The sequence below is a fragment of the Pongo abelii genome, chromosome 2, assembly GCF_028885655.2.
Source record: "Pongo abelii isolate AG06213 chromosome 2, NHGRI_mPonAbe1-v2.0_pri, whole genome shotgun sequence".
Taxonomy (NCBI): Eukaryota; Metazoa; Chordata; class Mammalia; order Primates; family Hominidae; genus Pongo; species Pongo abelii.
In genome coordinates, this window is record NC_085928.1 from 166,389,755 (window position 1) to 166,461,843 (window position 72,089).

Below are 72,089 nucleotides of genomic sequence, written 5' to 3' on the forward strand. Positions count from 1 at the left end.
GGAAACGTTATAGCTTGGACTTAGCTGTCTTAGATAAGGCGTTGTCAGTCTGCCATTTATGCAAGTTGGCTGTATTTCCCATATACAGCATGGGGAATACTGTCTTTTAGTACAGCAAAGCTACTAAAGCCTTTGTTTTCAAATCTCAGGTTTTTCATTCTGCTCTGAGTCATGTTATTCACTGTTTCCTTATGTGGTAACCAAAAATGATTGTCTTTCCACAAGAAGGATGTTAGGAAATTAACTAACAATTACAAAAACAGAAAGCAATAGAATATTGGTATTTACATTTGATAGCACTTACTGTTACTGAAAATTAAAACTGGAGGCCTTGGGTCACTTGAAATTCAAGTAAGAAGGAATGGCTTTTATACTAATAAACTGTTCATTGTAAGTACTCTACTGATAACTGATCAGTCATGCTAAAGAGAAATCCAGCAGATAAGAATGACAGAAATTATCAATAAAAGGAATTGGAAATTAAAATATTTCCATTCTATAAGCATATTTAAAGACAATTTGGCCAGGCACAGTGGCTCATGCCTGTAGTCCTAGCACTTTGGGAGGTCCAGGCAGGTGGATTGCTTGAAGCCAGGAGTTTGAGACCAGCCTGGCCAACATGGTGAAACCCTGTCTCTATTAAAAATACAAAAATCAGCTGAGCACAGTGGCCCACACATGTAATCCAAGCTACTCAGGTGGCTGAGGCAGGAGAATCACTTGAACCTGGAGGCGGAGGTTGCAGTGAGTCAAGATTACGCCACTGCACTCCAGCCTAGGGGACAGAGTGAGATCCTGTCTCAAAAAAAAGAAATTAAAAAAATAAAGATAATTAAATAGCTTATTAAATAGCTTAGAGTCACATATAAAAAGTATACACATGCATATGCATGTACATGTGTCTTTTGTAGTTTTGAAGAGTGCTCAGGGAGGAGCCACATCTTATTCATCTATGTGTACTTATAATATTTAGTCCAGTTACTAGAATGTAGTAGATACGCAGTGAATAAGTTATGAAAAAAAGTGAATCGACATGTGCAATTAGAATGAACTAAATAAGCAAAAAATATTATAATTACTTGGAATATTAAACAGCTATTTGTTTAAAAGACAATATTAACATGGAAAGCTGTTTATGACATGTTAGGTAAAATAATATAGAAAAATACCTTGAATAAATAAGACAGATTATAACTATATCAAAGTGTTAAAATGAGATTTAGACAGGGTCCTGTTCTGTTGCCCAGGCTGGAGTGCAATAGTGTGACCATAGCTCACCACAGCCTTGACCTCTTGGGCTCAAGCAATCCTCCTGCCTCAGCTTCCGAGTAGCAGGGACTAGAGATGCATGCCACCATGCCCAGCTAATTAAAATTTTTTTTCCGTAGAGATGGGGGTCTCACCATGTTGGCCAGGCTGCTCTTAAACTCCTGCCCTCAACTGATCCTCCTGCCTTAGCCTCCCGAAGTGCTGGGATTACAGGCATGAGCCACTGCGTGGCCAAAATGAGACTTCAAAAGGTTCAACGATGGGCATCGTTATTTCTTCTACTTCCTGTTTTTAATTAACATGTTTCTTAATCTTACAATAATTTGGTATGTTTACAGAATTATCAGGAAATGTTACAGGAGTTGTATTGCTTTGTGACAGTTCTTGTATTTCTGACATACCAACTCACATTACTATCTAACTGGTAGAACCTAGAAGACTAGTTAGGAGACATGATAGTTTATTAGCTAAGAATGTGTTCATATATACATAACATATAACAGTTTAATAAAATTGGGATTTACTTTTTAAACATGTTAAGTCTAGAGGCAGCCAGTCTAGGATGGCTGCAGCAGTTTCAAGATGTCATGAGTAACCCAGGTTCCATCTTTCTGCCCCAGCATCCTTAGCTTGTTGCTTCCATCTTTGTATTTTCCACATCATCTTCACCTTCATTTTTGTCATGAAACTCCATCTCCATCCTGTTATTATTCTAGAAGAAAGAACAAAAGGAAGAAATTCAAGGGGTGACTCTGTATTAGGAAAGGAAATGCTTTTCTAGAAATCTCCAGCATGTGTCTAGAAGTGTATCCCATGGCCATCCGTAACTCCATGGGCTCTAGGGAAATGAATTTTTCAGCTAGGCACATTGTCATCCCTCCTTCAAAAAAAGATGGGCCACATCTGAGGTAGAGATTGTAGAGGATACCTTTTCTGGAGCAGTAAAACTTCAACAGTCTGAGGACCCTAAATGCAAGATTTTGAGTCCAGAATTTGGTGCCATTTTTCCCTTTGAGGCAATTAACATTCAGAAAGCAGTAATTGGGAGAGGCTGAGAAACTAGCCAGAGTTTTCAACTGCCTCAAGGCGAGTGGGTGTGGGATTGGGTGGGTAAAAATTTTGAGTTCAGGACCTAAGGAGGAAAGATTTTAAGTTGGAACTGGGCTATACCCTGGAAGTAACTTTTAATTATTCTCTGATTGGATTAAGGTGGTCTGTCCCTAGCCTAAACGACTACCAATATGTCACACCTCCCAATATTCACAATCTTGTGTAGTTCCTTTCCACACTGACGCTGAGCTTGGCCATGAGACTTGCTTTGGCCAGTGACACATTAGTAAGCATGATAAAAGTAAAGGCTTGCACATTGAGGCTTGTCTTTTTGGAATGTCCCCTCTTGCAATCCTAAGATTATGATGCTGTGAGGAAGCCTAAATTAGCCATATGGAGAAGCCATGTAGAGAAAAACCAAGGTATGTAGCTAACAGCCTTCTTTCTGTTCCAGCATCCTTAGCTTGTGGCTTCCATGTCCACATTTTCCACATCATGTTCACTTCATTTTTGTCATGAAACTCCATCTCCAGCCTCAAGTCCCAAGACTTATGACCCTAGTTAAGCCATTCCAGCCAGGCCCCAGTATGCCCACACTAATTGGAGCCCCAGACATCATGGAGCAGAAATGAGCCACCTGTACTATGCCCTGACTGAATTCCTGTGCCAGAGAATTCAGAATCATGAGTAAATAAAAGAGCCATTGTTTTAAGTCATTATATTTTGGGGGTGGTTTGAACACAGCAATAAATAACTGAAATACTACTAAAAGCATAAAGAATATATAACAACCTAATTGTTACAAGGGAGTGGAATTAATAATCTACAAGAAGGCACAAAAGGACAGAACAGAAACAGAACAAAGGAGAAAAATAGAAAGCCAACAGTAATACGGTAAACTCAAATATTAGCTTCTAGGCAATTCTATGTATGAGTAGACACTGACCAAGATCTTGTCTCAATAAGATTTTAAATGTAAAGATTTTCATCTTTTACCTATTGTCCTCTGAATTCCGCCCATATCATTCTCACCTTAGTTTAATGGCCCTGCCTTGATGCAATTTGAAATAAGCTGCTGAGGAGATAACACCCTTAATCTATTCATTGCTGGTGCGCTTACCCAGTCTGGTTTAGAACAGTTTAACAAAGGCTTAGAATCATGTCTACGATTTTTACCTCTTAGCTCCTAGTTTTACTGACTTCCATGTCTGGAATTACCAGCACTTTTTTTTTTTTCGTACATATGGATTATATGAACTAAATGTATTGTTTCTTCCCTCACCACTGAAAATCTATTCAATATATGGAGTTACAATTCAAAGCATTTTACAACCCAGAAAATACGGCCATTCCATATGTGCTGTGTATTTCAGAGGTGCTCTGCAGGCTCCATGAGGACAGGCATGAAGTTCAGGCTACATGCCTGGTACGTAATAGACGCTCTGACAGACATTTGCTGAATGAATAAATTAGTCACTACGGCGTTTGTGGGCTTTAAAACACAAGTAAATGCGCTTCTATCGCCAAAACCTCAGAGCTAGGTTTCCCTTCTGCAAGGTGGCGTACAAGGCCCACGAAATAGGCGGCCGCCGCAGGTGCGCGGCCCGTCCAGCCTGTCCGGCTCGGGGCAGGCGACCTCGTCCGGTGGCAGTGGCGGAGGCAGCCGTTGGCTTCCTCACAGGGTGTGCCGAAATCAGGGGCTGGAGGCGTCTGGGGAGGAGGCAAATAAACAAAGCCAACCGCACCGAAACGGGTCGTTCCGTTTCACATCCTCCCTCGGGTGCCTGGGTCTTCTCGGAACAAAGTGACCCTCCATCTGTCCGCAGGCAGGTGGAGCCCGTCCCACGCGGCACGCGCCTTCCTTCCTCACAGCCGCGTGTAGACGCGGACCCTCAGGGACACTGCGGGCGCGAGAAAGGACACGCCCCCTCGCGGGGGCACAAGTCCACCGCACACAACCCGCGCGCCTCCCCTCGAACGAACGCGCACGCGCGCGCAGGGGGCGGGTCTTCTTCCCGGCACCCACTGAGCGCCCGGCCTCCTCACCCCACCCCACCGAGCTCCGGCCGCCCAGGCTCCGCCTCCGCGACGGGCCGTCGGGAGGAGGCGACCGGAAGCCACTTAAAGCAGAGATCGAGGTGACAGGCGAGCTGGCTGGACTCGGAGCGCGGTCGAGTCTTTCTGCGTTCGCGGCGGCGGAATGGCCCGTGCGCGGCTCGCCGCGTCGCGGCTCAGTGGTCCCTAGACGCCGGCTCCCGCCCTCGGGGCTGACCTCCGGCGCGGACACTGCTTTCCGCTCGGCTCCTGTCGTCCGTTCTCTCAGGCTCCCGTTCAGGTAAAGGGCTCCGGGAGGGCACTGAGGGGCTGAAGGACCCTAGCGGGGAGTGCGAGCGCCGGCCTCGCGGCTCCGGCCCCGGCCCCGCGCCGGCAGTGTGCCGGGCTCTCGCGGATCGGGGTGATTGATTTTGAGACTGCCCTTTGTACCGAATTCACTCGGGTCCCGTCAGCATCAGGATGGAATTGGTTTACACTTCTTAGGCACTTAGAGCCTCTGGCAGGTGTATACATCAGACCGAGGCGCCGAAGGATTTAGTTGGGGTCGCCGGCGCCTGCCCCTTCCCCGTTCGTCAGGGTGGGGGTGCGTCTATGCGGCCTCCCCCGCGGGCCGACCCCGGGTGCTCTGAGGCGCCTAGGAGCCCTTCCCAGACCCCGGGGGAGGGCACGGCAGCTACGGGAGCCTTCCGGCTACCCCGCGTTTCGGGCTGCAGCCCAGAAGTTTGGAAGATGTTTTCACGTTAACTTTGAGAGCGCACAAGTCTTCGTCTTCCTCCCCGCCGCCGCGGGAAGTGCTCGCCGCCTTTCCCCGGCGTTTCGCGGCTCAGTTCTGCGAGCCCCCAAGACCCGTTGGACGCTCCTCGGGAGGTGAGCTGAGGGGTAAAGAAGAATTAAAGAGAGAAGGCGCTGCGAGTGGTCTCTGGGATGCAGGGAGGCCGGGGCGGGTCGTTGGTCCGGAGGAGGCTGGACAGGGGTTGGGGGGCGCCCAGGCGCCTGCTGAGGGGAAGGCGGGGGCGGGGACGCCCGGGAACACCCGGAATTGCAGAGCCGGGCGGCGCCTCAGCTGCGCTGCGCGGAGTTGGCGCGGCCCAGGACCAGGAGCTGAGCAAACCGCCGCGGCCAGCAGGAGGCGTCGCTCGGACCCGGGCTCGGCGCCGGGCGAGCAGGCTTTGGAGCGGCGGTTTCTTCGGAAAGTGCATTTGGCCGGGAGTGCCGCAGAACCCCGGCGTCACGAGGTGAGGGGTGTCGCGGTGTGTCGCCTGCCGCTGGAGACCAGAGGCTGTGTCCTTCTCATCTTTATTTTTCTGTTACGAAAACTAATTGAGGAACTACGTTCTAGTGGCTTTCCCCCTCCAGCCACTCCTCCAGTTCTCTGCTTCTTCCTCCCAGTTTTGTTTCCGAGTTTGATGAAGGGCAATAATAGGAAAAGTTGCGCGCGCGCTTGCGTGTGTACGCGCAGACACACATACAAATAAAATCGATTTAGTGTCTATTTCACCTTGATTGGGCTTGATAGGAGTGGTTAGAGTGTGTGCGCGTGGGGAAAGCACAGGCCGGTTTGGTATGGTGGAGAGGGAATACCACAATCTGTGCCAATTGTGCCTTGAGGCAATAGCACCAAATGATGAATAATAACGCCTGGCTTGGCTGCTTTCCCGTTGATTTATGTCTCATGTCAGATCCCTCCTTCTTCGTGAAGCTTTCCCTAACAATGCCAGCTCACAGTGAACTCTCCTTTTTCTGCCTTTTTCTTTTGTACTTATCATGTAAATTTAATACTTTGTTATCAACTGCTTTGTATTTTACTTTTCTGAATTTGATGGACTTCTTACACATAGATTTATGACTCTCTCCGATTAAATTTTTAATATTCACTTTTGGGGACACTCAGTTTTATCTTTTGTTGTTGACCCACAAACAACAAAGAACTAAGCATTTAATATGTGCTTTTCTTAACTAATTCAGCCAACAAAATATATGTGGAACACCAGCTGTGTGCATTGTGGTAGCTAGGCACTTTACTGGGCACCTAGGATGCATATTTGATTAAGTCATGGGACCTTGCGTCACAGATCTCTTTCAGTTTATTGGACAAGAGAGAAGAGGATTAATTGCTCATCACCATTCCTTTCTCACCTGGCACAATCTCAGTAAATGTTTTCAAACTTCAGTTTTTTTCAAGGGGTCTGATTCTTGGAAGAAAGGACTTTTTCGTCTCTTTCAGTAGTGGATTAGGAATCTGAAATTTGGTGTGTGTTTTATATTGTTGTTTTATTTTTCTGTAGTATGCCTTCATTTGCTCTTTAAAAATGTATATATGTAACTTTTCTGAAGACAAGAACTAGGAGGCTTTTTCTGTGTTACCAAGTTGTGCTTGTCTTCTGACACAGCGTGCAGTGGTTGTTGCTAATGGGGCTTCTGTTACTAAACACACCCTTGTATTCCATCAGTAGTGGTAATGTTTTTGGGGGTTGCAAAAGTAGACTCTTAACATTCTTGGATAGTATATTAGAGCTTTCTGAATATAGAAATGCTTAACAGACTCCTGGCTTTCTCCCATATAACATTTCAATTGAGAGCCCCTGTTTCTTGTGTATATTCTTATACCCTTAAATTCACTCACTGTTTTAAGTTTGAAGTTTATCTTTCATTTGATGAACTTTTAAAGAAACTTTTTGTCAACTCATGAGATAGGTGATACATAAACAACTATGAAGAGAACCGCAAAGCTGAGTGGAAATGTGGTTTCCCTGCTGTCATCATCTAGATACAGTTATTTCTACCTCCCATTTCCCACCCCACTCTAACCTTATAGTAAAAATTCATAACCTAGAAGAATTGCAAACTCTTATGTATTCAGCCCACAAATGCATGCCAATGGCCTATGAAAGACTCTTCTACTTTTACCTGCTGTGTGCTTTTGAATAGCCTTGGATGCTTTGGAGCCTTAATTTCTCAGTAAAATTTAAAATTGACCTGTAAAAACTAAATATAGTATAAGAGGAATGGTTTCAGGGAATCAGTCAGGACAAAAACAAAACATTTTAATGAATGAATGAAATCCAGTTGCTGTCAGTTTGTAAATGATCATCTTCCTTCCTTTCCTCCTAGGATTTTTAGACTCTGAGGAGCAGTTGGAGCTAATCCACATTATGGAAATGGAAACCACCGAACCTGAGCCAGACTGTGTAGTGCAGCCTCCCTCTCCTCCTGATGACTTTTCATGCCAAATGAGACTCTCTGAGAAGATCACTCCATTGAAGACTTGTTTTAAGAAAAAGGATCAGAAAAGATTGGGAACTGGAACCCTGAGGTCTTTGAGGCCGATATTAAACACTCTTCTAGAATCTGGCTCACTTGATGGGGTTTTTAGATCTAGGAACCAGAGTACAGATGAGAACAGCTTACATGAACCTATGATGAAGAAAGCCATGGAAATCAATTCATCGTGCCCACCAGCAGAAAATAATATGTCTGTTCTGATTCCTGATAGGACAAATGTTGGGGACCAGATACCGGAAGCCCATCCTTCCACTGAAGCTCCAGAACAAGTGGTTCCAATCCAAGATCACAGGTTTCCATCAGAAACCCTCAGTGGGACGGTGGCAGATTCTACACCAGGTCACTTCCAGACTGATCTTTTGCACCCAGTTTCAAGTGATATTCCTACTAGTCCTGACTGCTTAGACAAAGTCATAGATTACGTTCCAGGCGTTTTCCAAGAAAACAGTTTTACAATCCAATACATTTTGGACACCAGTGATAAGCTGAGTACTGAGCTCTTCCAGGACAAAAGTGAAGAGGCTTCCCTTGACCTCGTGTTTGAGCTGGTGAACCAATTGCAGTACCACACTCACCAAGAGAACGGAATTGAAATTTGCATGGACTTTCTGCAAGGCACTTGTGTTTATGGCAGGGATTGTTTGAAGCACCACACTGTCTTGCCATATCATTGGCAGATCAAAAGGACAACTACTCAAAAGTGGCAGAGTGTATTCAATGATTCTCAGGAGCACTTGGAAAGATTTTACTGTAACCCAGAAAATGATAGAATGAGAATGAAGTATGGGTATGTATTTATAACAACTTGTAGAACTGTTGTTAAATGCTATAGAGAAGGTAAAGAAGCTAAAAGCTTAGTAGGGTGGTTTCTTTCAGTAGTAACAGGTTTTCTTTTTTTCCGCTATTATTCTTTTGACTATGCTATCCTGATTTTTCATGGTGGGTGAATGCAGGCTATTAACTCAACCGGACAATGAAAGTTTTATGATTTGAACAATTCATATGTCACTCAGTTCAACGTGCGTGTGACTGAGAAGTTGCACATACATTAAATATTGTGAATCAAATACTGTTTTAATCACCCAAGGAAAGCTGGCTTTTGAAAGAAAGTCTGGCGAATCTTACTATAACATAAATAATGAATCACCTAATTTATCTAATTTTAAAGCTCTGCACATTGAGTAGCTGTTATTTTTTAAAGAAAAATAGTATTGTCGAGAGATGTTTGTGGCCCTCTTCATTTTGAATGGTATAAACATCTTTTCTGTGAATGATTCAGAAGTTCCTCCCGTACTTCTGGATATTTTATTAGTTTCCTTGGAACTTTTCACCATTAAGTTTATATTATAGATAAAATAAATTTTTCCAGAATTTAGGGTATTTTTTTTTTTTAAGCTGGAAGAGTCCTTTAACAGTCAGTGAAGGGATGAATTTATGGTAAGGTATGTTTAATACTCAAACAATTATCCTTGAGTTTTGGTACACAAGATGTGTGTATATACATAACTCAGTTCTTTTAGTATGGATGTCTAAGCAGCATTCACTGGCAGGGAACTGGTATTTCCACATCTGAATTCTTCTTTAATTAAACTTTAAAATGAAGAAAATGATAGTTGCCTCATGTAAAGTTGCTAGTGCAAAAATGGCTATATAATAAGCATTAATCTTTGCATCTCTAAGTTATTTCTCCTGTAGCATAGAAGGAGCTAAAATGTGTGGTGGTAATAGCTATTTGTGTATGACCAAGAGTAAGGATTAAAATTAAAAGGGAGAGAAGAGCACTTCTGTCCATGCTCTCTGATTGAGGAGGCCATGAAGGCAACCTAACAGCTTCATACTAATGAATGGCCTGGTATAGTACTGAGATGACCCATATTGAGGGGGAAAATACACTGAATATACCATCCCACAAATCCAAGAGAAAACAATTCCTTGAGTCATCTTTGTTCACAGATATGTTGGTTTATACTACCTATGTATCTAGAGAGTCAGCAAATGGTTGCAGTAAACCATTTCCAAGTTGTCTGATTCTGGTAGTCTTCATGTCAACCTTCTGAATTCTGACTGGTGCCAGAGCTTGTTTGCATTACAGAAGCATGGTTTTTTTTTTGTTTTTCGTTTTTTCCATTTATCTCGTTCCCATTCAGTAATGGGTAAATGGTTGTCTTTTAATAATTTTAATATTTCAGTTAGATAGTACATAAATCCATGTGTCTTTTTAGCAACTTAATTATCATGAGACTAGAACTTTGCATCTTGTGTTTCAAAAGGGAAGTGCAGAACAAGAAGAGAAACAGTATAAAGCCCAAATTCAAAAGTATTACATAGAAGACCCTATGAGATAAAAGTAAGGTCATATCAAGAGTGTAGTTCTCCTGACTATAAATGTATTATCTTGATAATATATTACACTCAAGATTCCACCTTGCTTCGGTAGTGAAAATCTTATAATACAGCTAAGTACTTTTAACTTATTTTTTTAAGCCAGTATTGGAAGAGAAAAATGTTTTTCCATTTTATCTTAAAAATCTTTTTATTAAGGTATTTTCCAAAATCTCTGTTGCCCATGAGCTAGCAATTCTAATTGCTATGTCAAGGGTAATTAATTTTATATACTCTCAAAGCCACTCTAATCCTTCTATCTCCAGATTGCAAAACTCTGCGGAATAGCGGCTCCCACTTCACCCTCATGAAGCAAATTTCCAGTCTGCTGAGTACTTCAGCATCTTGGTACATAAAGTTTGTATCTGTTTGAATTGATCAGGAAGAAACTAGCAGGATTATTGGCCAACACATGACAGTCTGTTACCATGAGAACAAGGCAAGATGATCATTTTGATCCCAGAAAATCCAGGAATTCTTAGGTCAGGAGCATATGGGTGTTTTTTGTCCTTTGGTAAGATTGTTTTGCTGAAGAATAGACATAGATATAGGCCCATAAGCCTGCATTGTTGTATTATGAGGTAGTTGCAATGGGTGCTTGATTTCCACATCAGTTTTAATGAAGTAAACTAATGTTTATCTGACACTTGGGAGAAGAAAAGTGTGAGCGAAGTATTATAATTACCATTGCTCCTACTACATTGTTAGTAGTAATAAGTGGTCCTGTCCTAGGAAAATAGCAAAAAGTATTAACTGTTAAATTACTAGTAAAGTGAAGTTCTCTGAAGATTACAGAAAGAAATGTTGTAATATAGTAGATAGCTAAGTGTCAAAAATTAGGCTTTTGGGAAGTTGACTTGTGGTCATTGCAACCTGGTTTTCCTTGTATTCCAAAGCGATGTTGTGTTTCCTGGCAACAAGATGCAGATAACGGCATGTTGAGCCTTGCTGAGAGATTCACAAACAAGCTGGAGCAGCCCAGGTTCACATGGTTACCACATTATTTGGCTAAAGCTATTAATCTCTGTGGTCAGGCCTGTAAAGCTGGTCTATCTGTGCAGATTGCACATAACCAGGAAGTGTGTGTTCAGCTGTGTATATGTCGAAGTTGGAACCAGCAGTCTTTGGATTAAGAAATAATGAATGGCAGTTGTTTATCCCACTGTTTTCAGTAGTTTATATGGCTTCTTAAATCATTATCATATTCTATATCCATAACATCTTCATTGTTTGATACTTGGGGAAAGTTCATAGTTCTGGGTCTCTAGCAGAGATGAAAGTTCATAGTTTCAAACTGTACAGATAAAATTTTTCATTTAGCTTTGCAAATGTATTGGATTTAATACCTAAATCTAAATTATATGTATAGTGTTCATTTTGTTCTCAGGAATGAAATTGGAAAGGAAGTTGAACTAGATAAATTCACAGGACCTTTCCAACTTTTTAGTCAAGATGCTTAGATACTAAAAGCACATTAAAAAAGGATTTCAATAATACATGCTTATTTGTTCCTTGTAATGAAATTATGATGTAATCCCACTGGGCTTTCTCATTTTGCTTTTGTACATCTACAAACGTTCATTGCCAACATCAACTGCATACTAGTGTGTATGTACTTCCCAGATATAGATGCTGAGGCTTCTTTTTTGCACACGAGATGAGCCTTGGAGAATTTCCAAATTCCAAATATACAGTTGAGAAACAACATTGAGTGTTGTGTTTTCGATTAAGAAAACAGAGTCTCGAACAGTGTAGGCGCTCATCCTTAGTAGACGATGACATTGGATGGCAGAATTAAGCAGTTTTAAAAGAGCCTTGCACACTGTGGAGTACTGTTGTGGATAATTGAAATTATGGAGGTTGTGCAAATCTCTCTTTAGCAAACAAGATCACCACTAGTTTCATATTACATTCATTTTAAATTGAGCCAGAACAATTTTCTAGTTATTTCCACCTATCAAGAAGGGACACACTGCAAACCTTATTTTGGAGGCTACCTGCAGGTGCACATATGACCAATGATTATTTCTAATTCTGAATTTATTGAAAGAGAGTGGAGGTGAAGAGGAAGAGGAAAGTTGCAAACCCTGAATCTATTATTAATTTTTTTCAGAGGACAGGGTTTTTTTCTTTTGGGATTAATGCTCACTGATAAAAGAGGGAGCTTTAGTTGCTTTAAGGCTTAAGGCTAGAGTGTTGTCATAGTTTTAGTTGCTGAGTGATTTTGATTGCTAATTGCCCTTAGAAGTCTATTTTTAAAATCTGTCCAAGGGACAATACCATTAGATGACTTCACGGAAACTCTATATAAAAGAGAAATGTATATTAATGATCATAAAAAGCATATACTGTTATAGTCCCTATATGACTTGCATAGTGAATTAGCTAAACTAGAGCAATCTCCTGACTGAACTCTACTGGAGTAGTTAAATTAGCCAAGTTAGCTCTGGCATGCACAGCTGTGATGATGTATGAACTAACTCATTATGTGTTATTGATAACACTGGAGAGAGGAGAACAGCTGAAACTTACTATGCCTTGTGACTTTTTGGTAGTTCTTGAATATACACAGCTGGATGAGTTTAAATTTATTTTAAAAATTTCTGCCTAAGAGAAAGACAGCTCCATAAGCAAGAACTGTGTTTGAAGTGACTTTCGAAATGTGTGCCTTGTGCTTTAGGATAAAGCAATCCAATGAATTATTTTTTGTACTTCTTTATGCTACTATTTACATATGAAATAAAACTAATTGGCTTCTATCTATACTAACCCAGAGAAGTTACTGGATCTGTGTAGAGCTATCATGGGAATCAATAGCAATCATTTATTTATTCTCTTTTTGGTTTTTTATCAATAAGCAGATTAGACTTTTTGAAGCAGCTGCCACCTGGCTTCAGGTTGGGGTCATTGTTTTCCTGATGTATTTATGGTAATGAAAATGAACCTTGTCAAAATGATTTATAAGTTTTAAATCAGACAGTTGGAGGAAATAGCTTGTAAGGTTATGTGGCATTCCCTAAAAATAATTGCATGATACATTATATATTTTATCATTGAGTTGAATCCAAAGCTCTTACTTTTTATTGTAAGTAAGAAAAAAAAGGAATACGAGTTGAATATCCCTTATCCAAAATTCTTGGAGACCAGAAGTGTTTCAGATTTTGCATTTTGGAATATTTGCATAGTACCCCAGTTAAGCATCTGAAATCCGAAATGCTCCAGTGAGCATTTGGGTATCATCTTGGTGCTCAGAAAGTTTTGGGTTTGAAGGATTTCCGATTTTCAGATTTGGGGTGCTCAATTTATAGTAGTAACTCCATTCAGCATTTAAAACTTCATTCTGCATATAGTGGGCATGCAAAAAAAAAAATGCTACTTTTGACTGATAACTCTGTTGTGTCCCTGTAAATCTATTTCCTATTATATTAGAATTATCCTATTATACTAGAATTTCTAGATCATAGATTTACAATCTGCCATAAAGCAAAGATAAACTTCATAAGTTCTGTGTATTTCTAATCATGGTCAGTGATCCTCAGTTTTATTCTAGGTTTGGGTGCTATTCCTAAAGGATAAAGCAGTATGTAGTGCATGCAAACCTTGACTACTCAAGGAATGCTACAAAAATACAGCCATTTGAGATTATGACTTTTTTCCCATGGTCTCTTTTATTTTTATCTCCTGATTTGAGACCACCAGATTCTGCATCCTTTGTCTGATGGTGATGATTCTGGATTGCATTTAAATTAGGACCTTAAGTCCTCTTAACCTTAGCCAACAACCTTTAATAATTATCAGTCTCCATTTTGTGAGTTGCAGTTGTCTATTTGTGGAAGGAAAACTTAGTACATGTGTATATCATTTTTTGCAAAGGAAAAAACAAATGTATTTCAAATTGCAAGATAATTATTTTGGCACAACTTGTATGGCTAGTTCAAATTGGACACTGTAAAAGTTTTGAAAGAAACTCACTTTGTAAAAGTAGTAGAGTTTCTCTTTTATAATAAGATTGGGGTCTTAAGGTAAAGTGAGTTCGAGAGATTTTGTATCTTTGAAAAAGACCACAGTGCTGAAGGTTAAGCCATTTTCCCTTCGATTCTGGGTTTGAAATAGGTGATAGCCTGAGATCTTGGTTTTACCTCTACTTTGCAACACCTTAAACAGAAACTGTACAAGGAATAAAATACTTCTGAAGTTCACCATTTCTAGGAGCAAACAAGCCACATTTTAGATGTGAAGGAATTCCTCTTTTTTTTTTTTTGAGACGGAGTTTCAGGCTGGGGTGCAGTGGCATGATCTCTGCTCCCGCAACCTCCGCCTCCTGGGTTCAAGCAATTCTCCTGCCTCAGCCTTCCTGAGTAGCTGAGATTACAGGCATGTGCCACCACGCCCGGCTAATTTTGTATTTTAGTAGAGACAGGGTTTCTCTATGTTGGTCAGGCTGGTCTCGAACTCCTGACCTCAGATGATCCACCTGCCTCAGCCTCCCAAAGTGCTAGGATTACAGGCGTGAGCCACCACGCCTGGCTGATGTGAAGGAATTTCTTTAACAAAACTAAATAGGGCTTATTTTTATATTTATAGATTGTTTATGACAGTGCTTTCTAGGGACTGAGAATTATACCGTATACAGACTCACCACAATTTAAAATTTCTTCCTTCAAACGTTAAACCTAATCCACCCCAATCCCTGACACAGTAACTGAAAGCTTCAAATTTCTGAGATAGGTAATTCCTTGTTAATAGGGAATTTGAAATTACAAGTGGTAGGTTCTGAAATACATTTTAAAATTTTTGAAAATTAAGGATTTTATGTATGATAAATTCTGTTTGTAAAGATTTATATTCAGTCTGTGAAGAGGACAGTATTGCAGACTTGAGCTAAATATAATCAATTCAGTGATTAGGAACTCAAATTTTAGAATTTGATGACATTAATAAACTTCTAATTGTCATTTGTGAAACTTCCAATTTTCCTTGCTGACTTAGCTAGTTACTGTTACTAAGGCAAGCATTAGAAGAGAGTTAACTAAGCATTCCTATTTGCCGTTTCCACACAACAAAATGTGTCTGTCTCCTGGATCTTTCTCTGCTCTATGCTGTTTACTTACTGGTAACACCCACTTGACAAGTAAAGAACCTTTGCATGGTCATCACAATGAAAGGATAAGTTCTTACAAGAGTGAGAATGCTAGAGCAGCTATTCCTTTTCACCTTCTACAGAAACCAGTGACTTTCAAGTATGTGTACCACAAAAAGTTGTGTAAGGAGTGTATTGAGAATCTCCCATGACTAAGTTGTCTGAGAAAGAGTTCAGTAAATTTGTATTCTTCATGCAAATTGAAGTCCTCTGTTTTGGTGCTATTGCCTCTGAGTATAAGGAAGGATTTGTGAGTAATCTTATGTTGAAACATAGTACTTCTTGTAATGATTAGAAAATATGTTTAGACCACACTTACAAGAATTTCTCTTTATTACATTAGCTTTTCTTTTTGAATTAATTGGAGAATTCTTAAATTGTCCCACTTATATGACATAGCCAGAGAGTTTGGGGTGATCGTCTTTGGTCTAAATTTTCACTAGCACTTGAATAGTCAGTGAAGAATGGCAAGGGTGAGGACCAAAGGGTGAACTTTGCTTGCAGTAGTGCATGTGCTTTCAGAATCTTGCACGCACCCTGTGATCTTCACAGTTCCTGCAGCTGATCAAGGTGTAGAGCGGGCAAACAGCACAAAATACTCTAAATAATTTCCTGCTGTGGTTGGTCTTTGGTTTCTGACTGTCACCTGGCTTAGCTCTTTCATTACCGGGCATTTAGAAAGTAAAAATTAGCACAGGATAAATAGTGGGTTTGCCTTCTAAGGTTTAATTACTCATCCTAATAAAGACATCCTTGAATCTGGGCAGAGTATGTGAAACAGAGTCAGGGTAAAGTATGTGAAACCGAAGGAACTTTGCTTGCTTGCTTTCTGACATTTGGATTATCCAAATGCTGGCAGACATCACAAGCATTATGTAAAGTGTTCTACAAATTTGTTACTCAGAAATAATTTCGACTCTCTTAACTAATTGATAAAATTGAATCTATCATAGAAACTTGGCTTTGTAGAATCCAACTCCCTCAGAAAAAGTTACCAATTTAAGACTATGTTTGAAAGGTTTTGTTATAGCTTATAAAACCTAGACAGTAAAAAGACTCTTTGTCTTTTCTATAGGAAGTCTTTTTCTCTAGCAATTTGTTTAAAGAACTATCAGAGTGATGAATTCTCTATATATAGTTTGCTTGTATGCATTCAAATCTCTAGTCTGCTGAAAGCTGTTTACTCATCTCTGGGTTCTTAGCATCAAATACGTAATAAGTCACCAATGAGTATATTTCTGAGTCTTTCATTGATCAATTAGTTCATCTGGACTAATTGGGGAAAAAGCCAAAGCTAAATAATAGAAAATTCTGAGTAAAAACCTTTTTATGGGGATCATTTGTAATTTAAAAGTCAAAGCAGAAATAAATTAAGCTAATAGTTTATATCTTACTAGGCATTATTAGAAAATATTTTTATGATAACTATAACTAGTATTTATGTGTAAATGAGTGCTGAACTGAGGTATTTGAAAGCAACTTATTTTTAAGTAATTTTATCATTTACATATAGTATTATATTTATGTAGAAAAAATTATAAAAACATTTATTTTATCCCTTTTTAAGGGATGTCAAATTCTATATTCAAAAAATTGAATTAACCACTATTTGTGCCTTGAATACATGGGAGGCATTTTTTATTGTTTACTTTGAGATAAGATAGAAACCTCTCAGTTTTAAAAATATTTTTCTTAACAGAGGGGATATCTACTCTTTATAAAAATCAGTGATTGCATAATTTAAGGTAGTATAGGGCATGCTACCAATTTATAAAAACTAACCTGTGCCCTCTATCCCAGCTGTTCTTACAGAAATTAAGTTTCACTTTCTCATCAGGCCATGGTTGAGAAGTATGTCTCACTTATAGTGCCTTCTGTGATCTTAGGACATATGACTGAACTTGAATAAAAGTTAAGGCTGTATGACATTTCTGGTACCTTCATGATGCAAAATTTAATCCCACACTACCATAAATAGATGGCAATGAGATCTTCTGATCTCATAAGTGTAATTTTTATTTATGAAAGATTTTAGACTTATCCACATTTTATTGGAAAGTCTTTTTGTGTTCTTTGCTTTGATCTGTAGTTTTGTAATAGAAAACAACAAAAAAGCCAGCATAACAATATTTTAGTAGGTTCTTTTCCTTAAGTAGATACTGTAATTTGCTTTTAGTGGTTGCATTGGGGCCGGTGGACTCCATTGTATGGTATTATTTATTAGGGGTTTAGCAAACATCTAGATGTATTCAAATGGCCATGTCTTAGTATCAATGTGTTTTGAGAATAAGCTGTGTTATGTTTGTTTAGCTCCCCACATGCTTTTGGAGAATATACAATTAAAAAGCTTAAAAACAGGTAATCTTTTTCATTTAGGAAACTTACCTGCCTCTCTTTCTTTTATCTCTTATCCTTTATTTTTCATTTCACTGGGTTCACTTCTAGAATGACTTTTAAGACTACAGATGTCTAACAATTTATGAATCAGACATGAGGTTTGGCACACAGATAAATGTGATTTCAGACAGCATCCTTCTCACTAACTTGCTGCCTTCTTGGAATAAGAATTTCCAAGATGTCTCAGGAGGTACCAAGGGAGCAGCAACATAGAATTTTGCCTAATGATCACTTCTTCAAGAATTTATCCCGAGAAATGCATTGTATCTTAAGGTGGGGAACACTTTTACCTACCCAAAAATCTTTTGAGGTATTCAGATAAATCCATGATCTGAGTTTTATGTTAATAGTTTTACAGTGTCATAGTGTGGTAATTAAGTGTAGAATTTTAACCTCTGAGGCTGGGCGCATAGTGTGGTAATTAAGTGTAGAATTTTAACCTCTGAGGCTGGGCGCAGTGGCTCACGCCTGTAAACTTAGCATTTTGGAAGGCTGAGGCAGAAGAATTGGTTGAGACCAGCCCAGGCAACATGGCGAAACCTCGTCTCTACAGAAAAATACAAAAGTTAGCTGAGTGTGGTGGAGCGTGCCTATAGTCACAGCTACTGGGGATGCTGAGGTGGGGGGGTAGTTTAAGCAAGGGAGTTTGCGGTGGCAGTGAGCCTAGTTGGCACTATTGTACTCCAGCCTGGGTGACAGAAGAAGACCCTATCTCCAAAAAAAAAAAAAAAAGTGAAAGAAAAAGAAATTTAATCTCTGGTGAGTATTAAAAGATGTTGCTTTGGATATAAGCATTTATGAATAAGTTTTATTGCCGCCCCCCGCCAAATAAGTAGCCCTGTGCTACTTATTTGAGGCAGTGTTAGCAAAAATCTTAAGTAGCAACAGAATAAACGATAGTTTTGCTTCTAAAGAAGAAAGTTACGAATACATAGTTTTCTGAAGTTTAATAACTACACTGTTTTCACAAAATGTGTTGGTATTGTGTATGCCATGGCTTTGATTCTCATCACCTTGTAACATATTTGAAGGGATATAAGCTGCCAGATATTCCAGCATTGCTAAATGAGTCCTGGAAATATCAAAGCCAGGTATCAAAAGCCAGCTATATTTTGTTCGCCAGTGAAATTTCTTCAGCAGCAGCAAACATATCCTATCTGCTGTGCCTGTCTCAAGCCAGTAGCAGAACCTCAAGTACTCTCCACATTGCATTTAATCTTTATCTATCATTATGACACTCCGTGTTGGGAGATATTTTCACTTTACATCATAATAATAAAATAAAAGGACACTACTAATTGTGTATGGTGAGTCTACCTGATTAGGGTGTGTGTTAATTAGTTTGAGGTCACAGGCTTATCCTTGGAGAAACCCGTTAACTCTTATAGGCAGGAAGCCAAGGTTCTGAAGTCTAACTGATCTGGTTAAAACTGTACAGAGTAGGATTCAGAAAACTTTGTATTTAATCAACCTATGCCAAAGTCTGAGTTCTATGTTTTATTTCTATCACCTTCCCACTTAAACCTGCTGTACGTCTTGTAATTTGTCTTGTTAATAACACCATTATCCAACCACCCAGACCAGAAACACAGGACACATCCTAGACTCTTTTCACTCTCTTCTGCCCCACATGTAATTATCCTTCATGCAGTTAAATTTTAACTCTTAAATACTTCAGATCATTCCTACATTGCCTCCTTAGTCCTCTTTCATCATATGTCTCGTGCAGTTCTAATAACTATAGATGGCTGTTCATAGAATAATATTGATAAATATCCTAATATTTAGCAGATGAATGGTTTTTCTCTACCTGTCCACTGCCAAAAATAAATAAGTAAATCATTCTTCTATACCACTACAATTGGAGTGACCTTTATAAAGGCAAGTCTGGATTTTGTTGTAAATTCACTGGTGTTTCCTACTGCCCATAGAATCAGGACCTAACTTCTTAACACAGTAAACAAAGCTCTTCATTATCTGGCCCAAGCCAACTTATCCAGTCCAGTTTTATCCCTTATCTCTCATAGATACATATACCCTAACCTCCCACATGAACTGGGTGTGCCTCTTGCACACTATTCTTGTGTGCCTTGTTTGGTTAGCTTCTACACATGGAGTCACTCTGCATGTGGTGTCCTGCCTCCCGTTGTTTGCCTGGTAGCTGGACCTGGCTCACATTTTATCCACTCTGGGACAACTCCCTTGACCACCTTTCTTGACATCTTTCCCAGCAGAGGTAAGCCATCTGCTTCTGACCACCTTTGTGCCACACTTCACACTATGCTGCAAGGTTTCCTTTTCCCACTAGATTGGTGCTCTGTGTCATTTTGCCTTTTTCATTTTCTTATGGCCAAAGCAGAGCCCAGTACCAAATTAATGTGTCTACTTTAAATTACTTTGCTTTTTTTTTGGTCTCATTTTCTTCTTGGTTACAAACACTTTATAAACAGAGAGACTGCCTAAAATGGTTACACTCTTTACTGAGCTCCCAAGTGTATAAACCCAAGAGCTATTTATCTGAGAAAGAAGTCGTGTTCTTACTATTTTGTTTCATTTAGCATCTTTTTCTTTTTTAGTTTTGGTTTGCATTCCAACTGTTTATTATTCATGACATAGGTCCTTTTTACTTTCTTTTCAGGATCTTAAATACTAAGATATTAGTATACTTATTAAAGAAATGTGTGCGGCATACTTTCTGACTTAGTGTGGGTGTTGGTGCTCTATGCATTGGTAATGTATGTCGAAAAATGTTGGCTTAATTGATATGTGTAGATATTTGTTGAATAAGAGGAGAACCATTGTTATAAAGCATCTAAATTATGAGAATGGGCGTCCTTTTCAGCATTTTAAATTAGTGTTGTATATGGATTCTTATAGTGGGATGTGTGGTGGTGAGACGTGCAAAAACAGAATTGTTAATATTTCAGCAATTCAAGTTCATTCTTCCCTTAATAGCAAAAATCAGCAGTCTGTTCACAAGGTTTTGTTTTCTTCTGGTTCATGATAGGGCTGTATCTTAGATAAAACAATACTGATGGATTTAGCCATCTGATACAAATAGCAAGATATAAATCCTACTGTATCAGTGGCTATCACCCATATTCTTTTTTGGCCATCCCTCAGTAGAGATGCCTTTAGGCCAGATGGGGTTTTCATCCACAAGGATTATTGCACTTTGCTTTTACAGAGACACCCCCAATCTCTAGCACTGTCTCTCTTGCTCAGTTTCCAACATCCTGTATTTACTGCTTTGACTCTAACTTCCTCTGCTCAATACTGTAAATTCCTAACCTTGTATCTTAAGGCTCTGACACCCTGGACTTAAACATCCTCAGTTTGTTGCCTGAAGTCTCTCACATTGCTTGTTTTACCCCCTTATAGGAATTTACAAGTTCCCATTTCCTCATCTCTCAGATACCCCTGTTTAGAAGGTCTCCTTTTCCAACTACTTGTACCAATCCTGTCTCCACCCGTCTTTCAAGAAGCAAAGTGCTTGGAGACCTCTTCTTCCTTGTTCTTACAGCTCTTTACTTACAGTGATATTTCCTGTTAAACTGCTCCTAAGATTCTTTTTCTTGCAGAAAGCTATCTTGGATTGATAAAGTAAAACCTCTTAATTTTCCTGACCTTTATCCATTACTGGATGCCAATAACCACCTCCTCTCCCATATTGCTGCATGTTTATTTGTCTCTTATTTCCTGAATGTACTTACCACTGATGAATTTAGATAGGCAGATGTACTGCTTCTTTGGCTTACATTTTGTTAGTTATTCCTTTCTTAACGCCTCTATAAGACAGGGACTACATCTGTTTAATTCTTGTATTGCCCAGTAGAGCCCACCATCATGATTATCACACATAGATGACTCATAACCGCTTTCTGATAATAGGAAACAATAGTTTGATAAAGAAGAGTGTGGTGGCTGTTGAAAATTTGGCATCCATATTGCACACATTTATGCTGATGCAGATTGTGGAGAAAAAAACCTCTTGGCTTTAGATTTTTAAAGCATTCCCTGTTTAAGGGAGAGCAGGTGGTAAAATTAATCTTACAAAAAGATAATTTAATGTTTTTCAAATTTGTGATTTTGTCTCTGTCAAGTTTAGAAAAAGCATATTGAAAATCAAATAGAGCTAAAACAGTACTTTGATACATCAATCCAAAGAACAGTTGATTGTAGTAAATTAGGATTTGTCGTAGAAACTTCATAATGCCCAAAGGACTGACATGCACAGAGAATGTAGCAAAAGCTGCAGTTGTAGATGTCTTTCTCATGCAAATCATTATCTATGAAGTCTCAGTAATACAGGCTTAAACAGAAATTGCTAGAGTGATGTCCAGAATAAAATCTGACACTAAACAGCAAAAAGCATTGGCTGTTTATATTATAATGCATGTTAACATAATAACTGCTGTTCTAAGAACTCCTTAAAGGAAATACTGAGGATTTGTGACTCATAATTGGGAACAGTTGCTGGGCGATAAGCTTAAAGGGGGAAAAATATGTTTAGAAACTTGAAACAATCTTAACAGGGAGAAAGTTTTTTATCCCACTTCCCAATCATAACATCAGATTCTCCTAAAGTTAATGAAAATTGCTTAAGGCAACTCAATATGAAGTTTAATTTACGCATAGGAGTTCCAGTTTACAGGACTTTTTTGTTTTTTTGTTTTGTTGTGTTTGTTTCACTTTTTAGGATTTCCCAGAAACATTTTTCTATTTGAATTAAATATTCCTACTTACCATAAATCATTTTAAAACAGCGGCCAAATATTATTTTAAACTACATTATATTGTCTTATTTCACACTTAATTAAAATTATATGTTTTTGAGACCATATCCAACTAGTTAGTACTCTTACTAGGCAAGAAGTTTGGGGTTTATTGGCAAGATCTTTAGGAATTTTAAAGGAGTATACTGCTTTTTGTAAGTTCCATACTTTTTGGCTTCATCAGTTGGTTACATGATTGTTTTTTCAGTGTAGAACCTGATTCATAAATTGTGAACATTGGGATAGAGGATGGCAAGTATTTATATAATCCGTTTTTCAAATATTTGACTGCAGAATTTTTTGTGCACAGAATACCTGTTAATAGTTTTTGAAACAAGTATTCCAAGAGCAGATTTTGGAAAATGTGCTAGCTAGCAAAACCCGTAGATCAAATTTTTTTTTAAGACAGTTTTGCTCTTTTTGCCTAGGCTGGAGTGCAGTGGTGCAACTGCAGATCAAATTTAATATCCTTTTCAAAATCCTAATTTACAGCAAGGAAATAAGTTAATTATTGGGAAAATCTTTCTCAACACCTAGACTTCACATGTACCAGTCTTTCTGAATGCCTGTAGATCTAGAGTATTTCCTGTGTTGTAGACATCCATTTAGAAGTCTGTGGTAGACTATGCTACAATGTCTATGCTGCTATCATATATTTAATTTTTTATATTTTCTTATAGTAACTTTCAAACATACACAAAAAAGAAAAGAGAGAAGAGTATAATGACCATTATGCCAGTTATTTGAAATAATGGTTCAAATATTTCAAACTCTAGGTGAAGTTCCATAAAAGAGGAAACACAAATGTTTTTATTGGACTACCTTTTATAAATTATTAAATGAGTCTGATTCATATAGTGGGACTTCCCTCCAACAGTATGGAGACATTTGTAAAGGAATGATTCAGCAGCAGTCGACCAGATAATAAGATGACCAAAATATTCTCAAAGCTAAACCTTATAATAATCCAAACTATTTTTTTCTTCATGTTTTGTCAGCATTTTTCAACCCGCAGGATAAAAGATAATATTGATGTTGGGTGGATTAATACTGGCTTTATCTGGATTCATTTTATTTTTCCCTTCTTTTATTCTGTCTTTGATCAGGCAATACTGTGTATTCCTGTATTGGCTCAAGTAAACTGATGGCCTCTGAAAAAAAGGTCAAGCTTGAAGAGAAATTTTCTGTCTATGTTTAGTTTCTACATAGCATCATAGTAAAACTGACTCCCTGATTGGCTGAGGCCAGCCCACTGTAGAGTGGAGGGTGGGCTTATTTTGATTGGGTTAGGCCAGTGGTGCTGTGGGGTTAAATCAATCTTACTATAACTCCATGGCCTAGAAATTTTGGTCTTGATTAGAAAGGGCATGTAGGAAATGGATGCTGTGGAAACAACCAGCAATAAATATGCTTTTACTCCAAGTAAAGCAAGTTTTGAAAATTCTACAACAGGCTATGCTATATATTTTTAATGTCCAATGATATTTTTAGATATTTTTGTTTTACAAATTTATTAACAGGTTTTTTGTTTTTTGTTTTTTGTTTTTTTTTTAGAGGACAAGAATTTTGGGCAGATTTGAATGCCATGAACGTGTATGAAACAACTGAATTTGACCAGCTACGAAGGCTGTCCACACCACCCTCTAGCAATGTCAACTCTATTTACCACACAGTCTGGAAATTCTTTTGTAGGGACCACTTTGGATGGAGAGAGTATCCCGAGGTATTTACAGGTTCTTTGTTGACAAGTACATTTTTCAAATTTTTTTTTCTTCCTGTATTCTTTTATTCTTTCTTTACAACAATGACTAGGCAGAACTATGCATATAATCAAACAGCTTATGAATATAAAATTGACTCATTGATACAAGAGAACTTTTCTCTTTTTCTTAAAATTTATTTCTTTCCATTAATTTGAAATCCAAAGATAGCATACCACTATTATCAGATAAATAAAATGCTTTCCACAGAATCTTACATTATAGAGATGAAATACTTTGACCTGTTGCCACCTGTGGAGTAATTTTCACGACATGAGAATTGGTATAACTTTTGATTATATCTGGCTCCCGGGCTTATGGAGATTGGATCAAGTGTTACACTTAGCATTTTAGAAGCCCAATGGAAACAATCACTCATGTCTGTGGAAAAAGTACTTGAAAATGTTTATTGAGCTGTGGTCAGGGAAATCAGTTATTTACAATTTTCTCCTATGTGCACTTGCATCCTTAGTCTGAGACAGTGATAATAGCCCTTCAGTCTCAAAGCAAGATTTTAAAATGATGATGGTTTACTTTGCTTCTGAATGACAATTCTGAGTCGTTCAAACACCCTCAAATGGCCTTTAGAGATTAATTTCACATTCCAAATATGTGACTTTTTCAATTTAAGTTCATTTCCAGCATTACAAAAGGGGGGAACAACTTATCTACCTTTCATTTTTAAAGACAATAGCAAAAGAAGAAAACCTAGTATGTTAATTATTGTAAAACACAATATTAAACTAAGTAAGCTTAAGTAATCACTAGTATCTACCTTCCAAAGAGAATACAAGGCTGTTTAAAATGTACTCTCAGAATACTTGGTAATCACTAGTTATCTACCTTCCAAATAGAATACAAGGCTGTTTAAAATGTACTCTCAGAATACTCAGACTGATCCTGTGTTTTTCCTCTGAGAAGTTTTTTGGGTTTAGAGCTTGAACTTTATATACCACCACCTTTTCAAATTTTATTTATTTATTTATTTATTTTGAGAGAGAGGCTCTTGCTCTGTTGCCCAGGCTGGAGTACAGTGGCACAATCATAGCTCACTATAATCTCGAACTCCTGGGCTTAAGCAGTGCTCCTGCCTCAGCCTCCCAAATAGCTGGGACTACAGGTGCATGCCACCATACTCAACTAATTTTTAGTTTTTATTTTTTGTGGAGACAGGATCTTGCCATGTTGCCCAGTCTGGTCTGGAACTACTGGCCTCAAACAATCCTCCTTCCTCTGCCTCCCAAAACGTGGGGAGTGGCTCACAGGCGTGAGCCACTGATACTGGCCAACATCACTATCTTTAATTCCTCTTTTGAAAACTCCCTTAAGAAATATTAACGAAAACTCTCTATGATATTATTAAGGCTCAAAATAGAATAAAATAGTTCCCTGGGCCCCACATGTTTTGTAAGGTGGAAATCCATGCTTTATGAACAGGGAGCATCTTTCCACCCTACATACTTGGAAGGAAAAAAAATCTTAGCATATAAAGGGAGTTATTTAGACTCACTGTACTTTATTGAAATTCCTGTGAGGTTAACTTTTGCCTTTGGTTAATTTTCATTTTTAACCATGATTATTAACTTTCCTTTTTTTTTTTTTTGTTCTGTTTTGTCCTCCATAGTCTGTCATTCGATTGATTGAAGAAGCCAACTCTCGGGGTCTGAAAGAGGTTCGATTTATGATGTGGAATAACCACTACATCCTCCACAATTCATTCTTCAGGAGAGAGATAAAAAGGAGACCCCTCTTCCGCTCCTGTTTTATACTGCTTCCATATTTACAGTAAGTGTCGAGTATAAAGTCTCAATATTTACTCTCATTTTATGTAAATGCATTCCTGAATACTAGAGGTAAAAAATAAATTAAGAGTCTACCTTGGTTAGTACCCCTAGAATGTGAAATTCCAAATTATTCTTTGGATTTTAATTCCTCAACAAGTTGGGTGTAAATAAGCTACAATAAATCCAGTTAGACTAGAAGAATGAGTATCTTATTGGATTTTTTAGAGTTAACATTTTTCCACAACTAAATATAATTGTGTCTGGAATGAGGCACAGAACTTGCATTTACCTCCTTCATGGAAGATTTTTTCCTTCCATGAAACTACTTTCAAGATGAGACCCTTCTATGTTACAGGACAACTTAGCCAAACTGCCAGGGCAAGTGAGGAGAGTCCTACAAGGTGATTTCTTGTTTTCCTTTTACTTGAGGGAATTTGAATGGGGAAAGTTCACCTTTTCAAATAATTTACATTCTCATTTGCTAGGTAAGCCACCTCTTCTTGTGATACTCACTAAAATTACTTGTCATACTTACTAAGAATACAGTTTCTTAATGTAAGGTTAGGACTGAACTCACCCTTCTGAATTGTAGGTGAGCTTTTCTTCCATTTTGCCAAGAGTTGTTTCTTCCTTTGGTCTCCAGACAACCCAGTGGCACATCTTTATAGATACCAAAAGGTGGGGCACATTACCATTCGCATGGCCACCTTTGAAAATTAGTATCTCTAGGGAAATCATTATCTACTCCAGTCAGATATGCTATTTTTAGAGACTGATTTTGGAAATGATATAGGTTTACTTGGTTTTATGAACTTTAGAGGTCTAGCGTAATAGTTGGTTTTTTTGTGCTGATCTTTGAGGAAAAGATACCATTTTTATATTCCTGTTTTTATTTTAGCTCAAACTGTTTTCTCTAAGTTGTTATGGCAAAATCTTAATGATTCTAATCCCATGTTTGGAAGGGGAACAGTAAAAACAAAATACAAATAAAAATCCCTGAAATGATCAGTATCCAAAAGAAATTTGTAGTAAGATTAATCTTAGAAATATATATTGGATTGGGTTAAGTGTGTTCTTTCTTCTAAGTGCCAGTTTGAAAAATTTTACCTTATAGGTTTCTTAAAAAATTAGAACTAGTAAAAATGCCATTTCTGTGATTTTACTAGCACAGCTGGAGATAGTGTCAGTGTCCAGTAGTTAGGAATATATTGTCCTCATGGTGAGATAGTAGAACTCATTAGTGAGACCAGCAGCTTGGCATGCTGAGCCAATCAAGCAAGATATAACTTCTGTGTGAGGGTAAGAATGCAAGTTCTGCATTGTTGGAAAGTTTCAGTGAACGGTGAAAATGCATCTGTTTTTATCTCATGATAAGTAATTATGGAATATGCCCTCCTCCTCTTTTTTTTTGGAAACTTAGGCTTGTTTTGTAAAAGTATGAACTATAAAGATAATATAAGCAGCAATACAATTAATGCCACAAATATGCCTTCATGATACAGGCATATCTTGTTTTATGGTGCTTTGCTTTATTGTACTTCACCGATAATTGTGTTTTTTACAAATCGAAGGTCTGTGGCAGCACTAGGTCAAGCCAAATCTATTAGTGCTATATTTTCAACAGCATGCGCTCATTTTGTGTCTCTGAATCACACTTTGGGTATTCTTCAGATATTTCAGGCGTTTCATTATTATTTTATCTGTTACGGTGATCTGACCGGTGATCTTTATGTTACATTTGTTTTGGGGTGCCAAGAACAGCACCCACGTAAGACGGCAAAGTGTTCAAGTGAAAGGAATAGTTACACATCTCTAACTTTAAGTCAAAAGCCAGAAATGATTAAGTTTAGTGGGGAAGGCATGTCGAAAGCTGAGATAAGCCAAAAGCTAGGCCTCTTGTGCCTTAACATTAGCCAAGTTGTGAATACAAAGGAAAAGTTCTTGAAGGAAATTAAAAGTGCTACTCTAGTAAGTACAGGAATTATAAGAAAGTAAAACAGCCTTCTTGCTAATAGAGAGAAAGTTTTAGTGATCTGGATAAAAGATCAAACCAGCTACGACATTCCCTTAAGCCAAAGCCTAATTTGGAGCAAGGCCATAACTTTTTTCAGTTCTTTCAAGGCCGAGAGAGGTGAGGAAGCTGCAGAAGAAAAGTTGAAACCTAACAGAGGTTAGTTCATGAGGTTTAAGAGCCCATCTCTGTAATATAAAAGTACAAGGTGAAGCAGGGAGTGTTGATGTAGAAGCTGTAGCAAGTTATCCAGAAATCTAGCTGAGATCATTGATGACGGTGGCTAAACTAAACAAGAGATTTTCAGTGTAGACAAAACAGACTTATATTAGAAGAAGATGCCATCTAGGACTTCATAGGTAGAGAGAAGTTGATGCTTGGCTTTAAAGGACGGGGCTATCTTGTCAAGGGCTAATGCAACTGGTGACTTTAAGTTGAAGCCTAGGGCCCTTGAGAATTGTGCTAAATCTACTCTGCCTGTGCTCTATAAATGGAAAAAGTGTGGATGACAGCACATCTGTTTATAGCATGGTTTACTGAATATTTTAAGCCCACTATTGAGACCTGCTCAAGAAAAAAAGATTTATTTCAAACTATTACTGCTCATTGACAATGCACCTGGTTACCCAAGAGCTCTAATGGAGATGTACAGATTAGTGTTTTCATGCCTGCTATACAACATCCATTCTGCAGCCCATTTATCAAGGAGTCATTCTGACTTTCAAGACCTCCTATTTTAACAGTATATTTTATAAGGCTATAGCTGCCATACGTAGTGGTTCCTTTAATGGAGCTGGGCAAAGTAAATTGGAAAACTTTTGGGAAGGATTTATCATTTTAGATGCCATTAAGAACACTGTGATTCATGGGAGGGGTTTAACATACCAACATTAACAGAAATTTGGAAGAAGTTTATTTTAGCCCACATGGATGATTTTGAAGGGTTAAAGACTTCAGTGGAGGAAGTCACTGCAGATGTGGTGGCAATAGCAAGAGAGGTAGAATTAGAAGTGTAGCCTGAAGATGTGACTGAATTGCTACTATCTCATGATAAAACTTGGATGCATGAGGAGTTGCTTCTTTTAGATGAGTAAAGAAAGTGGTTTCTTGAGATGTAATCTACTGGTGAAGATGCTGTAAAGATTTTTGAAATAATAAAGGGTTTAGAATATTACATCAACTTAGTTGATAAAGCAACAACAAGGTTTGGGAGGATTGACTGCAATTTTGAAAGAAGATCTGCGGGTAAAATGCTTTCAGATGGTACTGCATGCAACAGAGAAATCTTTCATGAAAGGAAGGGTCAATTGATGTGGCAAATTTCATTGTCTTATTTTAATAAATTGCCACTGCCACCTCAACCTTCAGCAATCACCACCCTGATCAGTCAGGCCATCATGAAGGCAAGACCCTCCCACCAGCAAAATTACTGCGACTCACCAAAGGCTCAGATGATTGTTAGCATTTTTTTAGCAATGAAGTATTTTTAAATTAACGTATAAATATTGTTTTTTTAAAGAACGAATGCTATTATGTACTGAATAGACTATGGTATAGTGTAAACATAACTTTTATATGCACTGGGATACTAAAAAATTGTATTACTCACTTTACTGTGATATTTGCTTTATTGCAGTGGTCTGGAATAGAACCCTCAATATCTACTAGGTAGTCATATATTCATAATATGGGCTTACAAGAGAACAAAAATAGTTACTCTTTATTTTCCTTTTTCTTTTAAAAATTTTCTATTTTAATCTTTCTTTCTAAAACTGATAATCAAGTATAAAGTAAGAGATCAGCAAATCAAAGAAATATTAGGCAGATAAACTTCAGTGAGAAAAGAGCAGAGAAATAGCCAGTCCACCAGGGTGGGATGGGTAAATGCAGTGATCCTGTCTACTCTAGAGTGTGGGGCTGAAGGACCTAGTAGGGAGAAAGATGAGGGGAATTGGTTCCAAAAAGCATATTTTAGAAGTAGATTCCAGAGGCTATGATCTTAGCCAGGGAAAAAGTTTCTTTTTTACGTGGTTTTTGTTTTGTTAAATTTTTAAAACTTTTTTAGAGACAGAATTTCCTCTGTCGCCCAGGGTGGAGTGCAGTGGTATGATCATCATAGCTCACTGTAACCTCGCACTCCTGGGTTCAAGTGATCCTCCTGCTTTAGCCTCCCAAGTAGCTGGGACATACAGGTAGATGTTGCCATCCCCAGCTAATGTTTTCTTTTTTTTTCTTTGGTGTAGAGACAAGGTCTCACTATGTTGCTGAGGCTGGTCTTGAACTCCTGTCCTCAAGCAGTCCTCCTGCCTCAGCCTCCCAAGTAGCTGGAGTTACAGGCATGATGTTTTGTTTTTAAGTGTTATTAAATGCAAAGGGTCAAAAAAAAAAAAAACATAGGTGTTAAAGAGGCCACAATTCTCAGGGAATCAGATGTCTAAGAGTAGAAGGGGTGGGGTAGGAAGTTGACTTAATTAATGAATTTTCTACAAATTCAGCTGTTTTTAAAAGGTTTCTCCTGCTTTTTAATGGGGCTGATAAACAGGAGTTTATTCTTTAATAATCTTAGAATACTTGAACTGAGACTGTATAAGCAAACAAAGCTCAGGGGTTTGGCGGTTCAGTGCTTTCAGATGAAAGAACATTTATCCCATGCAGTCACCTCATGGTCATGAGAATGCCTGGCACAGTTTTCTTTAATCCCCCCTGAAAAGGATAAAATGAATTAATTTGTATTTCATCGCTGAAATTGGTTTAGTAAACATCTTTCAAAATGGTAAGGGGAAGGAAGGAGAGTAATAAAAGGTGACTTTGGATTCTGAAATTTCATTCTTCAGAGATCCTTGTGTAGAAGCTCAATTCCCTTTGACTTTACCTCTCTAGAGAAGGCTGGTGTCGGTCTGTGAAACATGCAGTATATCTTTGGAATACCCATGCAGTGAATACAAACTCATTCTCAGAAAATAAAGGCACATTTGTAACTGCGCTTGAAACATTTTTTTAACCCATGGCTACTAGAGTGTTGAAGCCCATCAGACAGGATGTGTATATGCATTTTTATGTTTTAGGCAAGTTAGGATGTTGGCTTGTTACAAGTAAGCATCTATGGGTTGGAATGGATGTTAACCATATACATCGTCCAGTTTAATATCTTAGAATGGATAGGATTTATTTATCTCGGCTCATCTTCAAGCATATGTTAGTAATAACAGACCTCCATCCCCCGCAAAAAAGGAAAAGCTATATTTGAAGATTTCATTTTATGGAACGGGTCCATAGTAGTGATATCAGAAAGAAAAGGGGCAGAATCTCTTCTGTTGTCATGGCTAGGTTTGCTGTACAGGCTGACAGTCTAAAACCTCTAGAGGAGAGTGTTTGTAGAGACTCTTACCTTTCTCTTTCAAACCAGAAGCCTGTGTTGGTAACTTCAACCTCTGATAATAATAGAAAACCTAGTGGGCTGGGGACTTACCCTTTTCTTTGCAAAGCTGGATAGAGGGAGGAGCTATTAAATAAAAATAAGGGGCTTATATTCTTTGCTTCCCCACCATTCCTCCAGATTAGTGATGGCTTTTTAAGGAGTTACAGATATTTGAGAATCTGATTAAAGCAGTGAGACCTCTCTTCAGGAAAGTGTAGCAGTGAAAAATGTACCATTGTACCAGAAAAATGTATCAGTACTGAGGATCCAAAGGAATCTGTGTGGGCTCTGAGAAAATGCTACAGAGGACAAGGACTGTTGTGCCTTTTGTTGTGAAGGTTGGAGAAACCAGCAGCACTTTAAATCTCCCCCTGTACTTAAAAGCACCTCGCAGATTCAGTAAGCCCTGGATCCACCCATCCATCCAGGACTCTGTCTCACAAAGAGACTTTGAGGCACATTAAATTGAAGGCACAGTCACTTGTAGAAGGCGGGGGTTAGAGACGGCAGTCATGCTTCCATTGCTTTTAGCTTCTTGAAAGTCATCTCTTAAAAGACTGTGTGTTGATGATGATAATGCGGTGGTGGTGGTGGTGGTGGTGGTGGTGGTGATGGTGGTGGTGGTGGTTGTGGTGGTGGTGGTGGTGTCAGGCAGAACTAGGTTGGAATCCTAGTATCCTGTCGATCACTTTCTAGCCTTGTTTTAAAAATATATATATATAAATTGTGAAACATATGGAACTGAAAAGAGTATGAGATTAGAAACTATCTAGATGGGTCTGGCCTAGATTCAAATTCTGTCTTTGCTCTTTGCTAGCTATACTCGGGCAAATTATTTAATCTCTCCAAACCTCAGTTTCTTCATTTGAAAAGTGGGAATAACCAAGTCATCTTACAGGGTTATTGTGACAATTAGTGATATTGTATGTAAAATGGCTGGCACATAGTATTAATTGGTTATGATTATGATGAGAGAGATGGTCAGCTATGCTCTTTGGAGATGAGACACACAAAGTTGTAGTCTCTGTGTCACAAAGCTCTTATGAAAATTTCAGTTTCCTAATCCATTTTGGCACACATTATTACTTCCTTGTGACCAGTATGTGCCAATGAGTGTTATAGCACCTGGCCCTGAACTAGGTCTCAGGGTCAGGATTTCCTTGCTCTCCACTTCTTCTCTTTTTCTCCATTTTGAAATGGCCAAGAAATATGATTTAAATTTAAGCATTTAACTAGGCAGGAATAAGTAACTTACCAAAGCTGCTGCTTATCTAAAATCATTGTTCAAAGTAACAGACATGAATTTAAAGGCTCACGGATATGCATTCTGGTATCTAGAGTTTATAGTAATTAGCTCCATCTTAAGCACACTCAAAGCTATAAAAGTTGAATAGTATTGGTGGTTTTGTTTCTATATGTGATCTTAGAAAATGAAGCAAATGTCAAATATTAGCATTCAGGTCCTGCTCCATGATTTTTGTTTGTTTTTATACAGAAATTAAAGTAGCTTTTTTTTCTCCCTATAAGCTCCCTCCTTGCTGCATGCCTTACTTTGTCTCCCACCCACACATCCTTTAGTAATGAAATCTTTTCTGCTTAGTATCAGCACATTTGGAAGAAAACATATAACAAAGTTTCTTTAGCTATAGGTAATAAAGAGGAGTCTAGGATTCAAAAGTAAAGGTATTTGTGAATTGGCTCTTGCTTGTTTGCCTTGTAGCTATACATTCCAGAGTTTTCTCCACAGGAAGGAGGCCCAGAGAAGGCTAATAATAGGTTATTCATGTACAGGCAATGTTTGCTCCAAGACTTTTTTTTTAATTAAATAGATAGCATTTTTTACTTTTTAAATAAGTACTTAAGCTATACAGATTATAATATTAAGTAGACACTGATATAGAGCACTATAATGTGAGGTGTACTTATTTCTTAATGTTTTACATTGATGTTTCTTCCTCTCCATTTTAGGACACTTGGTGGGGTTCCCACACAAGCTCCTCCACCTCTTGAAGCAACTTCATCATCACAAATCATCTGCCCAGATGGGGTCACTTCAGCAAACTTTTACCCTGAAACTTGGGTTTATATGCATCCATCTCAGGACTTCATCCAAGTGCCTGTTTCTGCAGAGGACAAAAGTTATCGAATCATTTACAATCTTTTTCATAAGACTGTGCCTGAGTTTAAATACAGAATTTTGCAGATATTGAGAGTCCAAAACCAGTTTCTTTGGGAGAAATATAAAAGGTGAGTCAGATGTATGAAAAGTTCAAGACGGCCGGGCGCGGTGGCTTAAGCCTGTAATCCCAGCACTTTGGGAGGCCAAGGCGGGCAGATCACAAGGTCAGGAGATCGAGACCATCCTAGCTAACACGGTGAAACCCCATCTCTACTAAAAATAGAAAAAATTAGCCGGGCGTGGTGGCGGGCGCCTGTAGTCCCAGCTACTCGGGAGGCTGAGGCAGGAGAATGGCGTGAACCTGGGAGGCGGAGCTTGCAGTGAGCCGAGATCGCGCCACTGCACTCCAGCCTGGGTTGACAGAGCCAGACTCCATCTCAAAAAAAAAAGAGAAAAGTTCAAGAATCAAGAGAGCTTTATTGTAGCCAGTGTCAAATGAGGAACATAATAGTAAACATTTGCACAGAATTTATGTTCATATTTTCTATTAACTGACATGTAATCCTCATAACAGACATAAGTAGGATTATTACAATTTATATCCTACAGAGAAGAAGAAACTGAGTCACAGAAAGCTTACTTTGCTGCAGGTCATGCGGCTATTATGATATGGTGCTGGAATTTGAACCCAGGCAGTCTGGCACCAGAGGCCTTGCTCTTAATCCCTTTACTGTGGTGCCTCTGAAGTCAACAAACTAATGTAGGACAAACGGAGGGAATACATTTAGATATCAGGAATCTCAGAATCTAAGAGACCCTCAGATTGAAGGAATTAGGCAAGGAGGGCATCCTGAGGAAGGAAAACATAGGAGAACTCTTAATAGATTTAAGATGAAAGAGAAAGCAAGTGAATGATTGGTGGAGAAAGAAGGAAAAGGCCTTTTCTACAGTGGAAAGATAAGTTTCAACTTTTAATAGGATCTTTGATGGCATTTTGCCCTTGGTAACTCCTCATTAAAACCATAAAGAGAAGTTTATGACTACATCATGCCTGTTAAATTGACCTGTATTTCATCCTTCTGAATTCCCTGTCTGTTCTTTCCATTAGGAAAAAGGAATATATGAACAGGAAAATGTTTGGCCGTGACAGGATAATAAATGAGAGACATTTATTTCATGGAACATCCCAGGATGTGGTAGATGGAATCTGCAAACACAACTTTGATCCTCGAGTCTGTGGAAAGCATGCTACAATGTTTGGACAAGGCAGTTATTTTGCAAAGAAGGCAAGCTACTCTCATAACTTTTCTAAGAAGTCCTCCAAAGGAGTCCACTTCATGTTTCTGGCCAAAGTGCTGACGGGCAGATACACAATGGGCAGTCATGGCATGAGAAGGCCCCCACCAGTCAATCCTGGCAGTGTTACCAGTGACCTTTATGACTCTTGTGTGGATAATTTCTTTGAGCCTCAGATTTTTGTCATTTTTAATGATGACCAGAGTTACCCTTATTTTGTTATCCAGTATGAAGAAGTCAGTAACACTGTTTCCATTTGAAAAATCTTGGTACTGCTAAATTATTTGATATGAACTCAATCCAGCATTTGTAGCAGGTTTTGAATGGGTGGGACTGGGTGGGGAACAGCATTGGACATTAATAGGGCACTTTTCAGACCCATTTTTTAAAGTGCTAGAAAATGCTTTTTTAAAAAAAAAAAATACAAGTTTTAAAATGACCACTTACTCTTTAATTATTTACTAATTGTTAGTGTACTCAGTGTGGAAAAGACTACAGATTACACACTCTTTTCATTCACACTTGTACATATAGACAGCAATGTTATTAGGAGCATTAAATTAAAAAACTGAACAGCCTAATTTAAATGTGGCTTGGGCCTGGTAGAAGTTTGACCAAATGGAATGGAGGCTGTGAGCAATGTGAGGATTCTATTTATTTATTTACATTTGATAAAACTTACTGGAACTAGTACTACCATGCATATTCCCTGTCCAAAGCATCACTGCTTTGGTATAGTATAAGTTCATGAAATTCTGGTGGGTAGAAAGAAATTTTTATTTCTATCAGCAGTACTAAAATATATCAGCCAACCAGAGAACATCAGTGACTTTAACTTCTGTAGAGTTTGCCCCAGAATTCAGAGTTCTATTTAGAGGAAGTTAAAACAACAACAACAAAAAACAACCATTTGAAAAATTTTTGTCACCAGCAAAACTTTTCACTAATTAGTGATATGAAATGTGATTTTTGTGTTGTTAAACTTCAGCTTTGGAAAACTCAGTCTCTTTCATTATCATCCATTCCAATTTGAAGGAGTTGGGCAGCTAATTTGGTTAAAGGCAGTCTTGAGGGTTAGAAGTATTACTTTCTTTTCGGGTTCCAGACCTAGCTTGTGACTGAAAGTTTTAGAAAAAGGAAGTACATCTATAGCCAAATTGATAAGGTTATTACTGTGTTTTGCACAAAGTATATTAGCAAAAGTATTTGCTGGAATTATTGGTAGATGGCAGTCCCACTCCTACACCTGCTTTGTCAGATACAGCTGGGTTCCCTGGCTGACTCTGTACCTTACTTACACTACTTACTTAATGGAAACACAAACTTGGAAATTGTGCCAGTGGTCCAGCTGGAGCACAACGTTTGGTGAATATGCTGTTTCCTCAGTTCAGAGAGGTAGCAACTAGGTAAACTCCTTATAAAAAGCAAATATGTGGATTTACAAAAGTGAAAGTAGTTGTTCACAAAAGAATTCACCATGGAATTCTTTCAGATACCAAGCTCTCCTGGTAATGTTTGTGGTTATATCATTTACACAAAACTTTTCAGGAACTTCTGTGTTGTTTAAGCAAGATATATCTATACTGATGTCTCAGTGAATCAGTCTGTTTATTAAGCACTTATCAGGGCTTCCACACAGTTATTTATTTTGCCCTAGTTAATCCTGTTGTTTGCTGCCATTGGCATGAAATGGCCAACTGTGGCTGTTACAGTTCTTTCATTCAATTATAACTTGTAAACCAGTGACTCCTAATCTTTTTCAAGTTAAGACACCTTACCATTGCTTATTTGGTTTTATGAGACTTGTTCCTTTTTTTCTCCCTAAGGAAAAAGAAAGCTTTATGACATATTTATTTTTTTAATAAAACTAAGCAAAAATAAAACTTATGGGAATTCTTTAAAATTTGTTGTTGTTTTGGTTCCATTTAAGATTACTGGATTAATACATAGTTGGTGATCTGTGAATGTTGATTGGTTGGTTAAATGTATGATTGAGTGACTGAATGAACAGACCTAACCAGAACTTGCTGCTTAAACTTTTCTGCAGTGTGAATCTACAGAAAGTACATTATCCAGCAGTCCACTATCATTTACAAGAGAAGAGTCAATATTTTATTTTGCAGGTAATACTTGGAGGAAATGGACAAGTTTTTTTTTTTTTTTTTTTTTTTTTTGAGACAGAGTCTCGCTCTGTCGCCAGGCTGGAGTGCAGTGGTGCGATCTTGGCTCACTGCAACCTCCACCTCCCAGGTTCAAGCGATTCTCCTGCCTCAGCCTCCTGAGTAGCTGGGATTAAGGCGACCGCCTCTATGCCTGGCTGATTTTTTTTTATTATTATTTTTAATAGAGACAGGGTTTCATCATGTTGGCCAGGCTGGTCTCAAACTCCTGACCTCAGGTGATCTGCCCGCCTTGGCCTCCCAAAGTGCTGGGATTACAGGTGTGAGCCACTGCACCTGGCCTCCAAAACTTTTTGAGCATCAACATGATAAAGAAAATGCTCATTGGAACATATCAGATTCTGGATTTTCAGATTAGGAATGTTCAACTGGGAAATACACAAATACCTAAAAACCTGAAATCCGAAACACTTCTAGTCCCAGGTGTTTCCCATAAGGGAAACTCAACCTGTATCAGCAGACAGCTGCAGAGAAAAACATAAGCAGGTTGTCCCCTTCACTGGGTGTGAAGTAAATATAAAAAGGATTTCTATGGCCAGGCGTGGTGGTTCATGCCTATAATCCCATCACTTTCGGAGGCTAAGGCTGGCGGATTGCTTGAGCTCAGGAGTTTGAAACCAGCCTGGGCAGCATGGCGAAACCCCGTCTCTACAAAAATAGAGAAATTAGCCAGGTGCAGTTATGTGTGCCTGTGGTCCCAGCTACTTGAGCCCAGATGCAGAGGTGCAGTGAGCCGAGATTGCGCCACTGCACTTCCAGCCTGGGCAACAGAGTGAAACTGCCTCAAGAAAAAAAAGTGGGGGAATGGAATTGTAGAAGTCTCATCAGCTCTCAAAGCCCCTTAGATTTCAGCCAGCTAGAAAAGTCATCTGATTAGTATACATAAGCATTTCTAACAGTGCTTTTAGCCCCAGTGTAATGATTTTTATATCCCTGTAATAGTATTGTATGTTGTTTTAACTAAGTAATAACTACTGAGTCAGTCTAAATTTTGTAATGGTTCTATGGATTTAAAACATACTAAAAGGCATTCAGTAACTTCTACCCAGCACAGCTGTAATTTACACCATTTCAAGAAGCTGGAACTTGCTCTTAAACTATGGTTAAGATTTCCAGGAAAAGAGAGTCTACAAACTCCCTGAGATTCCAGAGTCATACAGTCCTATAGACAGGAAGATTTTTGTATGTGTGCAAATTTTATAAATATTGGATCCTTGGTGTTATGAATCTAATACCCATCTCTGCACCTTGTTACAAACCTGTTTGTTTTAGTAAACCATTAGTTGGTTATAAAAACAGTCACTAGGGCCTGAAATACTTGTAAAGAATTTTTATTATATAAGGTCTGAAAATGACAATAGAAATCCAATACCATACTGTCCGTTTAAAGAGAGGTTTTTTCTTCCTTTAAGGGAAGTAAGATTACTGCAAGCTGTTTCTAGATTTCCTTAGTTTGAATCTAACAGTCAAAACACATTTTAGAAAATCCTACATTGTACTTTTCTGGACTCTAATCCATACCACGTATGTTGTTGCTATTACCATGTGGTTTTAAAAAAATAAGCTCTTCTATTGTAACTAAACTATACAGCCTTGAACAGATCACTTAACCTTACCACATGGTTAGTTTTCTCATCTTTCTTGTCTTTGACTTCTTTAAATGACTATAAATGATGAGACTATCTAACTTTAAAACAGTACAATGCAAAAATTTTTTGTAAAGTGCTATACAAACAACTTATAGCATGTACTTACAAATTAAAAGCCAGATACATTTTCCATTAAAAGATAGTTTTAAAAACAGTCCCATCTAGTTTATTGATTTAAGTACCCTTATTACAGCCAAGTTAAAGAAATTAAACAGTGCTTTTTACCTTCTTTAACTTTCTAATCTTACTTGTAAGCTATCATTATAGAAAGAAAAAGATGCTATTGAAAGATTTCATTAGCATTAATTAGTTGGTCTTATTTTATTGCTTAACTCACTTCTTGACGTATCTTTTGGAAGACTTAACTCCTGTATAGAACTGTCAGATGGCAGCTCTTTTGAAGCTTTAATCTTACATGAATGGAAGCGTTTGTGTGGTAGAAGTGTTTCATGAACACTTGCCAAATTCTTCAAGCTAGAGGAGCAGTGCCCAGCCATTTTAAATATGTCAATTTCATCGATTATCATAGTAATTCTTAATTACCTAATGATTTATAAAATGCAGAATGACCAAAAGCTACCAAGAATTCAATGATTTTTTTTTTATCAAACTTGGATTACTCGTCACAAATGTATATATCTACATTTGATATGTGTGATATACTTAGTCTATAGACATATATGATGCTTAAATGGATTAATGGTTCCTTATGATAATTCCCATATGCTGCTGGTGTTCATAGTTAACAGGCTAGAACCACTGGGCTAGACTATTTCTATATTCATGTTTAAATAATTTCCTTTTTTAACTAGGTGCATGTCCTTAATTATATCCAATCTTAAAATAGCCTTAAATCAGATAGCTAATAGGTTCAACCCAGTTCAAGAGCCTCTAACCCTTCTAATGCTTAGCAAGTCTTAGGTGCCGAATTGTCCATTTAGTAGGCCTCATGTTAGATACATCAGAGCTGCTCTTCAAAGTGTATCACGGTATATTAAGGATCTTATTTAACAGATTTGAGTGGCAAGAGTACACTAAACAGGTGCTACACAACTACATGATAATATAGTACTCTTCAATAAGAGTAAGAAATTCTTGTGCAACCATCAGTTTATAAATTGTTTTTTCAACAGCAGTGATAGATTTGGGGCATTAACCTACACTTTTTTGTCAAAGGTCTCACTTGAAGGTCGTGCATTTTATAGTATTTTGGATAAGAATTTAAGTCATAGTTTCTAAACTGGGTGTAATTAACTATTCCCTATAGAAGTAGCAATCATGAATCTAATTAGCATTAGTCTCAGTGGTCTAAGCTAATTGAACCCAGTATCTATAAGCATTAGTTCCAACCACTCCTAAATGTAGCTGGATTTCTAAATGCCAGTTTCTATCCATTACTATAGATTTATGACTATATTTTTCTAAGCTACAAGTTTGCAGTCTTATTTATAATTATTAATAACATAGGCACATACAAGTCAGTGCTAGACAGGAGTGGGAATGCAGATTTTGTGAGTCATTGTTAGGGGAATTCAATTTTGTGATAAATTAGTGTCATTTACTTATCAGAAAGCAATGGCTTAGTCACAGCCTGCCCAAGAAAGTTATTTGCACAATTTGAATATGTGGCTTGTTGGCTGAGATAAAGAATGTAAAGCAGAAGAGTGCCTGGCTCTTGATATACAATCAAATTTTAATGAGTGGTAGTAAGAATAGCAGTAGTAGCAGCAGCAGAAGGAATAGTAAGTACTGTGGTAGGCTGAATAATGGCCCACAAAAGTGTCCAAGTCCTAATCCCAAGAACCTGTCAATATGTAACCTTATATGGCAAAAAAAGCACTACTGATTAGGAATCCTGACTCCCAAGATAGGTTATCTTCTAGTGGGCCTAGTGTAATCACAAGGGTCCTTATAAGGAGACAAGTCAGAGATGGAAAGATGCTCTGCACTGCTGGCTTTGAAGAGGGAGGCTGAGACCATGAGCCAATGAATGCAGATGGCCTTTAGGAGCTAGAAAACGTAAGAAAACACCTTCTCCCCTAGAGCTTCTAGAATGAATGCAGCCCTGCCAACACCTTGATTTTGGGACCCTGACCTCCAGAACTGTAAGTATAAATTTGTGTTGTTTAAAGTTGTTAAGTTGTAATTTGTAATAGCTGCAATAGAAAACTAATACAAATAGTAAAAATAATAGTAATGATATTGGAGAATCATCAGAGAACTGTTCCAATATAAATTAATAATTAAAACGAGCTCTACAAATGTGAAAAATTCAAAAGCCTGTTGAAAGTTAAAATTTATGTGAAATTCCAAGAGTAGACTACCAGTGGCTTTCCAAAAGTGGTATATCTACATGCTAAAGATAAACCCCATTTAAAGTAAGGTTTCTTCAAAGGAGCAGTTAAATACTGAATAATGGCAAGCACTACAGTTAGTCAGATAGCCCAGTAAAACAGATCTCTTGTGGAAGATGGGGGAGAATGGAAACTGGTTCGTGAAAAAGATGTAGGATGGAAAATCTTAGCATTGAGATTGTCTAATAGTAAGTTTACTTTGCAGATTCAAGCGTCCTTTAGGTGTTCTTACGTGGGGAAGAGAACCAAGCTAGTTAGAAAATTATTTATTAACTAGCTCAGAGCCCAGGAAATTCCTTTCTCCAGGATATAAAGTAGCTTTCTTAAGCTTAGCAAGGTACAGAGTTTTCTTTAGCCCCTTGTTCATAAAGAATATTATCTTTCATAAAGACGTTGTTAAGGTCTCAAACCTTATTAAGAATAATCCCAGCTCTAACCAGCTTTTTATTGTTCATAATCAGGAACTTCTTACCAGAGGACCTCATTTGAAGCTTTGCTTTGAAGGATGGGACATCCACTTAACTTTGTTCTCTATTGTACCTTTCTCCAAAGAGTCATGTGGAGAGGGTCAAGGTGATCAGATTGTTTCAGTAAAGACACATAAAAATATCTTAAATTATAATTAATATAATGAATTCCATATGTCTCCTAACACAAATCTAGAACAGATTAATTCAAGACTGATTAATTCAAAGGTGCAACATTTCCAAGGAATCTGTGTGATTCTCTTGGCTCTTCCCTCATGATTGCAAGGACTGCTCTGGCTTCAAATACCACATCTCATTTGCAACATCCAAATGTAGAAAGGGATGATCCTCATGAAGTGCCTTTTTTTTTTTTCTATCTTATAAGAGTTAGAAAAACCTTACAGTAACACTCTAGTGGACTTTCAGTTATGTCTTACTATTCCGGGTTGCATCACAAGACCATGCCTAAACCAATCCCTGGCAAGGGGAACAGATTGACTATGAATGCTTTGAACTAACCAACATTCACTCCCTAGGGAATAGGAGTTATCCATTAAGCAAGTGGTCACCCATACCTGAACAAGATTGGGCTTCTGTTTGTAAGGGAAAAAGAAAATACAGTTTGGCCTACAAGCCATAATTTGCCAACTCCTATGCTAGTGCAACATTTTACAACTTCCCTGAGCCTTCTTATGACCACCTGGGAGTGTGAAAACTAGATTGTGGACCCTTTCTCAAACCTCCTGAATTTTGACAAGCATATTGGATGATGCTTAGACAAGGGAAGAACCCTGTTCTCTGTGAGGCCTTCTCTCTCAGATTGTGTGATGGAAAAGATAGAGGAGCCCTCCACACTAAAGTAGATGCATCGGCTCTTTCTTATCCAGACATGGGCTCAGAAGAACATTAATGCTATGATTGTGTCTGAAAAAGCCAAGTGACATATAACTGAAACAACTTTTGGGATAATAGAACTCATAGGTGCCAGACACTGTTCTAAGCACTGTTCATTCATTAACCATTTTAAGCCTCATAACTTTGTGAGGTAGGTACTGTTATTATTCCCATTTTACTGATGGACAAATTAAGGCCTCAAGAGGTTAAGTAACTTAACCAAGGTCACATAATAAGTAAGCAGAGGAACTAAGTTTAAACTCAAGCAGTTTGGTTCTGGAATGTGTGCTTATAGTCATTGTAGCCTGCTTCCACCTATACTATATACCACTTTCATTCAATCCGGATAATCAAATCAAAAGTTAGTTTTAGATTTGTTACTTGAGATGTTCAGGTACTGTTTCAACTTTTTGCTTCTAGCTCCTACTATAGAAGTGCTTCTAACCACAGGGAAAGCATTATTTTTTTATTTTGTTTTTGAGACAATCTTTTTCTATTGCCCAGTCTGGAGTGCAGTGGCGCTATCATGGCTCACTGCAGCCTTGACCTCCCGAGTCAAGCATGCCTCCTACTTCACCCTCTTGAGTAGCTAGGACTACAGATGTATGCCACCACACCAGGCTCATTTTTAAATTTTATTTTGTAAAGATGAGGTCTCACTATGTTGCCCAGGCTGGTCGCCAACTCCTGGGCTCAAGCGATCCTCCTACCTTGGCCTCTTAAAGTGTTGGGATTACAAGCATGAGCCACCATGCCCAGCCTACTTTTTAAAATCTGATTTCCATTCCCTCTCTTTTCTATATTAGACCATATTCAGTTTAAAAAGAAAATGGAAAGCCTTTAGGAAGGCTGTTCCTTCATGGCCAATGTTGTTTGTTAAGGCATGCCACAAGGCTTATATTTTCCACTCAGGGATCAGTGATGGATCCTGAAGCTACTGCAAGAAGGCTTCCACCGTTGCGCTGACACATCCTCCAAGTGAAGGCATTCCCAACCCTGCTGTTCTTGTTCAACAGAAATCTCCCATTTCTGGAGGGGGAGAAACCAACTGGCTCCAAGAGTGGCAGATGTTCAGTCTCTTACTGGAGTGCCAAGTGGATTGAAAATTTTTCTGACTTTAGAGTTTTCTGTCACAGGATAGCCAAGGACCTGAGGGAGCCGATAAAGGCAAAGGGTCACTTGTAATTACCATTACCCCTTTTCACAAGTTAGAGTTGTCTGGATGGCACTAGGTCCAGGAAATAGAACAGGGAGTTTTCTCTAGAGACAAAAGGAAACAATAGGATGAAAAGGGTAGAAAGAATAATACGGAAGCTTGGTTAATTGCTTAACAAAGCTCAGGATCAATCCCAAACCTGAAGATGCCAATGTCAGAGCCTACAGTTGGGCTGGGTGGAAGCAAGAGATCAGGACTTGGACATGAGTTTTGTTCTATCCTTTTCTCTAGAAATGGGGGGAAAGGGTATCTGGCTAGTACACAAAGTCAGAAGCAGACAGCTGGCAGACATGTATATAGAATTCCCAGGATAAAGAACTTTAGAGAGCTTTGGCAGCTTTTCAGACAATTGCCACAGGGCCTCAGAAAAGCCAAGTAGGTAGTGATGGCTGTAGTGATAGTGATCATAATTGTTGGGGTGATGATAATGGTCCCTCATGTTGATGGTGATTGTGATGTTCATGATAGTAGTGATGGTGATACAGTTGACCCTTGAAAAACATGGGAGTTATGGACACCCTCACACAGTTGAAAACCCACATATAACTTTTGACTCCCCCAAAATTTAACTACTAATAGCCTACTGTTCACCAGAAGTCTTACTGATAGTGTAAAGTTGATTAACATATATTTTGTATATGTATTATATACTGTATTCTTAGAATAAGCCATAGAAAAAATGTTATGAAGAAAATTATAAGAGAAAATATATTCACTATTCATTAACTGGAACTGGATCATCATTCAGTAGATGTCCATCAGTAAAATGGGAATAATAACAGTACCTACCTCACAAAGTTATGAGGCTCATCATCTTCACGTTGCGTAGGCTGAGGAGGAGGAGGAAGGGGGGGTTGGTCTTGCTGTTTCAGGGGTGGCAGAAGCATAAGAAATCTATACGTAAGTGAACCTGCACAATTCAAACCTGTGTCTTTCAAGAGTCAGCTGTATAGTGGTGATTGAGATGGTTATGGTGGTAGCGGAGGTGGTGATGTTCATGGTCAAGGCAATCATGCAGGTCATGATGATGGTGATGGTAATCATAGTATTGTTGCTATTGGCAGCGGTGGTGGTGAAAAGGGGAGGAAATCTAGACACACAGGAGTTGATTGAGAAAGGGGTTTAATAAATGTTTTATTGACCCAGTTCCAGCATAGAGATTTATAGAAGGGAAGTACAAAAATGTTGACCTTGATCTCTGCCTAATAATTCAATCTAATAACTTTGGAGTTAAAAGCTTTTATTAATTGTTTGGGGAGAGATAGTGACCTATAGTGAATGGCATTTTTATTTAATATCCTCTTAGCTAATGGGCTTCTTGATTTTGAAAGTGAAGTTTTTGCATTCACCCCATTCTTAATGGAAAGAGGCAGGGCTATCTTACTGTACAACTCCAGGGAGCATTCATTATTCAGTTGTCAGTGTGAATGGCACCCCCGGAGAAGTTTAGTGCCCAGACTGAAGCTGTACTCATGGCCTTGGCATAACAGAGTAGCCTGCAGTAGTCTGAGAAACTGGGGGCTGGGCTCTGAATTCAGGAAACATTTAGGAAGGCAGAAAGTTTTCTGAAAGGAAAAGAATAGTACCAACAACAGGGAAACAGGCCAGGCTCAACACTGGACAGAATTATTAAGACATTCCCAGCAATGGGCAGCAGTGCATGAACTTAGGAAGGGCATTGTTTGATGCCTAAATTGTAAATTCTTTCCAGTTCTTAACTGCATTTACCCTGTGTTATCCACAAGTCTTAAGGAAAGTCTTACAATAGTTACTCTTGGAGTCATGTAGATAAGGAATAGATAAGCCTGCAGGTGATAGAGAACTGAGCCAAGAGAGGGACATTAGGCAACCAGAAAAAATGTAACATAGCAGAAGAATTCAAGTACTGCTCTAGGCTGAATGTTTATGTCTTCCCAAAATTCGTATGTTGAAATCAATCCCCAGTATGATGGTATTTGGAGGTGGGGCCTTGGGGAGGTGATTAGGTCATGATAGAGCACTCAGTGGGATTAGTGTCTTTATAAAAGAGACCCCAAAAAGCTCCCTCTTCCCTTCTGCCACGTAAAAACACAGCGAGATGATACCTGTCTTATGAACTAAGAAGTGGGCCCTCACCAAATCTGCCAGCACCTTAATCTTGGACTTTCAAGACTTCAAACTGTGAGAAATAAATTTCTGTTGTTTATAATTTCCCAGTTTATGGTAACTTGTTACAGCACTCTCAATGTACTCGGACATGACTTTCTACAAAAAAATCAGGGGCATATACTAGCTTTCCCATAAATGGGATGGGAGAAGTTGAATTATTTTATTGAAATATTAAAGAAAAGGGTGACCCTCGAAAGCTGGAGAACTTGGAGATATATAGGTACAATAATTATATTTACTGATATTTATTGAACATTTACTACGTGCTAGGCTTTGTATTAAGTGCCTTATGTGCCTTATCTCAATTTACCATTAAGAAAATAAAGCATACAATAAATTATTTTAATCAAGAGAATGTAGTCAATAAGTGACAGAGCCCTATTTAAACCTAAATCTACTAAATTTCAAGTTCACACTCCAAATTATTGATCACTAAATATTTTGACTATATATTTCAAATAAATATTTCACTGAAAACTTTGGGAGCATCCACTCCAATGTATGTATATTTATATATTCATATATTATATATGTATTTTCTCCATTAATAAATTAAATATATTATAAAACAAATACAAAAATAGAAATAAATTAAGAAATAGATTTATAAGTAATATAAAATAAAAGATAAAAAGATTTTTTAAAAAGAAATGTTAGTATTTTTATATTTATTAAATATGCACAAAATACTTTTTTGTTCTCACTAAAAAATATTAATAGTAGCTGGAAAAAGAATATCCCAAAGACACATCTGAATGGAAGAAGCCCATCACTGGCTGAGCTTACTAAATCATAATACCACTTTTTCATTCTTAATCTCCTTAAGCAAAAATTTCTGTTGAAAATCAGCTGGGAAATATTGATAGTTCTAGATGTCAATCAGTTGTTCTTGCAAACTAATAGAAAAATGTATTTTTATATTTTTAACATATCTCTTCAAATTTTACTGAAGCTCTTCATTTAGATAACATTTAAATGAAAATTCTGCTTCCAAGTGTTTCTAAGAATGCAGATGTGGACATTTTTATGTGATAATACTTTTTAAGAATTACATAAAATGGAAACATCAAAATATTATTTTTCAAAATTTTTCATAGTAGGTTTCTTGTGAAATTACATATGTTTTTCTCACTATTTAAAAAATGTCCTTTTACCTTGAAAAGACAGTTTAAATTTTGAGTCTTTTTTCATTTTTCCCCAAAATATCTTCTAGGTCACTAGAATCAGCTACTTGTCGTCAGGGGAGAAAAAAAGGTCAGCAACTTTGAGATGTGTGTTTTCATAAAATAAAAATATCGTGAGATAACCTGGGTGTAATATAAAGATTTTCATGGGTACAATTCTCCTTCCCACTCTCATCACCCCCCTCCCTCACAGTCTTATAACATTTTGCAAAAGTGGAACTATTTAGGACAAGGTTTGGCAAATGTTTTCTGTAATGGGTTTGATAGTAAATCTTTTAGGTTTTGTGGGACATATGGTCTCTGTCACAACTACTAAACTCTGCCATTGTCTGAAAGCAGCCATAGACAATATGCAAAAGAATGAGCACGCTGTGCTCCAGTAAAACTTCATTTGCAAAGATAGGCAGCAGGCCAGATTTGGCTCAGGGAACATAGTTGGTAGACCCCTAATTTAAATTATATAATCCTAAACCCACTTAACCAAGAACCAACAAAATGCAATATGTTACAACACCCTGAAAGGGAGAAAAGGGTGGATACCTCCCTCTGCTCCAGGAACCTCTCATTCTTTCTGGAGGGTACTATGCCTACTGTACATGATATGTGCTCATTCAACAGACAGCCCCAATGAGAGTGTTAAAATATGAGGAAACAGCATTTTTTCATTTTTTAAAGATAAAAATAAATATAAACATGTTATAATATTTGTGTCTTTCATCTCAATTGATCATTATATGCACCCCACTTTCAAGATACTGGCTTAAAGCTACTGCACATTTTCCTGCAAAAGCAGGTCATTGAGGTAAAAATGGTAATGGTACACAGGACTTTACTGTCTTTTATCCAACTTTCAGATGTGAGGCACCAGTGTGATAGCTTGGTGCCTTCAAGGATGAAGTTCAAGTGTTTCAGAGATGAAACAATGGATGAAGAAACAGAACAGGGCTGTGGCTCTTGGACAAACTTGTTAATCACCATCCAGACAAGGTCTATCTAGACAAGGTCTAGAAACCAGATGTGTCAAACACTGAATAAATAATGTTTCCTTAGTGAATGACTGCAGAGACCACAGCGAGGTGCAGAAAATTTGGGACCCATTCTTAAGGAATAAGTTTAACTTTAGATGAACTAAGACAGACACATCAAAATATAGTCTATACCTGCCAGAGTGTCACTGTGCATCACAGACCCACTCCCAAGTGAAGGAGGGAGGAAATCACTCTGACTCAGCAGAATGGTGTATTTCACCATCTCTAGGAGATGTGTTACCTGAGAAGATATAAGATAAGGCACCAGATTTTTTAAATTGTGTTCTTTCACAGATAGCCACAGTGGCAATAATTTAGTTGATTTGATCAAGATAGACTGCCAAACTGGAAAATTCTGGTACAACATGATCTACTTGATGTAAAATGATGTGGTTTGTTTAGACTTATTGAACTGGAAAATGCCAAATTTCTTTTTCCTTGGCACCACATGAGTATTGTCTGCAATTACTAAGTGCAGAATCCCAGACCAAATCAAGACATCACCGAGCTGACGATGCATTATCCTTAAGCAGCCATGGCTTCCCCTGAAGACAAAGGTTAACTCTATCTTCTCTATTTCATAAGTTTGAGCTGGAGTCAGTTTCTATGTGTCAAGTATTTGTAAATCTGGACATTATTTGTCAATGAAGATTCCTCTGATCACATTAAGTTTCGTAGGCCCTTGTAGGCCCCCACCCCTAACCCCGTCTGGAAATTCCTGCTGAATTAACATATTCTGTTCTCTTTGGGACAGAGAAATGGACCACACAGTTTGAAACAAAATGAACAGAAATGTGAATAGAACGTGAAAGCAGGAAAGTAATGTTACTTTTCAAGTAGCAAAGGACTCTGCCTAGAGAAAGCTTGAATTCTAGTCTCAGCTTTTCTGAGAGCTTTGACCAAATCACTTAACCCCTCTAGGTCTCAGTTTCCTGATCTTTAAAATAGTGGGGCAGATCTTCACTGTCCTTTCCAACTCAATTTCTCTTACAAGAAATTGTAAATCTGTAGCTTAAATCATTAGTAGTAAAGACTTTGACCTTAGAGACATAATAAGCTTCATAGGGAATGTCATCTGATTTCAACTGAGTGACTCCAAAGAGCGATGTCAGAAATAGAAGGTGGAAAATACAAGTCAAAATTCAAGATTATTCATAATTGTCACACAGATCTCCACAGGACTCTCAAGGCATATTTGCTGCCTGTATTAGAGCAGTCCCTCCTTGGGATGGAGCTACTTTCAGAGTCTTGAGTTCTAGAATTCTTTCTGAATTATTCTTTCTCTCTCTCAAGTTTTTCTCTCTCCCCCTCTGCTATCTAGTGCCCACATGGCATCACTTTCCCTCCCTCCCACAAGAATACTAGAGGGTGTGCGTTGTTAAGAGCCACAAAAATAAAAGCCTTCCCTGAAACCTGATCATGAGGACAAGGGACCCTGATGTGGAGCTAGCCCAGCCTTCTCTAGTGATTCACTTTTTGATAACTTCCTCCCCTACGACCAGGTTCTGTCAGCACACATAACAGGCCTGAGTTTGGAAAGGCCTGCACTGGGAAAGGCCTGCACCTGGAAAGACCTCTTGCAATATTGACTCTGGCTTTCTCCCCTGGGGCTTGTGACGCAGTGGAAGACCAATGGCCAATGAGCCGGTGTTCAGAAAGACCTTTCATCTATACCCTACTTCACAGAGTGGGTAGACTCTGCCACCAACTGATAGCATTCATTTCTTGAATGGAGTGTTCAAAGATTCTGCCAACAAGATGATGAGCAGTTTCTGTCCTCTTTTCCCCTTCTTGGTCAGGTTGTGCTCTCTGACTCAGCTCCAAATGCAGCTGCTCTCTGGGGTGTTACCATGGCTTTTTGTAATGAGCCATTTCTCCTTCCTGCAGCCCCAATGGGACTCAAACTGTAGGCCACTCTGCCAATTCTCCAAGCTCTGCCCCTGTGCAAATTCTCACATCCAGCTTGTAGTAGATGGAAATTTTTACAAGTGACTTAATTTCTCACAATTGACTAGATACATATTTAATGCATTTTTAAAATAGATACTGAATGTCATTTCCATGGCTCTTTCAGATTATTGATGGGACATTTTCAAATAAAACTTGTGTGTGCTTAAGTGCTTTATTTAATAGGAGACAGATTTTATTTCCACAAGAAGCAGAGATTGTAAGTATTATTTGGTGTCCTTCCCTGGCACAGCATTGTAGGAAACAATAGAGATTGTGCTCAAAATATAGACAGCTAAAAAACATTTGATTTCCATTGTGTTTCTTAAAATTTTACTGGTAGCTAAAGGCTCTTATCAATCCGTAATTTTAAGTGGTCCAGAACATAAATTAGCTGTGAGAACTGAGAAAAACATTTCTGCTGGAGCAAGTTCATTCTTAGAAACCAAGGCCTACCCTGCCTTAGAAGAGGAAAAATTACATATGCATTGGAAAGTTTTTCAGAAAAAAATCAACTTTTTCCAATTCTCTATCAGAACATTGGTCAAGTTAGTTATTCAAATCTTTCAATGGATCAGAAATGAGTGCACTATCTTCCAAAGAGGATATCTATCCTATGAGAAAATGCCTTCCCTGAAATGTTTCCTAAGCTCAATCTTACAAAGACCATCATACTCAAGCCCAGGCTGAGAAATGCCTATATATTGGGCCAGCCAAGAAGGTAACTACACAACTGATTTTAGGAGCTTTTCCCCTTTTAACATTTAAAATTTATTCCAGCTGAAAATGTGATGTGTAAATACACATGGAAAGAACTTTGGATAAAATATATCTGTAATTATTTATACTGCAATGCTTTATTTTGCAAAACATCTGTTTATTTAAATAGCTAATATATGCACAAGTAAAAACAATGTGAAAGTTACAGAAGGACATACAGAGGTTGTAAGTATTGTTTGATGTCCTTCTAATTCTAATTCTCCCCTAACCCCTGCCGAGGCAAAAACTGTTATCAGTTTTTTTAATATATCCTCCCAAAGATTATAGCATATTAAACAAAACACATAGTTCTTGCACCTTGCTCTTTTTCACTTAACAATTTATCTTGGACCCCAACCTCATTCTGTTTAATGGCTGAAAAGTGTTCTCTCATATGGATGTTCCATAATTTACTTAACCAGCCCCTGACTTGCATATGTACCATTCTTTCTACAGATTTAATTCCTAGAAGTGGGACTGTTGGATCAAAGTATAGGGCATTTTAATTTTGGATAGATACCACAGTGTTGCCCACCTTAGAGATTGAACCAATTTACCAGCATTCCCTGAATACGTCTGTCCACCAAAAAAAAAAAAAAAAGAAAAAATAGTATGAGAGGACAATGGTTTCCTAATCAGTCTCTTTGTTCTATTTGACTTTATATCCTTGTGGATTTGCTTTAAAAATAGAAAAGTAAATGTAACAGAATGTGATACAGTTAGCATAATATTATCATTCAGGTCTCAAAATGCTACACCCTCAGCAAAGCTTCCCCAACCACCTCAACACTCACATCCCCAGTCACTCTCTAGGCCATTATCCTTTGTGCTGTGTTAATATTGCTTGCCACTATCAGCAATTACTTTGCTTCTTTGTTGATTTGCTTATTTTTCCCCCTACCAGCCACCCACCACTAGAAGTCTTGGGAAAGCAGGAAGCATTCATATTGTTTGCCCAGCATTTTGAACAGTACCCTGGCACTAATCAACACTCAATAAATGTATGTTGAATGAAACCCTGGGTCCAAAGATAATGTTGGTACCAAAAGATATGAGTTTTCTCTGGAATGATTTTCCAGAGCCCTCCAAGAAAGACACAGGCTTGAGGCTCAGAAGAGTTTCTAATACATTCTGAGTATATTCTACAGGGTTTGGGAGAGGAAAAAGAGGTTCCCATCAATTTCAAGGAAAACAAATGGTGCTGGTAGAAACTATCCAGTCCTTTGATTAGGACCTGAAGAAAAATAAACTGCATTATTCTTGGTTCTGAGCAAACTGTGAGTCAAAATGAAATATACATTAATATTTGTAAAGTGGTTTGAAGAACAACATTTTAAAATGAAAAAGCAGAGGTCTTTGACTTTTAGTCTATGAAGCACTGTGTTTTGAGGAAGTTCCGTCAGGCAGTATCTGCAGCAGAGTGATTCACAGAATACAGGTAGTAATAAATGAGTGTTTGTCGAAGGGGTGTTTCTAAATCCTGGAAAGGTTATTCAGCTGGGTCCTGGGTGTGGCTGACAGGTTTAGCTAGGCCTAATTAATTGGATTCAGCCCTGTGGGAAACTTTAGTAATGACTGTTGGTATAAACATTTCACACCACCCATTCACTGGCTCGGCACCAGAAAGACATGAAAATGTCATTTAGCTTTTTAGATGTTATATATCCTGAGAGATAGAGGAGACTCCATGTGAATTTTCCCACTGGAAAATATTTCTCAGTTTTGATTCATTAAATACCTGAAGCAGGTTCCTCTTAATTGCTGAAAAATGTGAATTTCTCAGACTAGCGAGAGAGTCTGCTGCTCAGTTTCTTACGTAAAAATTGCAACTAGGCTTTTAGGCATCAGTGCCGTGCCAAGGGGTGGCTTTGGGACTTTAGGCCCACTTTATCACCATTGGGCCACCTTCCCCAATTCTTTATATGAACAATTGGTGTTTTCTTAAGCTTATATGAAGTGCTACGAAAGCATGGCTTCAAGGTCCAGCTGGCACCCACTTCCAGCTGAAATGCTGTTCCTAATCATCCCTATAGAGAAGACACTCCTGGGCATGGTCATCCAGACTTGAAGACAAAGGAGAAAGCAGCCATCCCTGCACTGTCTAAAGACAGCCTCCTTTGTCAGGTTCTTCTGACAAATGAGGTTCTTCTAGTCAGACATACCACCTCCAGGAAATTTATTCTTAGTAGCCTTTCATAGAGTTTTCTGCTATAATCTCAGTGAGCCCAGCCATCTAAGTGAACTTCTGACTTTGTGGAAGAATGTGGTGGGACTGGGTGATCCTGTGTAGTACAAACCAGCAGCACTTGGTTTAGGAGAACTCCTCCAAGTCTGCCAAGTGGTTTCTTCTCAGGCTCAGGCTCTACAAGTAGAAACTTCCAAATATTAATATTTAACACTTAGCAAAAGGGCCTGATTGTCACACAGGACCATCACTCTAAGGGCTGTACCAAGTTCTGACCCCTCTAGACCTGGGCACTTGAACAGCTGCCCTCTCCAAAGCTGGGAAGAAAAGACAATGTAGAATTGGGAGTGACCAGAGGCATTTGGGGTTTGTTTGAATCACCTGATTTCTAAGATACAAGGACCAAAGTGGATCCAAAGGGTTGATACTTTTTCACTTAGTATATTTTCCCTAGCTCTTTTGTAAAATACCCTTCCCAGAAAAATGAGCTACACATTTGGATTTAAGAAATGTACAAGACACTGAAAAGAGATAATGCTAGAATTCTGCCCTAAGATTCCCCAATATATTTCCATAGAAGTTATCAAATATCTATCTGCCTGCCTTAGATTTTCTATCCAGAAAATAAGAATTTTCCTACAATTAAGTTTCCTGAAGAAAGAGGAGGAGAGAAACACATACTTCCTAGCATGTGAAATGGGGAGCACTCTTAGATTCTCACTCATACGAACCACCAAGATTGTTTCTGAAACAAAATACCCTCTAATTGAGTTGCCCCTTACAAATGCTCATTTTGCCAAGCCTGGCTTAGTCTTTACAATGTCTGCCCTTCAAATGATATCTCATAGCAACCTGTGTGTCCACTCAGTTTTCCAGGGCTGAGGGCACAATGGTGAGGATAGGGCTTTCTCTGTAGTTTCTAAATCTTCTGCATAACTGTTTAGTCCAAGACCTGTGGACAGCCAGCGTGGCTATAGCTATAGCCTAACCCTGAGGCAAAACTGTATTTTAAAACCCAGTGTGGGGTATCAAGTCAGGAGATCTGAGATTTTGTCCTAGCTGAGGGAGTGTGAACAAATCATCTGACCTCTATATATCTGTACTTTGTCTGTGGCATAGAGGCCATTCTATGAATGGCTATAAATAGGCTTGTGACTGACTGTCTCTGAAGAAATCACAGACGATCAGATCTTCTGTGATTTCTTCAGAGACAGTCAGTCACAAGCCTTTTTAAATGTCCTTTCTCACTGAGGTGGGTAAGAGGAGTGCAGGGTTCTCAGGGGTACCAACCAGGCAAGGCCCAGCTGTTATCCCCAGTGGCTAACATAATGTAGTCAAGGTTCATTCATCACTCATCTAGTACTTATTGAGTCCCTACTGACCTGAGCCATGCACGGGTCTAGGCACTGAGGATAGAGCAGCCAAGAAAACATCATCATTTCCTGCCTTCATGAAGCTTCATTCGCATATGGCACGAAAGGCTGGCCCACAGTCATTCTGATACAGAGCTAGAGCCTTTAGAGAGCTAAGGGGCTAGCCCTCAACCAGTGCTTCATTTTTCATATGTATATTAATGTTTTCTCCCTGTCAAGCTTGCAAGATACCCCAAGAGTATGTGTTGTCCAGAGGCAGTAGAGCCATCCAGGGTGGGAGCAGATGAATGTGAGCTTAGCCTCAAGAGTAGCACTTGACCCTGTTGCTGACACACTTATTGTGCACCCCTGGACCAGCAGCTCCCACTTTGGCCCATTTCTTTGTTGACAAAGTAGGGATGATGCTATGTGCTTGTCTCCTAGGGATGCCTGTGAATCATTCACCAGTCACTATTGGAAAAGTCCATTTCAGACGTAAGGGCAAGTCAATGAAATGAGCTTTGCAACTTGCCTCTGCACAGCTAACTTGCTGGTAGCCTTTCAGGAGACCCACGTGTAAACACAGGACCATGTAATTAACCTGATGTCAACACCAGCTGTACAAAGGCACAAGGCTAAGGGGAGTCAGGTGGCCCAGGAGAGAGATAATCAGCAAACTTTGGGAGAGAAAGAGCCCTTTTCTCTGGCTCTTTATTCAGATCCCTTTAAGGGAGGAATGACCTACCAAATGTGTGTAAACAGTTTCCGGGACTGGTGAGTTCCATTCACACAAAAAGAACAGAAAGTTACCCTGGAAGGCATTTATTTTCTGAGAGGCCATGGGCAGCCAGCGGCTGTGGGCACTTATCCAGGTTCTTCAGGTGGAAGCCTGAATTGCCCCCAGCAAATAATTTGATATGGTGGTGTCTGTTGTGCTAAGTAGGGCATGGAAGATGCACTGTGTTTGGTCCTGGCGGCTGCTGACAGAGTGGGGGGAGAGGTGGAATTTAATGGTTAAATTTCTATCCCCAATTTTTCCCAATGTTTTTCTTCACATGGGAAAAACCTAGATATTTTGATGAGATGATTTATAGTGAATAAAGCAACTTGAAAATTGAAGGAGTGAAAGAAAGCCATGTTGTTATTATAGCAACAAAAATTGTAAAAGTGAATTCAACATGAGGTTAAAACATAAAGAGCTTTGAAGAATATCAGGGCAAGATGTGGCATTGCTAAGGGATTCTTGTTTCCACAGTTTAAAGGAAAGCTTTTTAAATCAACTTGTTATCCCTCTTCCCCTCAGAAATAATGTAAAGCTTATCTTAAGAAAGGTAAAGCATCCTAGTAAAGGAGGAAATGTTTTGGGTTTAAGCTAATATCAATTAGGAGCCAGACCTCTTGCTTATTTGTGACTAGTAGCCAACTGCCCACCAACCCTTCCTGCCTTCATTCCTTTTCTTCTTTTTCTTCTTGTCCTTACTCCCTTCTCTCCCCCTCTTCTAACCAGGATTAACAGATTTTAGTAGTTGAAGTAAAAATGGACACATTTTTGACCTCTCTGTCTTCTAAGATGTTCAAAGTGCATCACATGCCTAGCGTGACTGAAAAGTAACAAGACAGAGTTCCAGGTCTGGCTCTGGGAGATCAATCCCATCACTTTGTGGTCACAGGGCATTGTTTGGGGGATTATCAGCGTCCAGAGAGGGAGTTGGGCAGGCAGGCGAGTGACCGGGCAGGAATGCGAGTATGTGGCGAGCAGTGCTCTGAGTTAGTTTCACAGTAAGCTGCCCTCATTGCCTTCACTGTGGGAAAGCCATCCCTTTAGAGCACCTGGAAGGCACAGGGAAATGGCAGAGGGACCAGGTGCTGCACAGCCTTCTCAGGACAAGGTGTCTGGCTGCAAGGTTTCCTGGCAAATTCCACACAGTAAGAACAAGACAACAAAACCAATCACTGCTGCCATGGATTGAGCCCTTGTGCCTTCTTTCTCTCAATCCCAGACTTCCTGAGACTTCAGTGGGTGCCTCAGAACCTGCTGCAACATGCCATTCCCAACAGCACACCCCCCTCCAGAGGAGCCGTCTTTTGCCCTGGGTTCATAGAATAAGAACTAGATGATGACGATGAATCCTGACTTCAATTCTGAACAGTCAGCAGAGATGAACTCTGAACTACATTGGTGGTTGTGTGTTTTTTCCCTTCCTTTTCATATTTTGTTTGTTTGGACTCTGGTCATTCTTTGTGAAACTGATCCATTTTTTATTCAACAGTTAACTTATGAACAAACAAACATTGGGAGCTGCAAGTTCTCACTGGGGTTGTTAGTATATTAGAGTGATGATTTAAGAGCAACGAGCCTTAGAAACGGCCAAACACAAGGACCACATGTCACCTTGTCAACATGCTAACACCTGCAAGGTCTTTTGGGAATGGAGAAGTCACAGATGAATGTGCTTCATACTCTCAAATGGCAAACTTTTGACCCAGCACACCAGGCCCAGGATTTCAGCCTCACAGTGCTTTCTTCACTCCGACAGGAGCTTCTTGGACACGTAGGTTTCTGCACATGATGTGCAATGGCTAGAAGGACGTGTTGGATGTGACTCTGCTATGTGGTTTTTCCAGTATCACACTGTTCCTGTGCTCAGACCAGCAAGGTTCCTTTGCTTTTTGTGAAAACACATCTGTTGGACTTAACCTTACAATGCCACTGATAGCATGTTACCACAGCTGTTAGGAACTATCTGGCCCAGGCAGTGGACTTGTTTGTAGATACACCACACAGACCTATGGGACTGCCTTGGGATGAATTTTGTACAGTTAGAACTTTGGGAAAAAGTCATTACTGCTTATCCATTTGTCAGGGATAAGTGCTGACTTACACGCGGTTTTCCTAGTGTATTTTTTTCCTTCCCCAAAAAGGTGGCATTATCTTTTAGAAGGTTTAAAAAATACTAAGCATAGGTTACCATAGAAATTATTATATTTCTTACCACTTAAAAAAATTAAACAATTACAAGAAGGCAGAGCAATGTGTTGATAATTGTAGGAGCTAGGGAATAGCTATGAGGAGTGCTATTATGCTACTTTCTATATTTTTATGTATGTTTGAAAGCATTTAAATAACATTTTTTAAAGACCCTTAACACCCAATTGAAATGATATAGAGACAATTTTTTTCTTTATTCAACTCAACTACTATTAAGAATTATCAGGCCGGGCACAATAGCCTGTACCTCTAGTCCTAACTTTTCAGGAGGCTGAGGTACAGAGACCATTTGAGGCCAGGAGTTTAAGACTGTATTTTGCTATGATTGTGCCTGTGAATAACCACTGCACTCCAACCTGGGCAATATAGAAAGACCACATCTCTTTAAAAGAGAAAATTAAAGGATTAACTGAACGCTTGGAGGATATTAGTGCCAGGCTTTTGTATGCATGATTTCTAAGCCTCACAACAACCCTGCAAAAACTGGATAATTGATCCAATTTACAGGTGACATTCATGGGAGCTAAATGATTAGCTCAAGCCACTTGTCTAGTAACAGAGTCAAGAATTAAACTCAGATCTTTCCATAAGAAGAACAACTCTCCACAACTCCATTCTACCTTTAGCTTTGTGTGAATGCAGAGTAGATGATCACCTAGACCAGTGATTTCCAAGCTCAGCTGGTCACAAGAATGGTGCAGAACACAGACTTTTAGGTCCCTCTCCTAAAGAGCAAAGGTCAAGAGTAAGGCTGGGGAAAGCTGAGTTTTACCCTCAGGTGATTCTCATGGGGAGAATTTAGGAAATGACTATACTCCAGTTCTTGATTGCTGAGTCTTGTATTCCTCCCTCCCCTACAGCCAAAAAAGAAACTTGCTCCCTTCAAAGTGTCTTTAGAAGTTGTCTTTTAAAATGTATTGCTTCTGGGCAGCATAGACCATTACAACACAGTCTACTTCATTTCCTTTGAATTAATTCCTTACATTGCTGCTTTTCCCCTGTTGGGAGAGGACGTAACATCCTAAGAGCATGGAACATCTCCTGCAGGGGAATTATTAAAAGATGATAAAAGGTTGCAAAACAGAGGGTGTGGAAAATCCAAGGTCCTTTCCTTTGCAATTTCATCTAAGACCAGCCAGCACCACATGCTTATGGGTGTACATTTGATCACCGTACATTGTAAAGTCTGAAAATAAAAGAAATTTCATTGAAAGAGAGCATCATGCCCCCAATTTCTATGGAATATTTGAATCCAGTAATCAGTTCTGTTTTGCAAAGGCCAATTTTGATATCTGAATTTTCTTCCTCACTGCCTATTCTTGACCAGTGTAGTATTTGCTGAATGGATGCAACAGTCAGTCCCAGGCCAGAAAGAACAGTGGATGTATTAGAATTGCCAAGGATCAGAAAGAGAAGCATTTCACATAATAGGTCTGAGTTCCAGAAAACCATGAAATTCCTGAGCTCTTTGGAGACGCTGGCATTCAAAGAGGGATGGATTATCGCAGCTTCTTTTCATGTCTCAGGGGACTACATTGGGTTGTGAAAATCTGCAAGAACGAACACACACACACACGTGCGCACACACACACACACACCACCTAAGAAAACCACGTAATCTCAGTGACTCCTGACAGTCTTTGACAAAGATTTATCCTTCTCAATACCATATCCACCCCCACTGAGAGGGATCCAGAGGGCTTTTTAACACACCACTGTGAGAGATGAAAACACACACAGGCTTTTTTTCCCATTTGTTTGCTTCTCAAGGCTAAGAAAACGTTCAAGCTGATGGCTTCTTCTCTCAGCCAGATGAATCAAGGGCAGAGGGATAGTGAATAAGGTCTGCACTGACCTCAAGTCCAAAGATGGCAGTCTTCTTCAAAGAAAGACTTCCTTGAATGTGTCTGTGTAATCTTGAAACGGGGGATGAGGGTGGTTTATGTCTGTGGGCACCCAGAGTAGGAATGGATCTTGTATCCTTCCAGCCAGCATGCTAGGTTGGCTGGGGAAATGACTCAGACACATCACAGAGATGCTGGGGTTCACTATCAGCGATCACTCTGAGAAGAGACTGTATGGCCAACTGCTGTCACAGTCTTCTCCTCTTGGGCCCTGTAGGCATCCAACGGGGACAGTGGCTGTTCCAACAGACAATCTCCTCAGAACCATTTATATCATTATATGACCTTAGAGGCCCAGGCCTCCATGCATATAAAATTTTCGGCCTGGAAAGCACCCTGGAGCCACCTCACTGTTGTGCCTGCTCATAGGAAAAGACAGATTTTGTAAGTGAACTTTCCACTTATCCCTTTAAGCTCTAAAATGTCTCTGGTAAGTTACTTTTGAAGGAAACATTTCTAATCTAGGTTATCTACTATCCTGTTTGATTAAATAGATGTTACACATAACTCAACAGTTTCGTAATAACTTGATGTCACCCTTAAGCTTCAGTTTTCCCATCTGTAAAAATGGATAAAACAATAGCCCTGACTTTATAGAGTTATTGTCAGGATTGAATGAGACATAACATATAAAGTGCTCAGTCCGGAGCCGTATCCACCAGCAGTGTTAAATAAATAGCAGCAAGAATCAGGACACCAGAAGTCCTGGCCAGAACAATCAGAAAAGATAAATAAAGAAAAGGCATCCAGGTAGGAAAAGAAGTAAAACTCTCTCTGTTTGCTGACAATCTGATTCTATACCTAGAAAACTCTAAAGACTCCACCAAAAGGCTGCTGGAATTGGTGAATGACTTCAGTAAAGTTTAAGGATACAAAATCACTGTACAAAAATCAATAGCATTTCTATATATCAATAACATTCAAGCTGAGAGCCATATCAAGAATGTAATCTCATTTACAATAGCAACACATACAAAAAATAAAATACCTAGGAATATATCTAACCAAGAAGGTGAAAGATCTGTACAAGAACTGCAAAACACTGCTGAAAAAAAATTATAGATAACACAAACAAATGGAAAAACGTTACTGCTCATGGATTGGAAGAATCAATATTGTTGAAATGACCATACTGCCCAAAGCAATCTACAGATTCAATGTTATTCCTATCAAACTACCAATATCATTTTGCACAGAATTAGAAAAAAACTATTCTAAAATTCATATGGAACCAAAAAAAGTGAATAACCAAAGCAATTCTAAGCAAAAAGAACAAAGCCAGAGGCATCACATGACCTGACTTCAAACTATACTACAGTTATAGCAACAATAACTAAAACAGCATGGTACAGGTACAAAAAGACACATAAACCAATGGAACAGAAAAGAGAACCCAGAAATGAAGCTGCACACTTAACCATCTGATCTTTGACAAAGTCAACAGAAATAAGCAAGGTGGAAAGGATGCCCTATTCAATGCCTTTTCCATATACAAAAGTTAACTAAGTCATTGAATAAAGATTTCAGTGCAAGACCTCAAACTATAAGAATCCTAGGAAAAAATCTAGGAAATACCCTTCTGCACCTTAGCCTTGGGAAAGAATTTATGGCTAAGTCCTCAAAAGCAACTGCAACGAAAGCAAAAATTGACAAGTGGGCCTGATTAAACTAAAGAGCTTCTGCATAGCAAAAGAAACTATCAATGGAGCAAACAGACAATCTAAAGAATGGAAGAAAATATTCACAAACTATCTATCTGACTAAGGTCTAATATTCAGAATCTATAATGAACTTAATTCAACAAGAAAAAAAACAACCCCATTAGAAAGTGGGCAAAAGACATGAACAGACACTTCTCAAAAGAAGACATACAACAAGCCAACAAACATATGAAAAAATGCTCCACATCACTAATCATCAGAGAAATACAAATCAAAACCACAGTGAGATACCATCTCACACCAGTCAGAAGGGCTACTATTAAAAAGTCAAAAATAACAGATGCTGGCTGGGCTGCAGAGAAAAAGGAATGCTTATACACTGTTGGTGGGAATGTAAATTAGTTCAGCCACTGTTGAAAGCAGCTTGGAGATTTCTCAAAAAACTTACAACAGAACAACCATTCAACCTAGTGGCTCCATTACTGGGTATATATCCAAAAGAAAATAAATCATTCTACCAAAAAGACACATTCATTCATGTTAATTACAGCATTATTCACAATAGAAAAGACATTAAATCAACTTAGGTGCCCATCAGTAGTGGACTGGATAAAGAAATGTGGTACATATACACCATGGAATACCATGCAGCCATAAAAAGGAATGAAATCACATCCTTTGCAGCAACATGGATGCAGCTGGAGGCCATTATCCTAAACAACTTAATACAGGAACAGAAAACCAAATACCGCATGTTCTCACTTAAAAGTGGGAGCTAAACATTGAGTACTCATGGATATAAAGATGGCAACAATAGACACTGGGGACTACTAGAGTGGGGAGGGAGGGCAGCAAGGGTTGCAAAATGAACTATTGGGTACTATGCTCCTATCTGGGTGACAGGATCATTTGTATCCCAAACCTCAGCATTACTCAATATACCCATATAACAAACCTGCACATGTACCCCCTGAATCTAAAATAAAAGCTGAAATTATATATATGTAAATTTTATATGTATACATATATATATACGTTATATATACACACATACACACACACATACACACATACACACATATATGTGAACCAGGATACCATCACAGTTATGGCAAACCAAACTATCAGATATCATCTCTGTTGGCAACACACTGACTGTCTCTAACAGCTCCTGGCCACATTCTCATTCAGATTGTTGTTTCTTATTTGCTGCATACTGGGGAACCAGAAAAATCAAACACGTCCAGAACTATCTGTTTATATGATCAATTAGAATTAATGCAAGTCAAAGTGAATGCTTCGATATGTAGCTGTGTGTGTTATATTTGATCTGGAGAGACTTCCCCCAACCCAGGGATAGGGTCTGCATTTTGAAGGGTTGAATATATCATAAATTAGTTATCCATGGTCTAGTTATCCATGAGCTATTACTACACTTATTACTCCCTGCATATACAGGGCCATATTTCTCTTTAATAAAGTAGTTTTAATCACATATCTTTGAGATCTTGTTTGAAGTTTGTGTTTTCACCTTCTGGCAGAGACATGCTAGAGGACACTGGAAGTGATGTCATCAATATAAAACAAAGCCATGGCTCCTTGGAGGACCATCCAGACATAGAGATACTAGATGAATATCAAGCCAGGAGAAATCTCTAGTCTTAACTGTGCAAAAACAAATCTCACAGAGGAATAAATTTACCTCTGACCCTGTAAGAAGGGTAATGGAAAATAATGATATGTTTCTGGGTTGGAAGTTTGGCATTGGCTGCCTTCATCATAAGGGGATCAGTGTAACATCATGTAAGTGTCCATTATGAATCCAGATAGATATAGATGTGCTTTTGCAGTCAACTGTGGTTGATTATGCTAGCTTAGCACCATTCACTCTTCTTTTGCTAACAGCACTCCAGTCCAGAAATGGGTAAGTGACTGAAGCCTGGCCAATCAGAGTAACCTATCCTAAAGGGCTCACAGTGATTGTTTCAGATATAAATATTCTAGCCAGTGAAAGCTTACTGGGATTTTATTGGTGCTAACAGAAAAGTCTCCCTTTAAACTGGAGATGCAAGCCTAAAGCTGCTTGTGGCCATCTTGCTGATCTGAGCATCAAACAGAACCCCATTTAAGCCCCTTTATCGAGCAATATCAACACTTTTCAATTATATATGCAAGTTCTCTTTTGATTTTTTTTTTTGAGCTAGCTTGAGTTGGGTTTTGGTCACTTGCAACTGAGAGATTTCTAATAATACAGTCTGAACACTTCTCAAAAGAAGACCTTTATGCAGCCAACAACAACAAAAAAGCCCATCGTCACTGCTCAATAGAGAAATGCAAATCAAAACCACAATGAGATACCATCTCACTCCAGTTAGAATGGCGATCATTAAAAAGTCAGGAAACAACAGATGCTGGAGAGGACGTGGAGAAATAGGAACGCTTTTACACTGTTGGTGGGAGTGTAAATTAATTCAACCATTGTGGAAGACAGTGTGGTGATTCCTCAAGGATCTAGAACTAGAAATACCATTTGACCCAGCAATCCCATTACTGGGTACATACCCAAAGGATTATAATTATTCTACTATAAAGACACATGCACACACATGTTTATTGTGGCACTGCTCACAATAGCAAAGACTTGGAACCAACCCAAATGCCCATCAATGACAGACTGGATAAAGAAAATGTGGCACATATACACCATGGAATACAATGCAGCCATAAAAAGGGATGAGTTCATGTCCTTTGCAGGGACATGGATGAAGCTGGAAAACATCATTCTCAGCAAACTAACACAGGAACAGAAAACCAAACACCACATGTTCTCACTCTTAAGTGGGAGTTGAACAATGAGAACACATGGACACAGGGAGGGAAACATCACACACCAGGGCCTGTTGGGGGTTGGGGGGCTAGGGGAAGGATAGCATTAGGAGAAATACCTAATGTATATGACGGGTTAATGGGTGCAGCAAACCACCATGGCACATGTACACCTATGTAACAAACCTGCACGTTCTGCACACGTATCCCAGAACTTAAAGTATAATAAATTTTTTTAAAAGGCATTCTTATAGTACATTTAACATGAAAAAAATACAGTCTGAAAATTTACAGCTCTTATCTCTGTGTGTCCTCATGGTAGCCAGCCTCCAAGATGGCCCCCAAATGAACTTTGCTTACTAGCATTCATATGCCTGAGCAGTCCCCTCCCACACTGACTTATGGCTGGGCTGTGTTACTGTTGAAGACAGCAGAAGTAATAGTGTGTGACTTCCAAATGTAGGTTAAAAAAAATGCACTGCAATTTCTACCTTGACTATTTGAATTGCTCATCCTGGGAGAAGTTAGCCACAGTACTGGAAGAACACACACACACACACACACACACATACACACACACACACAAACCATGTGAAGAAGTTCATGTTGAGGAAATTAAGATCTCCTACTAATAGCCAATATCAGTTAGCCAGCCATATCAGTGAGCCACTTTGGAAGCAGATCCTTCAGCCCCAGTCAACCTTCGCAAACAACCTTGCGGTCGTGACCGTAACCTCATGAGAGATCCTGAACTAGAACCCCCACCTACCAATTAGAGTCCAAATTCTTAACCCACCACTATGAGAGATAATAAGTAATTGTTGTTGTTTTAGGTCACTATATTTCGGAGGGATTTGTTACACAGCATTAGATAACACAGACTTCTGCTACTTCTCATCCCCTACCCCTGATGGGAAAAACAAGACTCTGTTGTAATGTGTACTTCCCAGGCTTTTGTCCCTCCAAGTCTCACTCCGTTTCTGAGAGTTCCCAGAAGGGAGGTGACTGCCACAGTGAAATCCCTCCCACCATGTGCCATCACCTTCTCTGAGGATCACCATCCTCTGTCTGGGCACTGCCATCGCTTCCACAGGGATCGGTACCCAGTGACTGGACTATCCTCTGGCTCCAAAGCCTCCTCCATAGCAGCTCTCAAGTTTCCAAAGCAGAGTTCAGGCCTCATGGACTTTTGTGAGCCTAGGGCTCACCGTGTCCCCTGCAGTAATGGGGCTTCTTCTCTTCCTCTTTCTGTTCTATCACTTTAAACTTTGACTTGCCCATGAAGTCTGGAATGTGAAATTTTGTACATTCCAAATTATATCTTGGCAGTCCGTCTTGATCATGATCTCTTTAATCATTGGAACTAATAGCATTTTCTTTCACACAGAGCTGCCTAACAGAATTTTTTGTGAAGATGGAAATATTCTGCATCTTTCAATATACAGATTCAATACAGTAGCCACTAGGCACATGTGATTACTAAGCATTTGAAATGTGACTCTAGTGTAATATAAGAATTGAATTTTCAATGATATTTAGGTAGCCACATGTGACTAGTGGCGTCTGCATTAAACAGCACAGCTTTAGATGCAGTGGTTGGCAAGCAAAAAAACTTCCTCTTGACCGGAGTTTGCAATAAGATAAATGTGACTTGAGAGCAATGCTTTAACACCAATGTTTTATCCAATTTTAATAAAAGTGGCTCTTTCAGTTATTTCGGTACCTCCTCCCATCTTCTTCGCAGGACTCAGATAGGAGCCCAGGGCTGACTAATCCCACCATCCTCCAGACTTGTCCACACACAACTGAAGCCCAGTGACGGGTGTGACTCTCTTTCAAATGGATACTCTGCTATAGCTACAATCAAACCTAGAATCTCAGGGTGGGAAGGGATGTGGAAGCACATGTAGTCCACACTTCCATAGGCCCCTCACTGTTTATGATTCTGGAATTGTTCACTGGGCAGTCCCAACTCAGCAGAGCCTAAACAAAATGGCTTTACTTTTTCCAATCACTATCTCCCAATTTGATTTGCTCCTAACAAATAAAAAGCAAAAGTCTTTTCCCTTAGCACATTGTAGATAGATTCCTTTACTCTTGTCACTTTCAAACACTAAACTGAGGTTGATTCACTCTAAAACCTCTTTCTCATATCTAATTCAGAATGCTCTCTGGCCTACTTCCCTCATTTAGTTTTAAAATCCTCCAGGTGTTGGAGTGGGAAGGTGTAGGAAAGAGGGGACCACACCATTCCCTGATGTGGAAGATCCAACTTAAAAGGATGTCTTCTGCCACTTCTCAGCAATGCTCTGGTGGCACACCCCACAGCCTATTGTTTCTGGGTCCCTATGCCCAGTGGGCAGGCCTCTTGGGTAGATCTTGACAAGAGAGTTCAAGACTCACACTTTCTCCAGGTGCAAACCACTCCTCAGCTGCCCTCTCTCTTCAGTTCACTTTCTCCTGCTCAGGTAGGCAAAGGGGGAAACCTGCAAGTCCATAGCTGAAGCATATGTCCAGCTGGGGAATGAGGTGCCGCTCTCCCCTTCTTGCAGCCCCTCCCCCATTTCTTTTGCCTTGGGGCAGAAGTGGACAGTGGGGAATAGGAAGTCTCTTCCTACTATAAACCTTGTCCAAGGCTGTTGACCTAGATGACTTCCTTCTGCTCTTCTCCATACAGAAGGAGCAGTGAGGTGGTAGGGATAGGAGCAGGGTTGACTGTGGAAGCCTAATCAGCTGCCTAGGGAAACAGTATCTGACCCTGGTTTCTGACATCTCTTTCGAATGTGAGGCATTTAGCACCTCTTCTTTTCAGCTAGGACCCTAGATACCAGGTCCAAAGAAGCAGAAAACCTCATTCCACCAACCGTACTTATTGTCTTGGGCAGCAAGTGTGGATCTTGGTAAGCTGCTTATGGTCTTGGGTGAGCTTCTGGCAGAAGGGCTATAGGCAGAAGCCGGCTTTGGTGGGGCATGTCTGAAGATCAGAAGCTGGACAGAAACTCCAGCACCAGGAGTAGCTCCCTGGATTCTCAGGCAGTATCACCTCTGTTCTGGGGTCCTCACATTGGGCAATGACTGCCCTGCTGCCTTGCTAGTGAAAGGTGACAGCGTGCTGACAGTCCTCACAGCCCTCGCTTGCTCTCGGTGCCTTCTCTGCCTGGGGTCCCACTTTGGCGGCACTTGAGGAGCCCTTCAGCCCAGGGCTGCACTGTGGGAGCCCCTTTCTGGGCTGGCCAAGGCGGAAGCTGGCTCCCTCAGCTTGCAGGGAGGTGTGGAGAGAGGCGCGAGCAGGAACCCAGGCTACTCGCGGCGCTTGCGGGCCAGCTGGAGTTCTGGGTGGGCGTGGGCTTGGCGGCCCCACACTCGGAGCAGCCAACTGGTCCTACCCGCCCCGGGCGATGAGGGATTTAGCAGCTGGGCCAGCGGCTGCAGAGGGTGTACTGGGTCCCCCAGCAGTGCCAGCACACAGGCTCTGTGCTCAATTTCTCTCCGGGCCTTAGCTGCCTTCCCGTGGGGCAGGGCTCGGGACCTGCAGCCCACCATGCCTGAGCCTCCCATCCCCTCCGTGGGCTCCTATGCGGCCCAAGCCTCCTGGACGAGTGCCGTCCCCTGCTCCACGGAGCCCAGTCCCATCGACCACCCAAGGGCCGAAGAGTGCAGGCGTAGGGCATGGGACTGGCAGGCAGCTCCACCTGCAGCCCCCGTGAGGGATCCACTGGGTGAAGTCAGCTGGGCTCCTGAGTCTGGTGGGGACACGGAGAACCTTTATGTCTAGCTCAGGGATTGTAAATACACCAATCGGCACTCTGTATCTAGCTCAAGGTTTGTAAAAACACCAATCAGCACCCTGTGTCTAGCTCAGGGTTTGTGAATGCACCAATCGACACTCTGTATCTAGCTACTCTGGTGGGGCCTTGGAGAACCTTTGTGTCTAGCTCAGGGATTGTAAACACACCAATCAGCGCCCTGTCAAAACAGACCACTCAGCTCTACCAATCAGCAGGATGTGGGTGGGGCCAGATAAGAGAATAAAAGCAGGCTGCCGGAGCCAGCAGTGGCAACCCGCTTGGGTCGCCTTCCACATGGTGGAAGCTTTGTTCTTTCCGTCTTTGCAATAAATCTTGCTACTGCTCACTCTTTGGGTCCACACTGCTTTTATGAGCTGTAACACTCACTGCAAAGGTCTGCAGCTTGACTCCTGAAGCCAGTGAGACCACGAGCCCACCATGAGGAATGAACAACTCCAGACGCACCGCCTTATGAGATGTAACACGCCCCGCCAAGGTCTGCAGCTTCACTCCTGAGCCAGCGAGATCACGAACCCACCAGAAGGAAGAAACTCCGAACACATCAGAACATCAGAAGGAACAAACTCCAGACACACCACCTTAAGAGCTGTAACACTCACCGCGAGGGTCCGTGGCTTCATTCTTAAAGTCAGTGAGACCAAGAACCCACCAATTCCGGACACACTAGGGCAGGAGGACGGGCTCTCAGCATGCTGGCCACCACGTCTGAGAGTAAAGCTCTTGGCTTCCTTTGTGGACTCACAGGTGGGCAGTGGAGGAAGTTCCAGCCTAAAGTGGCCTGACCCCTTGGGATCACAGACACCAGGGGCAGCTGAGTTTCCCTGGTGAAGCAAACCTTGAAGGTGGGGTCTAGGGGGCAAAGCAAGAGGCTGGGTGCTCTGCTGGGCCGACTGCCATAGAGGACTGGCACAGCTGCTAGTTCACAGTGATTCTTGGGAATGGATTATTCTCCATTGTCACACTCCGTATCTGGCTCTTGCGCATTATTAGGCCAAATGCCAAGCTACTGCCATTCTTAGTGACCTGCACAATCAATCTTTGTGCACAGATGCCTGTGGAGGCTAATGGGAGTGGTAGCTGAGGCCAGGTTCTAGCAACTGCTGCCTCCCCTTGACCTAAACCACTGTCCTGTCCCAGATATGCAAACCCTGTTCCCATCTACCCAAGAGGAAAACAGCTCCTCTGTCTTTCCTTTTTTTTTTTTTTCTCTCTCTCTCTCTCTCTCCTTCCTTTCCTTTTTAGACCCAGGATAGTAGGGACAACTCACTGCATACCTACTATTCTCAGGGAAGCTTGCTGCATTGATTCTAAGGTGGTAGAAGTATCTTGTGCTTCTCTCACTAAAGAACAGAAAAGAAAAAAAAAACACAAATTAAATCTCCAGGACATGGTTCTGATAGAGTACCTGCTCCCCATGTACAGAGGAGACAGAGAAAGAAAAGAGCACCATTGCTCTTAAAGCATTAACCTCAAATCAGCTTTTGGCAGTCTTTTTGTAGCCTGAATATGTCCCCATTCTCAATACCATCTGTTCTCACACACCTGCAACCTTTAAATAGGCCAAACATTCCTATGACAGGTGAAAGATTACCATAAGCAACATAGCCTATGAAGGAAATGTGTTCTTTAAACTCACTGAATTCTGAAACTTATAATTCATAAGGAAAACATCCAAAATGAGTGCATAATAAAAATTATAAAATATGATTGCCTTGTCTCTGTATTAAAAGGAAGATATAGAAGCTGAAAGCTGGGTCAGCCTTTCCTCTATTCCCTCAACTGAATTGCTTTTTCCTTGTGGTTTGGCCAACTTTCAGAAGACTTTTTTTCTAAAAAAAAAAAAAAAAAAAAATCTATTTCTTTCTTTTTCCTTTTCCTATTTATTTATTTATTGACAGGGACTCACTCTGTGCCCAGGCTGGAGTGCAGCGGCATGATTATAGCTCACTGCAGCCTCAAATTCCTGGGCTCAAGCAATCCTCCCACCTCAGCCTCCCAAATAGCTGGGACCACAGATGTGTGCCACAACACCTAGCTTCTACTGGTTCTTAAAGATGAGGTTTTGCTCACTGCACTCAAGGTAACATTTTAATTAGAACTGTGGTGGCAATTTAGGCTATTCGTTTTCTCATAACAGAGCCATGAACAGTATTGTTCCATTGTATTTATGAGAACATTGAGGCACAAAAATTTAGGAAAGTTTCTCCAAGGTTATTATAGATTAATTGACCCAAGATTTTAAGTCATCATGCTGCCTCATATAAGCAGTTCTGCCACTGTTGACTTTCTGATAGGCTATTTTCCTTTAGTTCTTGATGCCAACTCCTTTTAATTTTGAGTTATCTGATGGTAGGTTTAGAATGATAAGCATATTAACTGGAAGTGTCACAATTTTTTTATAGTGGCTTAACAAAATATATGGGTAAAATGTGCCCAGAATTTTGTCTCAATTTCTATATATTGTTTCAATTATCTTATTGGCGAATCTTATTTCTAATGCTTGTTTTAAATGAGTCCTTACTAGCCTCTTCGAGAAAACATAGAAGGGGGTAATAGTTTTAAGTTACCACATAAAATCCTCTTCTCAATGTTTAACTTTTATATGAAGGGATCTTCTTTCATGCTGTATTTTCATGTATATTACTACTTGGTCTGTGTGTTCTTGAATTATTTTCTTAGTTTGTTGTCTTTGTTTCCCTTAGAACCACCAAGATTCCCCTCTTTTTCTACAGGTAGCCAACTGGTTTCTCTCATTGTTTCTTTTTAAACTTATTTTCTTTCTTTCATCCTTTGGTCACGGGCAGCACTAACATCGCACATCCAGAGAGTAAATGTTTGTATTCCCTGAGTGCTTGAATGTCTCAAACATGTAGGCCAACAATGTAGGCGGGAGCTTGTCATTCTTGGTCACAGGAGTAGGAACTTAAGTTGGCCCTCAGTGGCCCTGTGTGCGGCAGCTCTGAGGAGCACTCATATGCCCGTCTGCTTCCCTAGAAACTGGCAGCACTCTTTTCTTCCCTTTCACCGGAAGCCTCTTCGTGTGGCCACTAGGATGTGCTACTTGAGGAATTCAGGGCTCTGCCTCACCTACTTGCTGTCCTTTGACCCAACTTGTGAGAGCTTGCCATCAGCTGACTTCTGTGAGACTCCATTTCATTCTTTTAAATGAAGAAGGTACTTTAAAAATTATCAAATGCACATGTCTTTTAGACTGTGAAAGGTTTAGAATGTAGCACGGAGAGTTAGGGAGTGAAGCCATGTGAACCACCTAGAAAGCACAGAAGCTTCGGTAAATTAAGTGCAAACTAGTGAAGTGGTGGGGTGATAAAAAACCTGACATTTGGAGAAAGAGAGAAAAAATCTAACATTAGGCTTGACAAGGACCTAGAACCCATCAACTCTAGGTTTTGGTTCCCAAAAGCCTATCTCAGCACTGCTGTCTTAAAATGCCCAGTGGAAGGAAGTGGTGGAAAGAAGACTTTGCTAAAAATGTATTTCTGGTCTCTAGTTGTGTTAGTCCATTTTGCATTGCTATAAAGGAATACCTGAGACTGGATAATTTATTAAGAAAAGAAGCTTATTGGGCTCACAGCTCTGCAGGCTGTATAAGAAACATACTGCCAGCATTTGCTTCTGGTGAGGGTCTCAGGAAGCTTATATTCATAGCAGAAGGCAAAAGGGGAGCCAGTGTATCACATGCGAGAGAGGAAAGCAAGGGAGAGTTGGGAGAGGTGCTGGGCTCTTTTAACAACCAGCTCTCACGTGAACTAATAGATCATAGATCAAGAACTCACTCATTACTGTTGGCATGACACCAAGCCATTCATGTGGAATCTGCCCCCATGATCCAAACACCTCCCACTAGGCCCCACCTTCAGCACTGGGGATCACATCGCAACACGAGATTTGGAGGAGACAAATATCTAAACCACATCACCAGATCTATGGACCACTGGAAATTTAGCCGTCTCTCCAATCCCCATTTTACAGATGAAGCCCAGAACAGGAACATGACTTTTCCAGTATCTATGGCCATTTAATGGCAGAACTAGGATGCAAAATCTCCCAACTTATTGCTCCATCCCTTTTTCTAATGCAACACAGAAATAATGTACTAGAACTGTGCTTAAGGGGAAAAAGGTATTTTACCAACACAATAATAAGAGCTAAAGTACTGAGCAAATGTTCAATGTCAAGGTAAAAGGAGTAGCAAGGGTAGGGATATACAAGGCCAATCACCAGGAATATTGTAGAGGTTTGACTGCATGTTCCCCACTGCCAAGTCTGAGTTTACATGCACACTCAAAAACACCAAGGCCAGGCATTTTACACAGAGAAAAGTAAAATGACCTAGATATGGGGAAAAAAATTGCCTGGCGTGTGTTTATAACCCCTGCTTCCTCCTCTTTCCCTTCCAAGCTTTGGACTGGTCCTGAGGTGTAGAGTTTGATGAATTCACTATGAAGATTTAGAGGCCCAGAGCCAAGGACATCATTACAACTCCTGTGTTTCCAACACAGAGCACAAAAGTGAGGGTAAGAATGTGTGATGCAGGTGTTTTTTTGTGTTAGGAAACAAAAATAAAACAAAACAAAAACTCCAGGGAGGCGCTGAAGGAAAGAACATTTTAGGTCAAAAATTAGGAAAAACTTGATAAAACTCAGTCATTTCTCTGATGATCTAGGGAACTTATTTCCTTGTCACATTCAGATCTCAATTTGTTTTGTTTTGTTTTGTTTTGTTTCATAGCAATGCAGTAAGACAGAAACTATACTCTGCAGAACAAGTTCATGTCGATC

The 72,089-nt window shown here is 39.5% G+C and overlaps 2 protein-coding genes across 4 annotated transcripts; one reads left to right on the forward strand and one right to left on the reverse strand.

Annotated features, from left to right (window-relative positions):
- Positions 1-1,712: 1,712 nt before the first annotated feature.
- On the reverse strand, positions 1,713-4,887 carry LOC100436361 (uncharacterized). Its single transcript, XM_054551163.1, has 3 exons — positions 4,804-4,887; positions 4,065-4,693; positions 1,713-1,981 (listed from the first exon to the last, which is right to left on the reverse strand). Exons 1-3 carry the CDS (start codon positions 4,885-4,887, stop codon positions 1,855-1,857), a joined length of 840 nt encoding a protein of 279 aa, XP_054407138.1. The 3' UTR covers positions 1,713-1,854.
- TIPARP (TCDD inducible poly(ADP-ribose) polymerase) lies at positions 4,312-36,641 on the forward strand. Of its 3 annotated transcripts, none has more exons than XM_002814218.6 (6): positions 4,312-4,654; positions 7,486-8,443; positions 23,905-24,073; positions 25,735-25,895; positions 33,292-33,570; positions 34,551-36,641. In XM_002814218.6, exons 2-6 carry the CDS (start codon positions 7,527-7,529, stop codon positions 34,996-34,998), a joined length of 1,974 nt encoding a protein of 657 aa, XP_002814264.2. In that variant the 5' UTR covers positions 4,312-4,654; positions 7,486-7,526; the 3' UTR covers positions 34,999-36,641. The 3 variants fall into 3 exon arrangements, with proteins under 3 accessions (XP_002814264.2, XP_054408861.2, XP_009237730.2); XM_054552886.2 differs by having other exon boundaries at positions 4,649-5,241; XM_009239455.3 differs by lacking the exon at positions 4,312-4,654 and adding an exon at positions 5,409-5,609.
- Positions 36,642-72,089: the final 35,448 nt, after the last annotated feature.

Bases quoted from the DNA above. Each gene is read 5' to 3' on its own strand.
- LOC100436361 (XM_054551163.1), bottom strand. From the start codon at position 4,887: ATGTATACACCTGCCAGAGGCTCTAAGTGCCTAAGAAGTGTAAACCAA. The intron at 4,694-4,803 runs GTACAAAGGGCA...ACTCCCCGCTAG, and splicing joins ACGGGACCCGAGTGAATTCG to GGTCCTTCAGCCCCTCAGTG. The intron at 1,982-4,064 runs GTGCGGTTGGCT...TCTTTCTTCTAG, and splicing joins AAACGGAACGACCCGTTTCG to AATAATAACAGGATGGAGAT.
- TIPARP (XM_002814218.6), top strand. From the start codon at position 7,527: ATGGAAATGGAAACCACCGAACCTGAGCCAGACTGTGTAGTGCAGCCT. The intron at 8,444-23,904 runs GTATGTATTTAT...TTTTTTTTTTAG, and splicing joins AGAATGAGAATGAAGTATGG to AGGACAAGAATTTTGGGCAG. The intron at 33,571-34,550 runs GTGAGTCAGATG...TCTTTCCATTAG, and splicing joins CTTTGGGAGAAATATAAAAG to GAAAAAGGAATATATGAACA.